General features: G+C 41.3%; 1 protein-coding gene and 3 long non-coding RNA genes across 21 annotated transcripts; 1 reads left to right on the top strand and 3 right to left on the bottom strand.

The window, feature by feature from the left end:
- The first annotated feature begins 25,879 nt into the window (after positions 1-25,879).
- On the top strand, positions 25,880-36,224 carry LOC141644236 (uncharacterized). Of its 18 annotated transcripts, XR_012543980.1 has the most exons (7): positions 25,880-26,410; positions 26,885-27,418; positions 28,731-31,792; positions 31,903-31,999; positions 32,132-32,982; positions 33,155-35,440; positions 35,999-36,224. It is a non-coding gene; the product is annotated as an uncharacterized LOC141644236 (long non-coding RNA). The 18 variants fall into 18 exon arrangements; XR_012543979.1 differs by having other exon boundaries at positions 26,885-31,792; XR_012543975.1 differs by having other exon boundaries at positions 26,754-31,792.
- LOC141644238 (uncharacterized) lies at positions 35,776-37,902 on the bottom strand. The gene is made up of 3 exons (XR_012543981.1): positions 37,632-37,902; positions 37,165-37,409; positions 35,776-36,523 (listed from the first exon to the last, which is right to left on the bottom strand). It is a non-coding gene; the product is annotated as an uncharacterized LOC141644238 (long non-coding RNA).
- A 7,494-nt stretch (positions 37,903-45,396) lies between these two features.
- LOC141632520 (uncharacterized) lies at positions 45,397-46,715 on the bottom strand. The gene is made up of 3 exons (XR_012537789.1): positions 46,368-46,715; positions 45,548-45,639; positions 45,397-45,460 (listed from the first exon to the last, which is right to left on the bottom strand). It is a non-coding gene; the product is annotated as an uncharacterized LOC141632520 (long non-coding RNA).
- A 4,437-nt stretch (positions 46,716-51,152) lies between these two features.
- LOC141644235 (uncharacterized) lies at positions 51,153-54,809 on the bottom strand. Its single transcript, XM_074453707.1, has 3 exons — positions 54,257-54,809; positions 53,348-53,556; positions 51,153-51,648 (listed from the first exon to the last, which is right to left on the bottom strand). Exons 1-3 carry the CDS (start codon positions 54,672-54,674, stop codon positions 51,259-51,261), a joined length of 1,017 nt encoding a protein of 338 aa, XP_074309808.1. The 5' UTR covers positions 54,675-54,809; the 3' UTR covers positions 51,153-51,258.
- Positions 54,810-72,089: the final 17,280 nt, after the last annotated feature.

Here is a 72,089-nt window from a genome sequence, read left to right as displayed (position 1 = left end):
AGGAGTTTCTGAAATTGCAAGCTTTAATTAATTAAGGTTACGATTCCAAAAAGACTAGTAAGGAATTGGTATGGTGAAAGCTCATAAGAAGTGTTATACTAGAGGTGATTGTGTGCCGGGCCAATATACAAAAACAGCTTATATTTGTAGGTCAGGTTAGGCTAGATCAAGCTGTTGGGCCTGAATGGATTTTTCGAGGCTAAGATATACGACTTGTCGGAGGAGGTAATTAAGCAAGCATAATAGCTTCAAATAATACCTTAAAATTACACGCTTTGTTTATGAGAGTAATAAATTTGTAAAAAAATGTTGTGAAGCGCATATGATTTGCTCTCTAAAAATAAGTTAAAAACAAATACAACTATTTACATTATAACTTATATTATGTTTAATGTAGACAACTAAACACAGTTCTTAAATCCTGATATATACATAAACTAGGTTGAAAGCCCGTGCGTTGCAACGGGTTAATTAACTTGGTTATAATGAAAAAAATGTTCTAAAACTTTAATGTTTACATGATAATCATTTGTTTACATATTAAAATATCTCTTTCAAATAAAATAAATGATAAATACATACACGTCTACCGTTTATTGATTATGCGAGAAAAACTAATAATAAATAATTTTTTTATTAAAGAGATAATAACAGAAACTCTAATAAGAGTTCTCTAATAAGACAATACTTAAGAGACTCAAAAAAATTTTGGTTGATATTTAAGTGCCAAAGATGACTCCTATTTATAATCATAGGTTCACCCCACCTTATAGTAATTTTCCGATGTGGGTCAATTCGACTGTTTATACCTTATATATTAACACCACCTACATTGTTTTTCAATATGGAACGAATAACATTGTCAGAAATACACTATTTTTTTCGCATCCAGATCGACATCCAACCCGATTAATAATGAGAAAATAATATGCTATGTTCGTACGATTTTTCTATACTTATATATATGATATGATGTTTTTTCTAAGTATATTATTTGTCCCACATTGAAAAATAATGTAGGTGTGGTGAATACAACATATAAATAGTTGAATTGTCCCATCTCAGATGATTATCAAGGTGGAATTTCCTAAAAATTAATTTAGGAAAGTATTATAAATAATATTTTTGGATGCAAGAAATAAAGTGTAGAACCTTTTAAATATTATAATTTAATATTTATTATATTATATTTATTATATTATATTATATTTAAGTGATATTTCTAATTTTTATATAAAAAATTATACATTTCATTTGATTTGTGGTAACAAATGTTATCATTAGAGTATTGATTTCATATAATTTGTTAATATAAAAAATTGTGTACTTCTTAGTATGTTATATGTTCCACATTAAAACATAATCTAGTGTGATGAATATACTACATACTCCCTCCGACCCAGACCAAAGGTAACAGTTACCTAAAATGGACGAACCATACCAAAGGTAACATACTATAAATGGCATGTTTTTGGACAATATAATCCTTATATTCTTCTCATATTTACACAAATGCCATCATGTGGCCCACCCACTAACTTCTTATTTAACTCACCTAAACCTATTTAATTATACACACTATCCATGTGGCCCCTCACCAATCTTTCCATCTTTGACCCTTCTTTTTACCTCTTTTCTTAAATAACCCATTTTTCACCATGTTACCTTTCGTCTGGGTCGGAGGGAGTATATAAATAATAAAATTGTCCCACATCTAAAGATTAACATAAGAGGAGGTGATCCCATGATTTTAAATAGGAGCCATCCTGGAAAAGAGATTATATATAATGTATAAATATATGTGTAAATGATAATAAATCTATACTCTAATGGTAACAATTTTTTTTACCACGAATCTAATTATATAATTTTCATAGTTTTTTTAAAGATACTTTTAATAATTAAAACATTCTCCACATTATTTTTAATATCATATTATGGAGATAATGATATAAACTCCTAAGAACTCTCTAAGATAATATTTGAGAAACTCAAAAGATGTTGGATTGATATCTAAGTTCAAAGGATGCCTTCTATTTATAATCATAAGTCCACCCACCTTTTATTAATCCTTCGATATGGGACAATCCTATTATTTATATGTTCAATGTGGGGCATATAACATAGTTATGGGTGCCTGGTTGGCTAATATGGAATTGAATGGAATGGATTGAATCAATTCAAATGTTTGGTTGGGTGATTTTGGAGGAGTTGGATACTCAATAGATTCTAACTCCATCTCAACCCCTTGAAAACTCACATCCACCTTCTCCCCTTTTAATAAACTCCATTCCTTCCCTTTACTTATTTAGATTGAATCAAATAACTTTGAGATGAAATGAAGTTGGAATCTCATACATCTATGATATCATACTCCGTTCCATTTTATTCCTTCATCTCGAACCAAACGACTCCTAAGAAATATATCATCTTTAATATATGCAAATAATATGAAATCCATACTCCAATAATAACAATTTTCTTACCATGAATCTAATTATATTATTTTCATAATTATTTTTTTACCATATCATATGATCACCCCATCTTATAGTAATTTTCGATGTAGGACAATTTTACTCTTTATACATTATATATTAACACCACCTAAATTATTAATGTTCCGGGTGTAATTCCAGAGCAGTTATTTGTTACCACCCGTGCTTGTAGAATGACGTCTTTGGTTGAATCCTCCCTTCGGTCTCCTGAAACGATGAACAAACTGAGGGCTCGGCTTTGGGCCGAGCGAACTCACTCCGACGCTCAAGTCAGTAAACTTAAAGAGATAAGTTGTTGTTACTTGGCGAAGTGTATTTTGTAGAGAGATAAGGAAGATATTACCAGATGAATAGTGATTCTTAGGTCAAATTGTGGATCCTTTCCTCAATGAAAGTTGAGGAGTATTTATAGACTTTCACCTTTTGTCACGTAGTGGCCAAGTGGCTAGCAGGTGGAAAGACTGATCTACCCTCGGCCGAGGGACCCATGGCAGGCCGGCGGGCCCTGTTGACTCGCTGCCGAGGGGTCTTGGATATGAGTTCGCGGATATGTGCCCCGGCTGACTAGTTGTCCCAGTAGAGACCCAAGAGACAAAGCCGACGGGTCGCGCGTCGGTTAGGGTCTTTGTCTAAGCCGTTGACTTGTTTGTGGATATATTTGACCTTGCTCGATATGTTGACTCGGTCAGTGGGTGCAGAATATGCCCCATCAATTTGCCCCCAGCGTAGTCTATGCCGTGGTATTGGCTCCGATGTGTGTTGAGCGTATATTCTGCGCAAGTAAAAATTTTTTCTTTCCCGGCTTCTTCTACCTCGGCTCGGTTCTGCTTAGGCCGTTGGCCGTACCATATCCCCCCTCCACATAGATGTGTAATGGACATCCGATGTGGAAAAGAAAATGTCGCCGGCTGAGACCATGGTGGAGAGTGCCGGTGGTTTCTGATTGCCCCCGGCCGGTGCTGTCTAGCTTGGTTGATCATGTGGCCGGCGGAAAACGGATACTTAGAAGTTTGTTGAGGAAGATGAATAGGCAAAGAGATATGAAGGGGCGTGTTGAAGACGCTTGGTCACTGTTGCATTGATTGACGTTCAACTGTTGCAACGATTGACATTCCGTGGTTGCATGTCTGACACGTGTCTTCTTGATTGGTGACGTTTCATGGGCTGTGCCCTGATTGGTCCCTCTTCATGGGCTTTCCTCTATAAATAGGGCAGTTAGTCCCTGAAATTGGCCACCAATTTCATTTTCTCTAAAATTTTCTTCTCTCAATTTTCAAGAACTTCTTTCTCTTCAAATCTTCAGAGTCGTTACCTCGGCTAGTACTTTTCTTCAAGGTAAACAAACAAATTTTTCTCTCTTATTTGGTTAATTGTTGCTATCATGTCTTCCACTGATGCCGGACCTAGTAACCGTGCGCCGGGGGGTTCCCCGTCGCGTCTTGGTGAGGAGGAGATACTAGACGCCGTCCCGATAAGGTCTGGGGGCCCTAGGTCTCCTTCTCCCGAAGTCGATCCAAAAGCTTTAGAGGATTGGGAGGATGATGATGATGTTGATGATGACGACGATGATGCTGAAAGGGCTCGTCCTAATGAGGGAAGGCAGTACATCATGGATCACGGTGACCCTTGTAAGGTCGGTCCTGACCGTGCTTGGACCCATAAGTTCGTCAGTTGTTCCGGCGAGACATTTTTCGAGGGCCATTTCTACTTTGGCAGGGGATACAAAATTGTTATCCCTGAGGAGGGTCAGGCCGTTTGTTGCCCTCCACCGGGTTGCACCGGCGTATACATCCGGCACTTGGAGTACGGGCTCCGGTTTCCGCTGAATGAATATGTTATGGCCATCATTAGAGCCATGAACGTCGCCGTGGCCCAACTGCACCCGTTGGCTATCAGGACCATAGTCGGCTTTGTCTGGCTCTGTCTCTTCAAGGGGGAGATCCCAACGGTTAATTTATTCCGTCGGCTTCACCACCTTCGGCCGTCGTTTGCTGGTCGCGTCGGATGGTACAACGTGCAAATGGAGCCGGGTTACGTCTCCGTTGATAAGCTTTCTTCCTGCAAAGACTGGAAAGATCGGTGGGTGTACGTTGAGGTGCTTGGGATGACTATCCGCTGCCCCGGTCCTTCCAAAGACTAAGTTAATTTGCGGTGCGAGACTAAGGCGGAGCATGACGGATGGGTCACCGGAAGAAGCTTAAGATGGACGCCACAAGGTCCCTCTTAATGCGGATGAGAAGGCGCGATGAGGCTTTTTGAGGCGGACAAGAGTGGGGTGCCGAAAAGATGGATTCCCCCAACGCAGATCATTCTTCAGGATGAGCTGCTCTGCCATGTCGGCCTCATACCGGCCCTAGCACAGGGTGAGTGGGGTCGGTGTGAGGCCCATCTCTGCTTTCAATGTTTCTGTTTTTTGAATTTTGATTTATTTCTTCTACTTAATTTCTTGCTTCGTTTCCTTTGCAGACCTTTTTGGCCCGGACCTGTCTGAGGATATCCTCCGGAGAATGGGGCTTGCCAAAGACAAGACCGTTGTTGATCTGCATCCTAAGGCCCAGGCCCGTGATCGTAGACCGGCGCCAAATGATCTCATGGATCAGCAGCTGAAGGGCTTAGATACGTCGGCGGCCCAGGCGAAGGTTGCTGGTAACATGCCGCGCCGAACGCGGAAAGCAAAGTCTTCGGCGGCGATGGCGTCGACATCGGTTCTACCTCCACTCCCTTCAGTCCAAAAGGAGACGGTGGAGATCGTCGACATTACTGCCGAGGACGAGGTCACCGTGGTAGAGGAATCTCCTCTCGTTCGTAAGAGAAATGAGACAGCCTCTGCCGCTGCTGCTGAAGATGGCAAAGACAAGGATCCTCCGGCCAAGAAGGCCAAGACTGGTACGGATCTAACCTGTGGCTCGGATTTGGCTGGTTCATTAGGCGTTCCTGATGACAGTCTCTCTGGTATGTCCACATATGTTGACACAAATGCCTTAATTGAATTTTTTGTAGATAAACCACCTCCGTCTGCCGGACATACTGTTGATCGGCGCGCTGAGAAGCGTCCTGTGCAGACGGGTGGTAAAGATGCCAGCATTGTCTCCTCTTTTCCGAAGCCTACCCCCGCCCAAATTAGGTCGGAGGGGCTAGGTTTGTCCAGGATGGTGGCGAAGTGGGCTGAAGTGGTCGGTGCTCATATGACGGAGCAGGAAAAGGCCATGGCTGAAGTTGCCCCACAGCTTGAGCGGCTCAGGCTTGAACTCGCTGCTGCTGAGAAGGAAACTGAGAGGGCCAAGGTTGAGGCTGAAGAGGCAGTCCGTGCTGAGAGAAAACTCAGGGAGGCCACTGAAAAGGAGGTCCTTGCTGAGAGAGCCAAGGCCGAATCTGCGGCGGTTGAAGCTGCTAAGCTGCTGGAGGGGCGCGACCTTGTTCAGAAGCACGCCGACCTTTATATTAAGCAGAGGGACGAATGGAGGGGCATGTTTCAGGCCCAGGGGAAGGTGGTTCGGAACAAGAATGCTATCATCGCCCAAAGGGAGGAGGACATTGAGACGCTCCAAACCGTTATCCTCCCTAACATGTGTGCCCAATACCGGGACCTGGCCGAGGAAGCCGCCAGGGAAGTGATTGGGGAGCTATTTCCTCTTGATGGCTCCTTTCTGTGGGACAAATTTGATGAGCTGTTTGATGACAAGCTCGAAGCTAAGGAGAAAGCCGCGGAGGAGAAGGCCAAGGAGGAGGTAAGGGTGAAGAAGGAGGAAGAAGTGGCCGCGGAGAAGGCAGCCCTTGCTGAGAAGGCTAAGGCGGCCAAGGAGGAAGCTGAGAGGATGAAGGCTGCTGAGGCTGCCAAGAAAACTGAGGCTGAGGCTGCTGAGGAAGCTGAGGCTGCCGAGACAGCTTCTGGGTCGCCCATCAAAGTCGATGCTGCTAACGCTGCTGATGGCAAGCAGCAACAGGCATAGGGAGACGGGCGGTCGTCACCAGGCTCACCCGGCGTCTCGGATAGCTTCAGCTGTTCGGGGGCCAATTATTAAGCCTTGCCTCCCTGCCATCTTTTGGCGCTTCATTGACATGTCTGATCCTTTTGCTTTTCCTTTCTTTGTTTTTGTAAAACTTTGGTAGGTTGCGTTTTGGCTTATCCCTATGGGGACGGCCGTCGTCTGTATTCTCCTCACTTGTAATCTGTTATCATTTTTAATAAGAGTTTGCTTATTTTGTCTCTGGCTTGGCCGAGGTCTTTTCTTGTCTTCGTCTGAGTTGTCTTCTTACGTTATTAATTGAGCGCTTCTTTTGTTTCCGCCTCGGCCTGGCCGAGGCAGTTTGGAGTGCGTATCTCAACTGTGTTTAACGCCTTTAAGGCATGTTGATCGCTTTCGCGAGTATCAACTGCGCTGATAGTGACTGCCGTGGCGTCTATCTCTTGGAGTGACTGCCACGGCGTCTACCTCTTGGGGTGACTGTCGCGGCATCTACTTCTTGGGGTGGCTGCCGTGACGTATGCTTCCTGATAGTGACTGCCGTGGCGTCTACCTCTTGGAGTGACTGCCGCGGCGTCTACCTCTTGGGGTGACTGCCGTGGCGTCTACTTCTTGGGGTGACTGCCGTGGCGTCTACTTCTTGATAGTGACTGCCGTGGCGTCTACCTCTTGGAGTGACTGCCGCGGCGTCTACCTCTTGGGGTGACTGCCGTGGCGTCTAGTTCTTGGGGTGACTGCCGTGGCGTCTACTTCTTGGGGTGACTATCGTGACGTCTGCTTCCTGATAGTGACTACCGTGGCGTCTACCTCTTGGAGTGACTGTCGCGGCGTTTACCTCTTGGGGTGACTGCCGTGGCGTTTACTTCGTGGGGTGACTGCCGTGGCGTCTACTTCTTGATAGTGACTGCCGTGGCGTTTACCTCTTGGAGTGACTGCCGCGGCGTCTACCTCTTGGGGTGACTGCCATGGCGTCTACTTCTTGGGGTGACTGCCGTGGCGTCTACTTCTTGGGGTGACTGTCGTGGCGTCTATTTCTTGATAGTGCCTATGGGGGGAAATGAACACTTTGATGGATAACTTGGACGATTCTTCATTAGATATAAACATGCGTCGGGGTGCCCACAGTTGTCTTGAGCACCTCCGCCGCTATACAAAGTTTTTTCCGAGATTGTCAGTGTCCTAATGGCTCATCAAAGGCACACCCTCAATGTCTGTAAACCGGTATGTTCCCGGCCTCAGCATTCTTGATGCTTGCGCCGGTGAGTCTTGAGAGAGCGTCGGACCTGGGAATGCACTGTATCTGGAAGGACTTTAATTTGGCGGTGTCAGCTTGGCAGAATTCGATTTCGTCAGTCACGAATACCTCTTGTTGTTTCGACATCTTCTTAGCTTTTTGGGTGGGTTTTTATTTTGAGTTTTTTTTGTTTGGGAATGAATGTGACTAGCTTCTAGTATCTTTCCCCACAAACGGCGCCAATTGTTCCGGGTATAATTCCAGAGCAGTTATTTGTTACCACCCATGCTTGTAGAATGACGTCTTTGGTTGAATCCTCCCTTCGATCTCCTGAAACGATGAACAAACTGAGGGCTCGGCTTTGGGCCGAGCGAACTCACTCCGACGCTCAAGTCAGTAAACTTAAAGAGATAAGTTGTTGTTACTTGGCGAAGTGTATTTTGTAGAGAGATAAAGAAGATATTACCAGATGAATAGTGATTCTTAGGTCAAATAGTGGATCCTTTCCTCAATGAAAGTTGAGGAGTATTTATAGACTTTCACCTTTTGTCACGTAGTGGCCAAGTGGCCAAGTGGCTAGCAGGTGGAAAGACTGATCTACCCTCGGCCGAGGGACCCATGGCAGGCCGGCGAGCCCTGTTGACTCGCCGCCGAGGGGTCTTGGATATGAGTTCGCGGATATGTGCCCCGGCTGACTAGTTGTCCCAGCTGAGACCCAAGAGACAAGCCGACGGGCTGCGTCGGTTAGGCTGTCTAAGCCGTTGACTTGTTTGTGGATATCTTTGACCTTGCTCGATATGTTGACTCGGTCAGTGGGTGCAGAATATGCCCCATCAATTAATGTGGACAATTAACACACTAAGAAGTAAGAAATACACCATCTTTTTTCGGACCTAGTTTGACATCCAACCCGATTAATACTATACAATGTTCATATTTTTTTTTTCTTTTTTTTATCAATTAAAATATGTGCAGATTGATAAGAAATCTTTACTCTAATGATAGCATTTTTTTTATCACAAATCTAATTATATAATTTTCATAATTTTTTTAACGATACTTTTGCAAATGAAATGTAAAAAATATAAAAAATATATATTATAATAATTAAAATATCCTCCACATTATTTTTTTATATCATAATATGGAGATAATAATACAAAATCTTAACTCTTAGTAACTCTCTAAGACAATAGTTGAGAGACTCAAAAGATTTTGGGTTGATATCTGAGTTCCAATGATGTCTTATATTTATAATCATAGGATTAGCTCACCTTGTGTTAATCTTTCGATGTGGGAAAATTCTAATATTTATACATTCAAGGTAGAACATATAACATATTAAGAAATACAACATCCTAAATATGTGCAAATTATATGAAATCTATACTCTAATGATAGCATTTCTTACTACGAATCTAATTATATTATTTTCATAATTTTTTTACCGACATTATTTTGCCAAATGAAATGTAAAACTTTTTATATGAAAAATTAGAAAGATCGTTTGACTATAAAATAGGAAATATATATTATTATAGTAATAAAAGATTTATCACTTTATTTTTTACATCAAAAATATTATTTATACAACTTTCCTAAATTAATTTGTGATGATGTGGACAGTCTAGAATCGCTCGAAAAAACTCTCTTTTATATATATATATATATATATATATATGGATAAGCAAATACTATAGGAGTACTATTTATTAATATTCGTATTGTACATTTTTTAAAACTTCTTATCGTAATTAAAATATGTGCAAATAATATGTTACTATATTCTAATGCTAGCATTTATTTACCACGAATCTAATTATATAATTTTTTTTAAAAAAAATTATGTTACTTTTTTGCTAAATGAAAAAAAATTATGTTACTTTTTTGCTAAATGAGATGTATAAGTTTTTATATATAAATTATATATAAACACCACTTGGACATAATATAAAAAATATATATATCATATCGTGGAGTTAATGATATAAACTCTTAAGAGCTCTCCATTACAATGCTTAAGAGACTCAGAAGGTTTTGGATTGGTATTTAGGTTCTAAGGATGCCTTCTATTTATAATCATATGATCACCCACCTTATGCTAAACTTTCGATGTGGGACAATTCTATTATTTATATGTAATATATTCACCATACCAACATATTTTTCAATGTGGGACAAATAACATACTTAGAAATACACCATCTTTTTCGCACATAATTCAACATCTAACCCAGGTTAATAATAATGAGCAAATACTATACTCCCTCGATTCAAGACCAAATACAACATTCTTTTTTTTACATTATTCATGAACGAATAGAATCTTTACGATTCTTTGCAATATGTAAGACAAAATATGGTCATATGGGATATTAGCATATAGCATATCTTGTATATTCAGTAAATATTGGTCAACATATTTACTCCTTATTTGTAGCCATAATCCCGTTTGACTTAGCTAGTTTATAGGCTAGAATATTGTACCTACTTACCTAACTCTTAGATGATATGGCTGTATAAATAGGATATTGTATCACATGAATTAAACAAGGAAATATCATTACTTTTATGGTATCAGGCTTATCTCGTTCCTCAAAATAAATCATCTTCTTCCTTCCGCTCTCTGATTTTCCTTCTCCTTTCATCCATGGCACCCGACGCAAACTCCAAAAATTCTTCCTTCCACCCGGCATACTCTGTCTCCAACATCAAGAACTATGTACAAATCACCCTCGAGAATGAAAACGTCCATTACGCTTCATGGGCCGAGCTCTTTCTCAATACGGCTCGTGCTTTCGATGTCATTGATCATATCGCTCCCCCGAAAGACACAGTGATTAACAAAGATGCTCAATGGGACCGATTGGATGCCATCGTCAAGCAATGGATCTATAGCACGATTTCTCTCGACCTTCTACATACTATTCTCGAACCTGGCGCCACGGCCCAAGCTGCTTGGGATCGTCTCAAAGATATATTTAATGATAACAAGCATTCCCGTGCCGTCATGTTGGAACAGCAGTTTACCAATATCCACATGGATAATTACCCTAATGTTTCGTCATATTGCCAAGCCCTTAAGATGATTGCCGACCAACTTGCGAATGTTGGTACCCCTGTTTCGGATACCCGACTCGTCCTCCAACTTACCACTCATGTCTCTGATGGTTACGATGGGATTGCTACCCTCATTCAACAAAGTGATCCCCTCCCACCGTTTTACAAAGCCCGGTCGATGCTTACCCTTGAGGAAAGTCGACGTGCGAAAGTGTCCAATGCTTCTGACACGACTCTGAATGTCTCACAGGCGAACGCCCCTGCTGCTGCTGATAGTCGAAACACCTCCAACAATTCCAAGGGTGGTGGGTCGTCTCAATCCAATAATTATAAAGGCAAGGGTCATAACAATCGTGGCTATTCTCGTGGCAAAAACAACGGTGGAGGTAATTCCAATCAGAACAACTCCGGTAAAGGCAGTGGACGCGGCAATCAGCAACAACCCGGCACCTGGACGTGGGTCCCCTTATCTCCTTGGCAGTCGGCACAGCAGCAAGGATGGCCCACACCACCACCGTGCCCCTACCCCACAACCGGCTGGTCCCCTTCGACCAACAACTCGGCTGATATTCTTGGTGCACGGCCGAATCAGGCCTACGTTGCTCAACCTAGCACAGTGAGCACACCTTCAGTTGGGATGAGTCCAGGAGCTTTTGTGCCTACCGATATCGCCGCCGCGATGCAGACTCTCAATCTTCAAACACCTGACGACAACTATTATATGGACACAGGTGCGTCGTCACACATGACATCCAATCACGGTAATCTCGCTTCTTATTCTTTATCTAGTAGCATTCGTCCAATTGTTGTCGGTAATGGTCATTTGATTCCGGTTGTAGGTCGCGGAAGCCTGACTCTCCCTCCTCCCCATCAGTCCATTACCCTTAAAAATATTTTACATGTCCCTAACATAATAAAGAATTTAGTCTCCGTCCGCAAATTTACTACCGATAATCATGTCTCTGTCGAGTTTGACCCGTTTGGTTTTACTGTGAAGGATCTCAAGACGGGGATGCCACTTATGAGAAGCCATAGCTCCGGTGACCTTTACCCGCTTTTCTCCTCGACACCTACTACTTCGGCTGCCCCTTCCCATGCTCTCACTGCCATTCCTTCTACTGTTTGGCACAGACGACTTGGACACCCCGGCGCCGATATTTTTAATTCACTTTGTTCTAATAAAACAATACCGTGTCGTCCATTTAATTCTTTGTCTGTTTGCAATTCGTGTCAACTAGGAAAACATATCAAATTACCTTTTTCTGCTTCTTTATCTAATACAATTGCTCCGTTTGATATTTTGCACACAGATTTATGGACCTCACCCGTTTTAAGTACATTAAACCACCGTTATTATATCCTCTTTCTTGATGATTATACCAATTATTTGTGGACGTATCCCCTGACTAACAAATCTCAAGTCACTCAAATTTTCACCACCTTTTATAATATGATTAAAACACAATTCAATTTGCCCATTAAAACCCTCCAATGCGATAATAGACGTGAATTTGATAATTCTTCCCTTCACAAATTTTTTGAGTCTAATGGTATGTTATTTCGTTTTTCCTGCCCTCATACATCCCCGCAAAATGGGAAAGCGGAGCGCAAAATAAGAACAATTAACAACACCATTCGAACCTTGCTCATACACGCCCATATGCCCCCCAACTTGTGGCACCATGCCCTAGCCATGGCCACTTACATTCACAACATTTTACCTAGCAAAGCCAATCACTATGACTCCCCTACCTCTAGCTTATATCATCGAGTCCCGTCCTATACTCATTTACGGACTTTTGGTTGTCTATGCTACCCTCATATACCTACCTCTACTATTCACAAATTAGCTCCTCGTGCAACCCCGTGTGTCTTTCTTGGTTACCCGGTCAATCACCGTGGCTATAAGTGCTTCAATTTGGCTACCCGTAAGGTCATCATAGCTCGGCATGTGACATTTGATGAGTCGGTATTCCCTTTTGCCAAAAACAGTGACATATCTCCCTCTCATTACCAATTTCTCAACCACGACCCGTCTCCATATGTGACCCACCACTTAATCCAAACCGAGCCCACCACACCCGACCATGTAACCAACCCGGACACACCCCCTCCAAACTCTCCTATTCCTCACGGGTCCCCCACCCTTTCACCGCAACAGTCCTCCCCGGACTCCTCCCCTCCGGCCTCCCCTCCTCCGGACTCTCCCCCACCTCCACCCGAGACTTCCCCTCAAATGACAACCCGTGCACAGCACGGGATTTTCAAACCCAAACACCAGCTAAACCTATGCGCCACATCAGCCTTATCACCCGTACCCAAGTGTCCGTTAACCGCCCTTCGTGACCCTCACTGGAATCAAGCCATGAAAGACGAATTTGACGCTCTACTTAAGAATGAGACTTGGGTGCTTGTGCCTCGACCTCCTAATGTCAATATAACACGTTGTTTGTGGTTGTTTAAACATAAGTTCAAAGCTAATGGTGATTTGGAGCGATACAAAGCTCGACTTGTTGTCAATGGCAGGTCTCAACAGGTGGGAGTCGATTGCGATGAAACTTTCAGTCCCGTGGTTAAACCCGCAACTATTCGGATTGTTCTCGGTCTTGCTATATCCAAAAATTGGGTTATTCATCAACTTGATGTGAAGAACGCCTTCTTACATGGGCATCTTGCCGAGACAGTCTATATGCACCAACCGCCCGGATTTCGTGACCGTAATCATCCCGATCATGTTTGTCTTCTCAAGAAGTCTCTTTATGGGTTAAAACAAGCACCGCGAGCATGGTACCAACGGTTTGCTACGTTTGTCTCAACCATCGGTTTCACACATAGTAAGTCCGATAATTCGTTATTTATTTACCAACGTGGTGCGGATACGGCCTATCTACTTCTATATGTGGACGACATTATTCTTACAACTTCTAGTGTCACACTTCGGGATAATATCATATCACGACTTCGCCATGAATTTTCCATGACCGATCTTGGGCCTCTTAATTATTTCCTCGGTGTTTCGGCTGTTCGGAGCAAACTCGGCCTCTTCTTACATCAAAAGAAATACGCAGAAGCAATTATTGACCGAGCCCACATGACTTCGTGTAAACCGGCCCGTACACCGGTGGACACTCAGCCCAAACTAGGCGCCAACTCTGGTGCTCCCGTTGCTGATCCTACCCTTTTCCGCAGCCTTGCTGGAGCACTACAATATTTAACATTTACGCGGCCCGACATTTCCTATGCGGTCCAACAAATTTGCTTATATATGCATGACCCCCGGGAAGCTCATTTCGGTGCACTCAAGCGTATTATTCGGTACTTGAAGGGAACCACCCACTACGGCCTACAATTATGCTCGTCCTCAACTTCTACCTTGACGGCCTATAGTGACGCCGATTGGGGCGGGTGCCCTAATACTAGACGTTCCACATCCGGTTATTGCATATACCTCGGGAATAATCTTATTTCATGGTCGTCTAAACGACAAGCTACTATATCAAAGTCTAGTACCGAAGCTGAATATCGTGCTGTGGCCAATGTCGTAGCCGAATCATGTTGGATTCGGAATTTGTTACTTGAACTTCACTGTCCCATTCGAAAGGCCACGGTGGTATATTGTGACAACGTTTCAGCTATTTACTTGTCCGGCAATCCGGTTAATCACCAACGTACCAAGCATATCGAGATTGACATACACTTTGTACGTGAGAAAGTTGCCTTAGGACAAGTTAAAGTCCGCCATGTTCCATCGCGTTATCAATTCGCGGACATTTTTACGAAAGGGCTGCCCAAGGTCTTATTTGACGATTTTCGATCCAATCTCAGCATTCGTCCTCCTCCCGCTTCGATTGAGGGAGCGTATTAGCATATAGCATATCTTGTATATTCAGTAAATATTGGTCAACATATTTACTCCTTATTTGTAGCCATAATCCCGTTTGACTTAGCTAGTTTATAGGCTAGAATATTGTACCTACTTACCTAACTCTTAGATGATATGGCTGTATAAATAGGATATTGTATCACATGAATTAAACAAGGAAATATCATTACTTTTATGGGATCTTATTTAATTCACCTATAAAGTACAATGAGAATATCAAACTTTAAATTTTTTATAATGTAAACTTAAAGATATTTACGTTGTAATTTGTATCTTGGCAAGTTTGTAAATGAAAATGTTGTATTTGGTCTTGAATGGAGGGAGTACTATTTATTAATATTCCCACGTTTTTTTTTATAATATTTTTTTGGCAAATGAGATGTATAAGTTTTTATATAAAGATTATAAACATCACTTGAATATAATACATAATATAGAGAAAAAATATGTATATATCATATTGTAAAGATAATGATATAAACTCTTAAGAGCTCTCCAAAATAATACTTAAGAGACTCAAAAGGTTTTTGGTTGGTATATAGGTTCTAATGATGACTTCTATTTATAATTATAGGATCACCCACCTTATGTTAATCTTTCGATGTGGGACAGTTATATAGTTTATACGTATTATAATCACCATACTAACATTGTTTTTCAATGTGGGACATATAACATATTAAAAGAAGTACACCATCTTTAATACTCGTATGTGCAAATCATATGAAATCTATACTCTAATGAAAGCATTTTTTTACCACGAATCTAATTATATTATTTTCATAATTTTTATAACAACATTTTTTTGCCAGATGAAATGTCAAAGTTTTATATAAAAATTAGAAACTTCTCATGAATATAAAATAGGAAATATAAATATTATAATAATTAAAAGATTCTCTACTTTATTTTTTATGTGGAAAATATTATTTATGAAACTTTCCTAAATTAATTTTTGATGATGTGGACGCTCTAGAATCGCTCGAAAAAACTCTCTTTTATATATATACTAGTTTGAATGCCCGTGCGTTGCAACGGGGTAATTAACTTATTTATAATGCAAAAAAAAAAACACATAAGGGTTTAATGTTTCACAAATTCTTGTTTGTGACGGCACATATCCGTCACTCTTGAGTGACGGATACCATTTTACCTCACAAAGTACCCACTTTTTCTCTCTCTGCAACACTATTCATGTGGTCCCCTTTCTCCACTAACCCATTTTGTTACCATTTTAACTCACAAAATATCCGTCACAAATGGTAACCCGTCACAAGGGAGACCAATTGTGTATGTTTACATTCTATGTCTAATTATTTGTTTACATATATTATTAAAATATCACTTTCAAAAAAAAAAAAAAAGATTAATATATACGTGGGTTAACTCTTATTTATAATCATATAATCACCCCCACCTTATACTAATCTTTCGATGTGGGACAATTCTACTATTTATAAGTAATAAATTCACCAAACTTGAATTATTTTTCTGATGTGGGACAATTCTACTATTTGTAAGTAGTATATCATCAAACTTGCATTGTTTTTTTTTTTTTTTATCATAATTGAGATACGGAAATTTTCTGTGGTACCCCTTAATTTTGTCAGATTTTCCATGTTACCCCTACTTTTAAGAATCTGCCTATAGTATCCTTGAGGTTCCATTTTTTTGCCCATGGTACTCCCTAATAGAAAGGCTGTTAAATGGACGTTAAGTTTGACGGCGTGACAATAAAATAACAATTAAAAATAATACCCCCTTTATTGTTTTATTGGTACGGATATCTCTCTCTTTTAAATGAAAATTTAATTAACTATATCATTATAATATTGGAAATTTCTCATGGTAACCTTGAATTTTGATAGATTACACACGGTACCCCTAATTTTAAGTTTCTACAAATGGTACCCCTTGTGTTCACCTTTTTCTTTCCCAGAATACCATTTGACAACTTCCGTCATAATGTCATTACTCCTATGACTTTATATATATTCTCTAAGGAGCTGTTTATACCTTTGTTGATAGTTTGCTACTTTAACAAATCCTATTTTGTGAGAGGTGAGTGGGAAGCACATGGGGGGTGCCCCACCTTGTCCCTTTCCCATTTTGTGAGAGATCACAAGCTTGTGACGGGATTAACCCGTCACATGCAAGACTAGCTGTTTTTCACAAATTCTCATTTGTGACGGCGATATCCGTCACAAGCTTGTGACGACTGACGTGTACCGTTTACTCTCACAAAATGTCCATTAAGAGGTGAGTGGGAAGCACATGGGGGGTGCCCCACCTTGTCCCCTTTCCCATTTTGTGAGATGTTACAAGCTTGTGACGAGATTAGCCCGTCACATGCAAGACTAGCTGCTTATTTTTTCTTTCTTTCTTTATGTATGTTATTATTCACAATTTTTTGTACAAAACCAAATAAATTAGTTAATAAACTTGTAGAAAATTATTTTATTTTGAGAACCTAAAATTTTATATATGTTAGTTTTCATCATAAAATGTGAGGTTGTTAAAATAAAAATAAAATATAAATAAATTTAATTGTTTTATTTGGCTTATATCCTTTTGGGTCAGTCATAATGCTCGATTCTATAGGAAAGTTGTTACTCCCTCCATTCAACTCCACAAGACCATTATGCTTTATCACGTTTGCCAACGCGGCTTTTACTCGGCAAATATCTTTAGTTACGTATTTCCAAAAATTATAAAAGTTAGATATTTTTAATGTACTCTTAAAGACGAATCAAATAAGATCTCACATGAATATATTTTCACTTATGTATCGAGAGAAAATTCAAGTTGAATGTCCGTTTGTGAATAGTATGCAAAAGAGATAATAGCCTTGTGGAGTTGAATGGAGGAAGTATATGTGAATTTGGCCGGGACAAATTTTGGGTCAAGTAGTAAGCCGTAACCCGGCCAAAAATTTACTTTAGGCTTCTTAAACCAACCCATAAACTTTTTTGGACAAAAAAGCCCAAGCCCTTTAAAAATGGAATGGGCCAGTAAACCGCCTCTCTAACCCATACCCGCGTAGTCTTGTAATACACCGACTTTAACAACACAAAAACGCGGGGATATCGACTGTCAACAACGCAACGGTAATAATTCCTTTCCTATATATACACACATCAACCTCCGTTTATTTTCCCTCGTAGTTTTCTTCGCGCTATTCTTCGTCTTCTTATTCTCTCCCGCCTTTATTTTTCTTAATTCTCTTTATTATTTGCGCTTCTCCGTCTTCGATTCTAGGTCTTGTTTAAGACCGTCTCAAGTTAAGACCGCTCCTCATCCTTCTTTTATTTGTGCTTTATTTGAATATGATATATGATATGATATTGGTTTGATATGATTCTACTTTAATTCCGTTGTTGATATCGTTATTAGAGATAATTTTGGTTTAATGTTTTCATGATATGCTTTTTTGTGCCCTAATTTTGACGATGATCACGTAATTTAACTCATCTCCCACATGATTTGATTTTATTGTTTAATTAGAATTAGAATTAGGGTTCTTGTTTTCGATTCTGTTTAATTAGAATTAGGGTTCTTGTTTTTAATGGAGATCGCAATCGATTTATGATTTTGAATGTTTTAAAGGTTTTGTAGGTTCTGAAATTGCCTTGTTTTAAATTGATTGAAATTTGAAGTGGTAATTATTTTAGGTTTTTATTTTTTTTTTATTTTTTTTATCAGTTAGTTTGTTTGATTGAACATAATTCTGCTCTTCCCTAAACCCTGATTACGACGCTCCGATGTGGCATGGACATTGTCGCTTTGTTTTAAAGCAAGAAATCGAGAAGTTTTTAATAAACGAGTCTATTTAAAAACCGAGTCTAAGTAACATAGATTGCGACATAAGATTAGAGGAATGTTGTTTTGAAGTGGCAATTATGTTGCAAGTTATTGAGATAAGATGATGTTGAGCACAATTTAATAATGAAGACCATGCGTTATTGAAAGCTGATGTTGACAATGATTAGTTTTTGAGGATCTTTTGAATCTTTGCCGGCCTGTTTCGCTTCTGGTTTCATAAATTTCCGTGAGTTTTCTAGTTTCTGAATTTCGCTTCTGGTTCGTTAATTTCTGTAAGGTTCTAGTTTCTGAAATTACTTGGTATGGAGAACTTGTAATACAGCACCAGGAATGTATGACAGATTTTTTTCCCTAAAAGCCTGTTGCTTTGCTTGCTATCCATTTGACCATTCATATGATTGAATTTGGCTGTGAGAGGGTACATGTTAACCATCCGGAAAATTCCTCTTCAGGTAAATTGTGTGTATGTTCTTCTGATGGTTATTGTGTTTTGATTTCGGTGATGATCAAATATTGCTCCTCGGATGATTTAATTTTGAAAATTGATTTATCGTGTCATACCCTTATGAAGGTGAAGATTCTCATTGAGTATTGAGTTTGATGCTCTGGTAATTCTGTTCAGGTTACTTTGATTTTTAATCCGCACTGATGATTGTTAGGTTTGCAGTAACTCTGCTGGTATATCCTGAGCATTTTGGAAATTTCACAGCTAGTTTGCTTTCTAGTTTCAAATGAATAGTTTACTAGGTTCTGGTTTCTGAAACAACTTTATTTAAAGTTGAGGACAGAAGAATATAATTGATCGGTTTTGAAGATAAAATACTCTGTATATGTTTTTCAAGGTTGAAAGTTGGCCAGTTAATTGCTGCAAAAGGCTTTGGTTTTCATAGCTTGAAGATGAGGTTTGGTTTAGTAGGTAATGATGAATGTGACCGTTTCTTGAGCATTGGGATATTAAGTTTGATGATGTTGTGGTATAATGTGACTGAACCGACTGTCATGTCAATTTAAACTCAAGAGCAGAAAAGCTGTCGGTATTTTTAAGTGTCTTTGGATGTTTTGCAGCTTGTTTTGCTTCTGAATTTGGTGAAGGATCTGCAAGGTTTGATCATTGTTAGGCCTGGACTTTAGTTGTTGATTTGTCGCCCTATCTCGGTGAAACATGTGGATAATATTAAAGAGTGGTCACAAAGGATAAAGCTATATGGTGTATGCTCTGCCTCAGGTTCCAATGATCAGGGTTTCAGAAATATATTTAGTCTGTCAGTTTGTTTTCTTGAATCCTAATTATGCTCCCACTTGATATATCAGAAACACAAGGTAAAGAAATGTTTTAAACTTGACATGTCTATTATGTTGCAAGACTCACACATTAGCGAATCTTTCGCATGGTTGGTACGTGTTTATGTAGCTAAGTGGATTTTTGTATGGCAGTACTGCAGCAAGAGGACCTCCTGGCATGGTGTGACGATCCGCACACTTGAGCCCTTAGATTTATCTATGCTTATGTAATTTCATTTTCCTTGTACATTTGTAGTAAGTATTTTCTTAGTAGTTTTAGAATAGGTTTCCATAAATAGGTATATCGCTATTCTGAACTAAACTTGTAAATTCAATGTATCCTGCTACCAGGACCAAATAATCAAATTTCCCTCTTTGAGAGGTGCTAGTCAATGAAAAACCGCTTCTCATCCAAAAGCTTGTTGTTGCTTGTTGCTTGCTTTCAATAATCGTATTGCTTACTTTTATTGCTTTCGTGTGTCGGACTTGATAATCGTGACTAGGATTCCCGACACACACCGACCCGAGACCCGAGTATCGTGCTAGTGGGCGATCCCTCACTAGTACGAAGATCCTTGTGCTTGCATCTTGCCTTGAGATGGGCAAGGGTGCGCGCCACGGTCCGGCAAAAGTAGCGGACCGTGACATTTGGTATCAGAGCCCGGTCTTCGGACGGGCGTCTGCAAGCCGCATTTGTTTATCGAGATCGAGAAAATGGGCGAAACAATCGAGGACCGAGTGGATGCCTTAGAGGACGCAATCGACGTCAAGCTTCCCAAACTCGAGGACATCGTGATGCGGATGGCCGCGAGCCTCGAGGAGTTGCAAAAGACGGTTTGTGACCTTGAGACGAAGGTAGACGGGATGGACATTCGCATCCAAGCGATCAGTGGTGCGATCCCCGACGATCGGGAGGAAGAGATCAATCATCTGCACCGAAAGGTCGAGATGTTAGAGAACACTTGTGCCACGCTCGTGAAAGCGGTAGGCAATGACGGGAAATCTGTGGGGAGCCATAAGGTGAAGGCACCTCCACCTCGTGCCTACGATGGGGCGAGGGATTCGAAAGCGGTCGATAACTTTATCTTCGATATGGAGCAATACTTCCGAGTAAGTGGGCTCGACGAAGACGCGGAAGTTGTCACGGCAAGTATGTATCTAGTCGACGATGCCAAGATGTGGTGGAGGGCTAGGTACAAGGAAATCGATGCGGGCACGATTACGGTAACATCGTGGGCCGACTTCAAGAAGATCTTGAAGGATCACTTCTACCCCGAGAACACGGAGTTTGTTGCTCGGAAGAAGTTGAAGGAAATCAAGCACACCAAATCAATCCGGGAATATGTGAGGGAATTCTCAGCGTGCATGCTCGAGATTAGCGAAATGTCCGAGACGGATAGGACATTCGAGTTCATTGACGGGTTGAAGAGGTGGGCGCAACAAGAGGTCATGAGGCAGAATCCCAAAACTCTGTCTTCGGCCATATCGGCTGCGGAGCGCCTTCTCGACTTTCACGGAGAGCGAGAGGCACCAAGAGTTGTGGCACCAACGGGGAATATGGGTGCATCACAAAGTGGGTACAATGGACAAAGGCCACAAAACAGCGCCATTTCAGTTGGGAACAGTCGGTTCCGCTCGCAAGGAAGTCAAGCCCAATCGGCGAGCACTACAAACTCGCCCTCAAGCTCGTCTTCTAAGGCGGGAAACTCTACTGCTTCCACGACGAAGAGACCGTTCGCGTGTTTTGTGTGCAAGGGTCCTCACAAGATGGCCGATTGTCCGAGCAAAGCGGAGTTCAATGCTATGTTCAAGGAGATGCCGAAAGGGGCTCAAGAACGTCTTGATGGGGCGTTGGCCGACTATCACCAAGAGTGTAACGAAGACTCGAGTGATGGCGAAGACCAACCACGGATGGGCTCACTCCAACGGATCAGCGCGATGGGGAAATACGAAGATTCCTCCGCCAAGATATCCAACGGGCTCATGTATGTGGACTTGATGGTGAATGGGAAGCAAGCACGAGCCTTGATCGACTCGGGCGCCTCCCATAACTTTGTTACGAAAGAGGAAGCAGATCGGTTGGGGCTAGTTCTGCGGGATGCTAACAGCTGCCTGAAGCCGGTCAATGGGAAAATGAGACGCGTCCAAGGAGTGGCTAAGAAGGTCGCGGTTCAAGTGGGTGAGTGGGCAGGGGAGCTCGACTTCACCACCGTTCATTGGATGACTTCAAGTTAGTACTCGGGATGCGCTTCTTCCGAAAGCATTGGTAGTATTGAAACCAAGTGACGGATCGATGCTACTAATGGGGTCTATCGTAGTGAATACGGTAGACGGCGACGAAGACAAGGGGCAGCATCGAATTTCGGCTATGAGGGTGATACCGACGCCGAAACAAGGGATGCGACCTTGGAGAATGCCTAAAGGTTCGGTGGAGCCGAGGGCGAACAAGACCCAGGCTAACTACGATGCTAAGTGGCCCGGGGGACGAAAGAAGAGTCTACCCTCTCACCGAGAAGTAGACAATGAGGGCCGAGATGCCCAAAGAAGTAGGCCTCGTACCATCAGGGGGCCGCGTCGATGTCTTCAATCGACGTCCTGGTTTGCGGGTCGGTCGACCCAAGAGAGAAGGCCTCGTATCATCGGGGGGCGCGCCGAAATGCTGATTCGGCGTCCCGGAGATCTCACATTACCTTGAATGCGGTGTCTTTGAAGTGACGAGAGACAAGACAAAGGTCCGTTGGGGCCGATTGGAAAAGCCCGAGAGAGCACTTTTCAAGCGGCCGGCAAAGTGGGCGTTCCCGAGAGACAAGGAGCACGTGGTGGACTTGGAGAACATGATGTTCGGCAGCTTCTATGTCAAGGAACTCCAGCCTATCCTTGAAGGGACGAAGAGGCCAGTCATTGTTTGGGACGAAGCGCACATTCAAGCCGAGTTGTACAAGCCAATCCCCAACACTGCATGGACAGTCAGAGCTCACCGAGGATGTCTCACTGAAGCACCGTTCAAGATTTTTTGTGTTGCCGAGGGCGGCAACAGATTAGGTGGGGGAGAGTGTGACGATCCGCACACTTGAGCCCTTAGATTTATCTATGCTTATGTAATTTCATTTTCCTTGTACATTTGTAGTAAGTATTTTCTTAGTAGTTTTAGAATAGGTTTCCATAAATAGGTATATCGCTATTCTGAACTAAACTTGTAAATTCAATGTATCCTGCTACCAGGACCAAATAATCAAATTTCCCTCTTTGAGAGGTGCTAGTCAATGAAAAACCGCTTCTCATCCAAAAGCTTGTTGTTGCTTGTTGCTTGCTTTCAATAATCGTATTGCTTACTTTTATTGCTTTCGTGTGTCGGACTTGATAATCGTGACTAGGATTCCCGACACACACCGACCCGAGACCCGAGTATCGTGCTAGTGGGCGATCCCTCACTAGTACGAAGATCCTTGTGCTTGCATCTTGCCTTGAGACGGGCAAGGGTGCGCGCCACGGTCCGGCAAAAGTAGCGGACCGTGACATTTGGTATCAGAGCCCGGTCTTCGGACGGGCGTCTGCAAGCCGCATTTGTTTATCGAGATCGAGAAAATGGGCGAAACAATCGAGGACCGAGTGGATGCCTTAGAGGACGCAATCGACGTCAAGCTTCCCAAACTCGAGGACATCGTGATGCGGATGGCCGCGAGCCTCGAGGAGTTGCAAAAGACGGTTTGTGACCTTGAGACGAAGGTAGACGGGATGGACATTCGCATCCAAGCGATCAGTGGTGCGATCCCCGACGATCGGGAGGAAGAGATCAATCATCTGCACCGAAAGGTCGAGATGTTAGAGAACACTTGTGCCACGCTCGTGAAAGCGGTAGGCAATGACGGGAAATCTGTGGGGAGCCATAAGGTGAAGGCACCTCCACCTCGTGCCTACGATGGGGCGAGGGATTCGAAAGCGGTCGATAACTTTATCTTCGATATGGAGCAATACTTCCGAGTAAGTGGGCTCGACGAAGACGCGGAAGTTGTCACGGCAAGTATGTATCTAGTCGACGATGCCAAGATGTGGTGGAGGGCTAGGTACAAGGAAATCGATGCGGGCACGATTACGGTAACATCGTGGGCCGACTTCAAGAAGATCTTGAAGGATCACTTCTACCCCGAGAACACGGAGTTTGTTGCTCGGAAGAAGTTGAAGGAAATCAAGCACACCAAATCAATCCGGGAATATGTGAGGGAATTCTCAGCGTGCATGCTCGAGATTAGCGAAATGTCCGAGACGGATAGGACATTCGAGTTCATTGACGGGTTGAAGAGGTGGGCGCAACAAGAGGTCATGAGGCAGAATCCCAAAACTCTGTCTTCGGCCATATCGGCTGCGGAGCGCCTTCTCGACTTTCACGGAGAGCGAGAGGCACCAAGAGTTGTGGCACCAACGGGGAATATGGGTGCATCACAAAGTGGGTACAATGGACAAAGGCCACAAAACAGCGCCATTTCAGTTGGGAACAGTCGGTTCCGCTCGCAAGGAAGTCAAGCCCAATCGGCGAGCACTACAAACTCGCCCTCAAGCTCGTCTTCTAAGGCGGGAAACTCTCATCGCTTCCACGACGAAGAGACCGTTCGCGTGTTTTGTGTGCAAGGGTCCTCACAAGATGGCCGATTGTCCGAGCAAAGCGGAGTTCAATGCTATGTTCAAGGAGATGCCGAAAGGGGCTCAAGAACGTCTTGATGGGGCGTTGGCCGACTATCACCAAGAGTGTAACGAAGACTCGAGTGATGGCGAAGACCAACCACGGATGGGCTCACTCCAACGGATCAGCGCGATGGGGAAATACGAAGATTCCTCCGCCAAGATATCCAACGGGCTCATGTATGTGGACTTGATGGTGAATGGGAAGCAAGCACGAGCCTTGATCGACTCGGGCGCCTCCCATAACTTTGTTACGAAAGAGGAAGCGGATCGGTTGGGGCTAGTTCTCGGGATGCTAACAATTGCCTGAAGCCGTCAATGGGAAAATGAGACGCGTCCAAGGAGTGGCTAAGAAGGTCGCGGTTCAAGTGGGTGAGTGGGCGGGGAGCTCGACTTCACCACCGTTCCATTGGATGACTTCAAGTTAGTACTCGGGATGCGCTTCTTCCGAAAAGCATTGGTAGTATTGAAACCAAGTGACGGATCGATGCTACTAATGGGGTCTATCGTAGTGAATACGGTGAGACGGCGACGAAGACAAGGGGCGAGATCGAATTTCGGCTATGAGGGTGATACCGACGCCGAAACAAGGGATGCGACCTTGGAGAATGCCTAAAGGTTCGGTGGAGCCGAGGGCGAACAAGACCCAGGCTAACTACGATGCTAAGTGGCCCGGGGGACGAAAGAAGAGTCTACCCTCTCACCGAGAAGTAGACAATGAGGGCCGAGATGCCCAAAGAAGTAGGCCTCGTACCATCGTGGGGCCGCGTCGATGTCTTGAATCGACGTCTGGTTTGCATGTCGGTCGACCCAAGAGAGAAGGCCTCGTATCATCATCGGGGGCCGCGCCGAAATGCCGATTCGGCGTCCGGAGATCTCACATTACCTTGAATGCGAGTCTTTGAAGTGACGAGAGACAAGACAAAGGTCCGTTGGGGCCGATTGGAGAAAGCCCGAGAGAGCACTTTTCAAGCAGCGGCAAAGTGGGCGTTCCCGAGAGACAAGGAGCACGTGGTGGACTTGGAGAACATGATGTTCGGCGCTTCTATGTCAAGGAACTCCGGCACCTATCCTTGAAGGGGACGAAGAGGCCAATCATTGTTTGGGACGAAGCGCACATTCAAGCCGAGTTGTACAAGCCAATCCCCAACACCGCATGGACAATCGAGCTCACCGAGGATGTCTCACCAAGCACCGTTCAAGATTTTTGTGTTGCCGAGGGCGGCAACAGATTAGGTGGGGGAGAGTGTGACGATCCGCACACTTGAGCCCTTAGATTTATCTATGCTTATGTAATTTCATTTTCCTTGTACATTTGTAGTAAGTATTTTCTTAGTAGTTTTAGAATAGGTTTCCATAAATAGGTATATATCGCTATTCGAACTAAACTTGTAAATTCAATGTATCCCGCTACCAGGACCAAATAATCAAATTTCCTCTTTGAGAGGTCTTTAGTCAATGAAAAACCGCTTCTCATCCAAAAGCTTGTTGTTGCTTGTTGCTTGCTTTCAATAATCGTATTGCTTACTTTTATTGCTTTCGTGTGTCGGACTTGATAATCGTGACTAGGATTCCCGACACACACCGACCCGAGACCCGAGTATCGTGCTAGTGGGCGATCCCTCACTAGTACGAAGATCCTTGTGCTTGCATCTTGCCTTGAGACGGGCAAGGGTGCGCGCCACGGTCCGGCAAAAGTAGCGGACCGTGACACATGGGATGAAGAGTGGTGTGATTCCACGGGTGTTGCTATATCCTTTTTTTCTTTAATCTGTGAGCATTTACTTGTTCTAATTTGTTCCTTAGATTCTTTACGACTTTTGTCATCATATTTCATATTCAAGTTGAAGGTTCTATTGCTGTTCACTTTGCTACTACAGGAATCAGTTGGTAGTGATTTTTGTACGGCAGTACTGCAGCAAGAGGAGGCATGGGATGGAAAGCGGTGTGATTCCACGGGTGTTGCTATATCCTTTTTCGTCTTTAATCTGTGAGCATTTACTTATTCTAATTTGTCCCTTAGATTTCTTTATTCTTTACGAGTTCTGTCATCTTATTTCATATTCAAGTTGAAGGTTCTATTGCTGTTCACTTTGCTACTTCAGGAATCAGTTGGTACTTGGTAGTGATGTGGATTTATGTTTTTGGTATAATATGGTGATATATTTATACTATACATTTACGAAGATCCCATTGTATTCCGGAAGATCCCATTTATATGAAGCCTGCTAAAGGTTACTTTATGTCAGTGTGATTATGTAGTGTTCCGCTAATTGTTTCCAGCCTTTGGGGTTCATTTCTTGCTTAGTTTCTTTCCTTCCTGTTGGGTGCAGATGAACTGTTGCTTGGCATTCAGATGAATCAAGCATATGTTGCCTGCTACTTCTACTGTTATTCATCGTTAGTTGCTCGGGTTGTGGTGGCTATTGTTCTGATTGATGTTTGAAATTATTTGTTGGTTTAGTTTCTGCAGAATTTGGGGCTATAAGAGGTTTCAACATTTTCTGGCTTGAACTTTCAAGCTTGTTTAATGCCTGGTTGCTGCGTTGACGAAGGTTTATACACAACTATCTTGAAATTATCAGACTAAAACTGATGCGTTGACTTGATGGGATTGATTGAAATATATAGTAGGAGTAACATTGATGTTCTCTGTGTTTATAATTCTGAGGTCACAAAAGCACGATAGAATGTATCGTAATACTGTGGCAGTGATCAATCATCCGCACGCTTTAGCTATTGCCCAAGCTGTATTTCTAAGTTCGTAGAGTAATTTAAATATCCGATCAGACATTTTTGAGGTTTGGACGCGGGGTTGCTGTCAAGATTACTTAGAAAACTGATTAAGATAGACATGAAGTAACATTCCAAGGCTTCAATTGTTCAGCTGACTGACTTCTACGGGTTCTACCACTGGGTGCTTTACTTGGTGAAACATGAAAAAATGTGAAAGTAGATTGTTTACTAGCCTGCAGCCTGCAAGCATACTGATACTACGGTACATACTTTCCTTCTTCCTTCTTTTGAAATACTGTCTGTGATCCTTAACATGTCAATCTTTTCATACTCTTTTTATTGGTCTCATAGTGAGGATGTTGCTGTCTTTAGATGCAATTCTTCTTTAGTACTTTGAGGCTATATTTCCTGTTCCTGCAATTGTTCGCTTCATAACTGAATTACCGCGTAAGCAGCCAAAGCATATCAATACAGAAATGCGATATGCATAAGAAAGCTAATTAATTTTACTCCAATAAAGCACAGATTGTTAAGCCCGGATTGGCTTGGAATAATCAGCTGCAATACCTAAGACAGAAAATAGATCTTATCCAGTTACATGCTTTTCAGCAATAGCAGCTTCAACCCATTCCATTGTAACCCCTTGTAAATATAGTGCACTATTCTGCAATTTGTCACAAGTCCTCTGCATTCTGTACGACCTTTCAGTTATTATAACATTTGATAGACCAGAAACTGCCATCATTGTTTGCATGTCAATGATCGAAGCCTTCTGCTCTTTAAGCCTATTGATCGAAACTTCACAGCAGATAGACATCTGGGTTCACCTTCCTGATCCAGGTCATTGTGAAATACTACTGATGGTTATTCCTCCTGTGTGGTGTTTTGAGTGAGGGTCTCTTTTCAAACTAGGGAGACTTATCTTTTGGGCGTCAAATTTTTGGTCAGTGTAGCTCACTCCAGGTGATTATCAAGAATCCAATAAATGTGGGTGGGCACTTGGTTTTTTATTTTAGCTTCATGATCAGAAGTTCAGTTTTGCGTGCGAATTCATTATTTGACCATTTGTTGGAAACTTGGAACCAAAACTGCAAAATTGTTCAGTCGGGTAAACCGGTAAAGGTGCACAGCTGCAAATTCTTGGTAATCCTCATGTGAGTATTATTAGCTTGCTAAGGGAGGGCTTCCTAGCTATCGTTTACTTTGAATTTTGAAATGGAGGTAATTCCACCAATGTCTAATTATAAAGGGCGAGAATAAAGTCTCCATAGTAAGAGGTAGAGGTTGAACTGATCATCACTTCCAACCAAGGTAATTCTAACACACTTTTTATCTACACTTGACCTGAACATTGCAGCCTTCTTTGCTTGGAACTTTAGTTCATTCATGAGTTGTAAACTTCATGAGCGGTCTTACTCTCTAACGATGTAAACTGCATAAAAAAAGCGGTACAAATGCCAAAAAAATCGAGAAGTTTTTTAATAACTGAGTCCAAGTAATGTGGCCACAACATAAGATGAAAGAAATGCTGTTTTGAGGTGGCAATTCTGTGATGATTGAAATTGTTGTGACAGGACGCTGCACCAAAATATCGGTACAAACGCCAAAAAAATTCCAGAAGTCAAGTAACGTAGACCACTAGCTACATAAGATGAAAGAAATGCTGTTTTGAAGTGGCAATTATGGATGCTGTTTTGAAGTGGCAATTATGGATGATCGAAATTGTTGTGTTACGGTATAAATTTGCTATCCGGAAAATTCATCATTTGCTATTGAATTATTTTTATGCTTGTGTGATGATGATTGTGCTCTGATTTCGGTGATGATCAGTATTGCTCCTTGGATGATTTGATTTTTGAATATTGATGTATTGTCATGAGGTTACTTTTGAAGGGGAAGATTGTCATTGAGTTTCTGTGCCACTTTAATTTAGGAGAAGATTGTTTTCACGAGTCTTATTACGTTTGCAGCGACGTTGGTGGTATTTTCGCAGCTAGTTGCTTTCTGGCTTCAGTGAGCAGTTCACCAAGTTATGGTTTCTAAAATCACTTTGTTTAAATTGTTCGAAACTGTGGTTCATTAGCCACTACAGAGAGGATAAAGAGAATGTAATTGATTTGTTTTGAAGATAAAAGTAAACGTGGCCCATTTGCAAGGTTGACAATTTATAGTTAGTGATGAATGTTTGGGTTAGTACTCCGTAGTCCGTACTTAGTAGTTAATGATGAGTGTGACCGTTCCTTGAGCATTGGGTATGACGTTTGATAGTGATGCTGTTGGTATTTTTAGCGTCTTTGGATGTTTTGCAGCAGTTTGTTTTGGTTCTGATTTTGGTAAGTCTCTGAAAGGTTCGGTCATTGTTATTCCTAGACAAAATAGTAGTAGTTGATTTGTTATTTGATGCCTTGTCTCGTGAAACATGTGATGATGTCAATAAGGGTTCTCGTTTTTTACTGCAACTGCACACGAGGACCTCCTGGCATGGGGATAGAGAGAGGTGAGTACAGATTCAAAGGTTTCTATATCGACAAATGTTAATGAGCAACTTCAGTATTAGGTGGAGCCTGCTAAGGGTTACATCTTATCAATTGGATATTGTTTGATCCCCTGGTTGTTGGTAGCCATTGGCTTTCGTTTGTCCGTAAATGTAAGTGAGCAAACTTCAACGATACGTTAATGTGGAGCCTGCTAAGGGTTACTTCTTATCAGTTGGCTATTGTTTGGTCCTCTGTTGTTGGTCGCCATTGGCTTTCGTTTGCTATTTTCTTATCTTCCTGTCGTGTGCAGATGAACTTATTGCATTCCTTTCGGAGTAATCAAGCATATGTGGTTCTTCTATTATTCATCTTCACTAGTTGTTCGGAGTAGAGCTGTCTTTGTTCAGGTTGCTGTTTGACATTATTTGTTGGATTTTGTTCCTGCAGAAATGAAGAACTAATAAGAGGTTTAATATTCTTTGCAGAAACCTGACAAAATTGATGTTTAGTAAAAACTGTACGAATATCAATTTTGACAACACAAAAATTTGATAATCACAATGCTTTAGCTATAGGCCCAGCCGCATTTCTAAGTCTGTGGAGGAATTTTAATATCCGATCAGGGTGTTCTGAGGTTTGTATGCGAGGTTGTTGTTGAGCCGATAGCTATAACAAAATAAGTTTAGATAGACATCAAATAACATTCTATGGCTTTGATTTTATAGCTGACTGTTAGATTGAATGATGAAGCATACTGATACCAACTACCAACGACCAGGGTACGTACATTCTTCTTTTGTTAACTGTTGTTTGAGATTCTTAACTTGTCAATTTTTTCAATTTTTCACACCCTCTTTATTGGTTAGGCGTTGTGTAGAAAAGGCATGTGATTGGTGATGCCGAGTTTTCTTAATTTTATAGGCTTCTAATGGTTCTCTCTCAGAATTTTACATCTATTGAGAATGTTGCTTATTTTAGTCGAGTTTCTTCTTTATCACTCAAGGCTTTATTTCCTGTTGCCGGAATTGCTTACTTCTCATATCTGAAACGATACAGAAACGTGATGTGTGCGTGTAAGCTGACCTTGCTACGCCATCACCTAGAAAGGTAATCCTTAAACTAGAGGGTTTACAGGAATAACAACTTCAGGCCTGAATAATCATCCAGCTGCAGCAGCTACGACAGAAAATAAATCTTATCCCAGCTAGAGGGTTTTCAGGAATAACAACTTCAGCCCTTTCAACTATAAGGCCTGCAAACATAGCATTATTCTGCAATAACTTACAAGTCCGTATGCCTTTTGTACAACCTTTCAGTTATTTTCCATTTGATAGACAAGAAACTTCCGTTTTTGTTTTCATTTGTCAGATGTATTGTTGTTCGAGACTGCACAACGGTTAAAACATCTGGGTTCACCTTCCTCATCCAAATTGTTGTTAAATACTACTGATGGCTATTTATCCTGCGTGGTGTTTTGAGTTTGGCTCTCTTTTCGACCTAAAGAGACTCTTTTGTGCTCTCAAGTTGAGCTTTTTCGTTCCAGGCTTTTCTTTAAGATATCTGATTTGTCAGGAATTCGGTAGATGTGTCAGAAAGGACCTGTTTTGATTTGCTTCATGAACAGAGTTCATTTTTTGTTAGTGTAGTGACCCTCCCGCTCCAGCGCTCCAGGGTGTTCTTAACCTACTTTTGATTGTCAAGAATTCGATAAATGTGGGTGAGCAGTCGATGGTTACGGCTTTTGCTTCGTGATTAGAAGTTCATTTTTTGTTAGCTTTGTGGCAAGTGGCAACCCATAAAACTCTCAACAAGTTCCAAATTGTTCAGATGGGTGAAGCTGTAGTTGTGCACATTCTTGGTAAATCTTCATTTGTTTTAACAAATATGTAGTTGTGCACATTCTGTATCTTTTTCGTCTGTTACTTTGTTTTAACAAATCTGTAATTGTGCTCCCACTTGAACAGCAGCTCAGAGTAAAGAGTAAAGAGGAATATTGTAATTGACATGGCTATTATGTTGCAAGGCTCCCACTTTAATGACTCTTTTCGCATGTTTCTGTACCTAAGTTGTTGTCTTTACAGTAAAGAGTAAAGAGGAACCTTCTGGCAAGGGGACAAAGAGAGGTGACTACAGATTCAAAGGTTGCTAAGTCTTCAAATGTAAGTGAGCAAACTTCAACGATACATTAATGTGGAGCCTGCTACCCCTGATTGTTGGTAGCCACTGGCTTTCGTTTGCTAGTTTCTTATCTTCCTGTCGTTGTGTGCAGATGAACATATTGCATTGCTTTCAGATTAATCAAGCATATGTGCTGCTTCTATTGTTCATCTTCACTAGTTGTTCGGAATGGAGCTGTCTTTTTTCAGGTTGCTGCTTGACATTATTTGTTGGATTTTGTTCCTGCAGAAATGAGGAAACTATATAAGAGGTTTCATCATTTCATTTCCTGGCTTGATTTTTGAAGATATTAATGGTGGTTTTGTTAATATTCTTTGCAGAAACCTGACAACATTGTTGTTCCATCGTTCCTTTACGTGAGGTTTTCGACAGCACTGTTTTGAAAACTGTGCGAATATCATAATTTTGACATCACAAAAGTTTGAATGGACGAATTGTAATATTGTGGCATAGTTTGATCATCAGCATGCAACATCTAGGACAGAATAAAGCATATCCCAGCTACAGGGTTTTCAGCAATAACAACTTCAACCCTTTCAACTATAAGGCCTGCAAATATAGCATTATTCTGCAATCATTACAAGTCCGTCTGCCTTTTTGTACGACCTTTCAGTTATGTGCCATTTGATAGACCAGAAACTTCCGTCATTGTTTTCATATGTCAGATGTAGCCATTTGCTGTTTAAGCTTGTTGATCGAGACTGCACAACGGATAAACATCTGGGTTCACCTTCCTCGTCCAGGTTATTGTTAAATACTACTGCTGACTATATATCTATGGTCGTCAAATAAACTTTTTTGTTCTCTATGAAATCATCTGGTTAGTTATTCTCTCGTGTGACTATTTATCATGTGTGATGTTTCGAGTTTGGCTCTTTTTTTGAATTAGGGACGCTCTTTCGGGCGTCAAATAAAGCTTTTTCATTCCAGGTTTTTCTTTAACTACTTCTGATTTGTCAGGAATCAAATAACTGTTGGTCTGGCACCCAGCTTCGATTATTGCTTCATGGTCGGAAGTTCATATTTTCTTGGTTTTGTGCCAACCTTTATTTATTTGAAGGTTTTGGCGAAGATTTTTACTGAAGATTGTCGGAACATGATTGTCGTAACAGAAATTTCAAATTGTTCAGTTGGGTAAAGCTATAGTTCAATAGTTGTGTGCACATTCTTGGTAATTCCTCATTTGTCTATTATAGTATTCCTTCCGTCCCAATTGTTTATTTACCTTTGATTAAAATACACTTCACTAAGAACAAAAACGGTAAACAAATGATTGAGACAGGAGAGTAGCTCCTACGGGAGGGCCTTCCTAACTCCCGTTAACTTCTAATTTTGAAATGGAGGTAATTCCATCAATGTCTAATGAAGAAGGGCGAGAAGACAGTCGTTGTAGTAAGAGTTGAATTGATCATCGCTCCCAACCAAGGTAATTCTTACACACTTCTTATGTTCGCTTGACCCGAACATTGCACCGTTCCTTGACTGGATCTTTAGTTCACTCATCAATTGTGAAGCGTCATCACCCATCTTACTCTCCAACTCTGCAAATGCTGCACCAAAATATCGGTATAAACGTATTAGGCAATTAATTACTAAATAAAGTCCAACAGGAGCAGCATGGCCAGTGAACTTGGACATACTGAAGAGAACATATTATCAGTCAGCAGGAGCAATCGTGGGAGTGTATTCAGGCCAATAGTAAGCAAGGTCATGTATTAACATTAACATTCCCCCTGGTCGGTTCACCATCGGCTTTCTGATCAAACCATCTGGATTATTCGGAAAAGTCACCACCTATGTATGGACCTTCCTTGTCAAATGTGTGGGCATCTCCTCTCCATTCATACATTGCTGATCTCCGAGCATTTACTGGCTGTTGAGTTCCTTAGATTTATTGGAGCTTTGTCATCTTATCTTATCCATTTACTGGCTGTTGGTGGATTTTGTTGCTTGACTCTATTGTTGCTTCATCTGTGGATCCTCTCCGTTTTATTGGAGCTTTGTCAATTGTCATCTTATCTCTTTTAACTGAAATTTTGGTAAGTTGTTGCCCTTTTGTAAGTGTCCTGTGAACATGATGTTGCCTTTTTTCCGCCTTCCTTGATGTTTTGTTTGATTGTGGCGCTGTGTCTTTGACGCTTGTGGATGTGACAGAGTTTTCATTAGGAAGTTCTCACTAGTTGCTATTTAGAGTTTCTGCTCTTCGGTTCTTGCGTGCTGCAACTATGTTTGACAAGCGTTGCAGTGTCATAATCTTCATGAATTCCTTGTTACCGTGTCTTTGGGTTTTTTTCTTCATTACTCTGGTCTTTTCTTGTTAAGTGCAACTTTGATAGATGTCAGTCTTTTCATGCACATTTTATATGTTGGGTGTAATATAAAAAGACACTTCACTGGTGATGCCCAGTTTTCTCATCTTTATAGGCTTTTGAAGGCTCCCTGTCCAGAATTCTACACCTATTGAGGATGTTACTGTCTTTAGTTGGACTTCGTCTTTACTACTTCAACTTGAGGTATTACTCCGTACTTGTTTATGCCGCAGTTACTTCATATCTGAAACCTAAAGTATAGGAAGCCAAGACGTAACCACAATAAACGGAGATGTGCATAGTAAAGCTGATCATGCTCGGCCAACACCCAGAAAGGTATTCCCAGAACGCCGTAAAATATTCAGCTGAAGCACCTAAGACAGAAAAATAGAGTTTATCACTTTATCTCACCAACCGACTTCCTGCCACAAGTTCCTGTAACAGTGCAGCAATAGGTGCTGCAAGCCTTTTGAAATATGACACCCGCAAATGTAGCAGCATTAATCTGCAATTTGTGAGAAGTTGTATTATCTTTTGCTCGAGAACTGTGTAGTAGCTTCAATTCTTTAACTATACACCATTGGATAGACCAAAAACTTCTGTCTTTGGTTTCCAAGTGAAATGAAGAATAATTCTCTCTTTCAAAGCTTGTTGATCAAGACTACCAGCAGACAGACATCTCCAGGTTATTGTTAAATACTATTGAGGTTTATTTATCCCGTGATTCGATTTTGCCTCTTTTCAAACTAGGGACACTATATTTCGGGCGTCAAGCAGAGCTTTTTCATTTTCTACGAAGTCATCTGGTATGATAAATGTGGGTGCCGACGTGCAGTGCAGTGGACCTTGTTTAGATTTGCTTCATGGTCAGAGGCTCTTTTTTTGCTAGCGCAGGTTCTATCTCGCTGCAGGTCTTTCTTTATATATTTTTGATTTGCCAGGTATATAACATATGTCGGTTGGAACCCGGTTTCAATTATTTGCTTCATAATCGAAATTCACTTTTTATTAGTCTGGTGGTGCCATTCATGTTTCTGGGTTGTTTTAGCGAAGATTGTTAACTGAAGATCATTGAGCAGAAACATCCAAATTGGTACAGGTGCTCTCTTCCAGAAGATCATTTTATGCGAACTCATTGGAACAAATTTTTAACATTCTTGGTTGTTTCACATGTGAGAATTATAACTTGCTAGGGCAGAGCCCTAACTTCCATTATTGTCTAATTTTGAAATCGAGGGAATTTCATCAATGTTCAACGAAGAAGGGCGAGAAGAGAGCCGTTCTAGTATGAGGTTGAACTGATCATCAATTCCAACAAAGGTTATATTTTTAAAAGATTGTGAAATTGTCTTGTTTTAAATTGATTGAAATTTGATGTGGTTTAGGGTTTCAGATTTTTTGATTGAACATAATTCTGCTCATCCCTTTACCATGATTACAAGACTCGGACATGGTATAAACGTTTGGTTTTACACAAAAAAAGAAAAAAAAAAAGAGAGAAGTTTTTTAATAACCGAGTCTAAGTAATGTAGGCCACGACATAAGATGAGATGAGTGTTGTTTTGAAATGGCAATTATGTTGCAAGTTATTGATTCCTATTTTTAAACTAAGAAAAAGGGAATGAAAAGCTTTATTGACAATAAAGCGATCAATGAGATTGTTCCTTGAGAATTTAGGTTTTGTTAATGTCTGAATGAAATCGTTTCTACAGTGACGATCATGATTTTTACACACTGGTAATTTGTTGCCCTGTGAACATGTGATGTTGCCAACTAAGCTACCAACAACCAAGTCACATACTTTCTTCTTTCGTTAACTGTTGTTTGTGATTGTTAACTTGTCGATCTCTTCATTTATTTTCCGTACCCTCTTTATAGGTTTGGCGTCAGGTAGAAAGGCATGTGAATGTGATTAGTGATGCTGAGTTTTCTGAGTCTTTATAACCTTCTGAAGGTTCTCTGCCGGAATTTTATTCTATTGAGGATGTTACTACTCAAGGCTCTATTTCCTGTTCCTGCAATGCTTGCTTCATGTCTGAACAGTGTGAGATCGTTTAATCTATAATTTGTGATTAAGCAAGCATAAACCTTCATAATTCCGTAATTATTTTCCTATATTTTTCAATTTTCATTATTATTCATGCTAGCTGACCCTAAACCGTGTTGGGACAAAGGTTGCTTTGTTGTTGTTGTTGTTGTTGTTGTTGTTGTTGTTGTTACAACAAAACAACACGAGGCCACTACACGAGTTACTACACGAGCATCCATCTCTTCAAGCAACACGTTACTGCATTTGAGTAATCCCTAAATTCGCCGATCAATCCACACGCATACGCATTCGTCTTCATGTATTTGTGTTACACTTTAATTTTGAAGGCAAGTCCCTATAAAAGAATGGCAAATCTGCATAATACAAAGAAAAATAAATAAATAAAGTTAATTGTGATATTAGAATTAGGGCAGAGTACGGATCGGTATTTGATCCAAAGTGCTAGTTCGGATCGGATATCCATATTAGAAATCCTGAAGTTAGATATCCAATATCCAAACCAAATATCTCGGATATCCAATGTTCGGGTATCCAAAATAATCGGATTGGATGTGGATATCCATCGGATATCCATACTTTTGAATTTACTTTAAAATTAAGTTTGAAACACGATTATATTCATAATTTTACATGATGATTTTCTTTCGTATTCTTATTCCAATGTTCTCGCTATAAAATTTAAGTAACCCCTAGATATTTCTCTAATATTTTAAACATTAATTAAGTTGTTGTATCAAATAAAATGTTATTTTCTCGAAATTATACTAGAAAACTATAGTTTCGGATCAGATCGGATATCCAAATGTTTTAATTCTAATATCCATATCCAAACCAAAACCAAAGATTTCGGATCACATATCCAAACCAAACTTAACTTTCGGATCGGATCCAAAAATTCGGATCGGATTCGGATCGAATATCGGATCAGTTTGAATAATCGGATTTTTTGATCAGCCCTAATTAGAATGGTAGAGCAACAAACAAAGCCAAATACCTGGGTAATTATCCGCGCCTAAACACCCTTTTTATCGTTCCTACAAAAGGAGCAGTTTTCTTCAGGAGATGGCCTAGCGGCGTCATATTTTCTAGCATTGGAGATGCAGATCTTGGTGTCGACACTGAGACAATACTCGTCTTTGATAGAATCTCAGCCAACAAAGGATAAGTAAAACGAGAATTGCTACCAGACTTGACACCTAAACCTGTCAATGCTGCTTATTTTACCCAAATCGGCCCGTCCTTGAACAAATACAAGAATAACTTAAATAACAATCCACTTTTAGAAGCATAGGGCATCAGAGAGAGATGCAAAACAGATCAAAAACATAAAATAGAATAGCTAAATACTGTTAACATAGTCTTCGAAATTATCACTGTTGGAACTAATTACTGAAATCCGAAGTAGTAATTAATTAATACGGAAAAAACAGTAGCAAAAACCAAGATTAGAATTAGAAATACCGAAAGAGGAAATGGTAGTGACGCGGTGCGGAACCGCTGCCTTAAAAAACTATTTCTCCGGTGCGACCGTGGTGGCGATCAGCAACGACCGGTAGTCCCCAAGGATTACACTACTGCTGCCTCACAAACTCGCCCACTCGAGTTTGTAAGACCTGGAACGATTTTACTTAACCCAGAAACTATAGAGAAAGCAGAGAAGAGATGGAGAAGAGAAGTTGTGTTGTGTGTTTTGGAGCAGTGAAGAGGAGTGCTATTTATAGCAGAAAATAAGAGCTGTTAAGGAGCCAAAACCGTAGCCCCTTAACCCGGTCAACAAACGTGAGACCAGGAGCACTACTCTCCCCACTAACAGTCTCAATTGACTGAGAATTAACACACATGCCAGAATGAATTTGGACAGACACACAATCTCACAACTGCACCAAAACCCGCGGCCCAAAAGATTAGGCACAGCCCGACGCAGGCGATTGCCAAATCCCAAATCCGGATCCGGGCCGGGCTCGGGCACGCGCGCGCGTGTGCGAGCTGAATTAAGCACCTCGCAAAGTCTCTACAAAAGACTCCCCATGACCACTAGTGATAAGGTAAGGGAAGGGGTGTTATATAAACCCATAAAACACCCACTTCCTCACCAATGTGGGACAAATGGAAACTAAGAAAATGGCTCTCAAAGCCTCTATTTCCAACAATCACTATACTGAAATCTATGTTACTTAGACTTAGGGATGTCAATTTCACCCGCATCCATCAAAACCCGATCCACCCGATCCTAAAAGATAGATGAAAACCCGATTTAAATGGATGATGGATGGATGACGGATGAAACGGATGATGGATGACGGATGGGTTGGATGAAGAAATTCCACCCGCCATCCATCCATCACCCGATTTTATTATTTTTTATTTAATTTTTTTTACATATAACACATTATTAAGATATAAAATATTTAAATTTTCATATTTTTCTACTCTCAATATAAATATTTTGTGTACCTACCCACTAGAAAGTTAAACTCAAATAATTATCTAACTTTATTTTTGTAGAGAAAAAAAATCATCATTTTTTAACTTGAAATATATAAATACATAACACCCGTTTATCACCCGATCCACCCGTTTCATCCATGAATGATGGATGGATGGATGATAGATGATATGTTTTACGGATGACGGACGGGTTGGATGGGAGATTTTAAAAGGACGGATGGATGACCGATGAGGCTTCACCCGACTCGAACCCGATCCATTGACATCTCAGACTCGGTTAGAAGCTTAGGACATGGGTGTGTACCCAAGTATCCAGGGCGGCTATTTTATGAAAAATTAAGGTTTTGCTAAAATGAAGTGTAAGAGTGTCATACGCACGCGAGCTCATATGAATGTCGAAGTAACAGAGACTGAAATCTACGTCTACCTACATTGGATGAACTGGAACTGCAAATTATACGGAAATGCAAATTATGTTGCCCACAAGTTAGTATTCCTTACAGTCTCAATCAAACTATTTAAATTGGATAAGAGAGAGAAAATCCCTAGAGAGAGAAAATCCCTACATTTCGAATGCTCGAAACCAAATCTGGTCTCCCGCCGGAGGCCACCCAAACCTCCTCCCCAATTCCAATCACACACCCCAACAATGATAATATGATCTCTTCTCCGCATTCACAACAGAAGAATGCTAAAAGAAATACAATGCACTTGGATGAATTCCTGGCAAATTCATCTGGTGACGGAAAATCAACGGATTCAATCCAGGGCAACCCTCTAGTCGGAGGCCATCCTACCCAACATCAGGCTCAACCAAATGCAGCCCCTGCTTCATACAGAGCTATGGTGCAGGGCTTCGGCTCGGGTGGTAGTTCATTCGAAGATCTGTCTTTGGAAGTTTTCGAGGACGATTCAGAGGATGATAACGACTCTGTTGAGGACGAAGATGAAGCCCTATGTCCCATAATCTGTCTCACAAAAATTGAGAAAGCAATCATTAGGAAACCATGGCGCCACTCCCTGATAATCAAGATGTTTGACAAAAAGATCGGTTATCTTGCGCTAATGAGGAAATTACAAGCAAAATGGTCAATCAAAGGTAAACTTACCTTGACGGATTTAACTGGTAATTACTATGTCGCTAGATTTTCAACCAAACAAGACTACGATTTCGTAATGACACAGGGCCCTTGGATGATTGATGACCATTACTTAACAATCAGACGATGGATTCCTAATTTCGTCCCTTCAGAGGACAATATTAAGTATTTAACGGCATGGATCCGTATTCCAAACTTGCCAGTTGAGTATTTCAATGAGATGTTCCTGCAGAAAATAGGGTCCAAGGTGGGAAAAGTTATTCGCATTGACAAGAATACGGCCTCGGCGGAGCGAGGTCAGTTCACTAGGCTAAGTGTCGAGGTCGACATTTCGAAACCACTTCCTTCGAAATTCCGCCTCAATGGTAAAGTCTATTGTATTCAATACGAGGGTTTGAAGATGATATGTTTCAAATGTGGACGATTAGGGCACTCGATAGAACAATGCCCAAAAAATTCCTCATCTGATGCTAGTACTGTCCTCGAAGGCGAAGAAGTGAAAACACAAGCTATAGATCAGAATGTGAGTATCAACTCGCTTGAGGCAGGCCTCCAGCCAGAGGAAAAAGATGACTTCGGAGATTGGATGATGGTAAAAAAGCCTCCGAGGAAAAAACCCGATGCCAACCCGGGAAAACCAGGCCCAATTTTCAATTTTGGAAATAATACAAAAAATCCGGGTACGAGATTCGATATCTTGGCAAATAATCAGGAGGCGCCAATTACTCTGAATAGCTCGAAAGAATCCCAGAATAATGACGGTATTATTAGAAATAATATTGTTTCCCAAAATAAGAATCAAACCAAAATCAATCAAAGAATATTATCTTTGACCAAAAAAACAACCAAGCTTCTGTCAAACAGCTCTTCTACCAAAAATCCAACCAAATTCACTCTCAAAAATAAAAATAATCTATCTAGTAATTCTACTATTATTCCAAATAATAATACATCTACCCTACAAGATATTACCAATCTTTCTATAATTCAAAAAAATCCAACGACTGAAGTTCTGAAAGCACGCCTGACGAAATCAACCTCTGCAAACACAACTGTTACCCCAAACTCCAGTAACATTCAACCTAACCATGAATCCCCATCCATACTTTTCTTATCTAGACCGCCCCCTACCTCAACCGCAATGCCTCCCGCAACATCCTCACATAGTAGTGATACCCCCAACGCAGCAATTGAAGGTAGCAGATTGGCCGGAGATGCCCGCTCCCTTTATGGGGGTGATGATTTCGGAATGTCCAGTGATGGACATCAAGATCGAAGTAGCGAGGGAGCGTCCCTCGAATCTAACAATGGAATTATCGATACCATGGAGTATTGATAAAGTCCTCAAACTCGTAAGTCGTGCTTATCTATCATCTCTCGATTATTTACCTGATCATATGAGTACACAAATACCAAACTTGTGTCCGAACCTTCCCCATATCACCTTCATGGTGTGGAATGTCCAAGGTACCGGAAGTAAGAATAAAATTAATACTATTAAAGAAATTGTTAAGACTTACAAGCCCTCTGTTCTTGCGTTGGTGGAAACGCATATGGGGGCAGAGCACGCGGTAAAATTGGGACAAATTCTTGGATATGACGGGCAATCCCGGGTTAACGCGGTGGGTTACAGTGGAGGTATTTGGCTTTATTGGAGAACATCAATGGTCACTGTATCCCCGGTTATAGAACACTCCCAATTTATTACCATTGAAGTAGCAAGGAACGAAGAATACCCTTGGTTCTTTTCAGCTGTGTACGCAAGCCCGGATCCATCAAATAGACGAGAACTATGGTCTGAATTGGAGAGTTTTGCCCGATCAAATAACCGTCCTTGGCTTCTAGCAGGAGACTTCAATGAAACCAGGTCCCTTAATGAAAGACATGGTGGCAATCGTAATATGGCTCGGAGGTGTGAAAACTTTAATGACTGGATTGAAAACTGTGAACTGATAGAACTCGCTTTCTCTGGACCGTCACATACTTGGGCTCGTGGCAATTCAGTCGAGACGAGGCAAAGTGCAAGGCTAGACAGAGCTCTTTGTAATTCGGATTGGGGTACCATGTTCGAGGAAGCTATGGTCAAGCACCTACCAGCTATACAATCGGATCACTGCCCGCTGCTAATCTCGCCCAATGGTTTCGCTCCCCTAGCAGCGGTCAATAGACCATTCCGTTTTCAGGCGTGTTGGCTCACTCACGAGAAATTTCAAGAATTCGTTGCTAATAACTGGCCATCAGACGGAGTTTTTCCAACACGGCTCAAGAATTTCTCTACAAAAGTTCAAGATTGGAATCAACAAGTATTTGGCAATATTTTTAGACAAAAACGAGAACTCATGGCTCGAATCGAAGGGTGTCAGTGTGAATTGTCGAAGAAACGCATAACTTACCTTATAAAATTAGAAGCACGACTTCGCAAGGAACTTGACGAAGTTATAGACCGTGAAGAGCTATTGTGGTATCAAAAATCGCGTATGGAATTTATCAAGGATGGTGATCAGAATACGGCCTATTTTCACATTAGCACGTTGGTTAGAAGATGGCGAAACCGTATTACTTCTTTGAAAAACGAAAATGGAGCCTGGACAGACGATCCTGCTGAGATTAAAAAAATTGTTGTTGACTATTACAAATGGCTTTATACAGAGGAGCAAAGCTTAGATTTTGAGGATAAGCTCCCGTGGAATATTTTTCAAGAATTTTCTAACAATGATTGGGAATGGCTAAATCGACCTTTTAATATTGCTGAGATAGAAAAGGTTATAAACAATATGGGAGCGCTAAAGGCCCCTGGTCCCGATGGCTTCCAAGCTCTCTTTTATAGGAAAAACTGAGATGTTGTGGCGGAATCACTTTGTGACATGGTCCTTAAAGCATTGGAGGGTAATAGAATGTCGGAAGGCCTCAATGATACACACTTGGTACTTATACCTAAGGTAACCACCCCAAAAGTCATTTCTCAATTCCGTCCTATTAGCTTGTGCAATGTTGCGTACAAAATTATAAGTAAGACATTAGCTAATCGTATAAAAAAAGTCCTCCCACATATTATTTATGAGACCTAGAGCGGATTCGTTCCGGGTAGACAAATTACGGATAATATCGTAGTTTTTCAAGAAGCCATTCACTCTATGAGAAAAAGAAAGGGAAGACAGGGTTTTATGGCCATTAAAATCGATTTGGAGAAAGCCTATGATCGCCTTCGTTGGAATTTCATTTATGACACCATGAAGGATATGGGATTTCCGGGTCTCTTAGTGGATGTTGTTATGGAATGTGTGACTACAGCGAGAATGCAAGTTTTATGGAATGGAGAGCCAACTGAACAATTTACTCCAACGCGAGGAGTAAGACAAGGAGATCCTCTTTCATCGTACCTCTTTGTCATGTGCTTAGAAAAATTACAGCAAGCGATCGATCTTGAGGTCCGTAACAAGAACTGGCGTCCTATTATTATAGGCCGAAATGGGCCGTCTATTACCAATCTCTTCTTCGCTGATGACATGGTCCTATTTGGGGAGGCAAATGAGGAACAAGCTCTAGTCATGAGGTACGTTTTAGACAATTTCTGTGAGGCCTCGGGTGAAAAAATAAGTGCAGCCAAGTCTCGGGTGTTTTTCTCCAAAAATACCGAGGTAGAGGTCAGGAATAGCGTGAGTATGGCCCTCGGGTTTGAGGAAACTGAAGACCTTGGTACCTATCTTGGGATGCCTACCATCAACGGTAGGGTCACTCGCCATACTTTCGAGCATTTAGAGGACAAAATTAATAATAGACTAGCGGGTTGGTCGACGAAGAAGCTGTCACTTGCAGGCAGGGAAACATTGGTTAAATCAACTCTTACGACCTTGGCAAATTATAGTATGCAAACTGCTAAGATCCCGCGTACTATTTGTGATACTATTGACAAGAAATCTCGTCGCTTTTTATGGGGAGGGGATGAGAATAAAAAATCTATCCATTTAATTAATTGGGAAACAGTGCAACAGCCGAAGTCCAGAGGAGGCCTAGGAATTGTTTCAGCCAGACAAGCCAATGCAGCTTTCCTTACAAAACTTGGATGGCGAGTTCTAGCCGAACCTCAAAGCTTGTGGTCGCGAGTCCTCCGAGCAAAATATTGTAACAACAGATGTGACATAGACATTTTCCAACCCAAAAGCAACATGTCTAATGTCTGGGCAGGGATATCGTCACAGTCTAGAACCATAGTTAGGGGTACGGCTACAGCAGTGGGTAATGGAAGACGAACTCTCTTCTGGGATCATAACTGGGTCGATGGTGTGTGCCTCTCCGATAATGTTTTAAGCCCTATTTCCGAAGATATTCTAGGAGCTACTGTTAGCGATATGTGGTGTGAGTCTAATGGTTGGAAGTGGGACCTGTTCGCTGACTTCTTGCCACAAGAAATACTTCTCAAAATTGCATCCATTTCCCTAGTCAATGACCCGAGTTTGGAGGATTCCCTCTACTGGCAAGGCACTTCGTCTGGTAAGTTTACTATTAAATCAGCTTTGGGGTATTTAAAAGGGGTCAATTATGAGGAAATACCGGAGTCTCCTGTTTGGCGTTCCATCTGGCGCCTCCCAGTCCAACAAAGAGTCCGAGTCTTTATTTGGCTAGCTGCCCATGGTCGTTTAATGGTTAATGTCAATCGGGTTAGAAGAAATATGGGAGACGATCCGAGGTGCCCTCGTTGTCATGAAGCTGAGGAGACAGTTGAGCACCTGTTACGCTCGTGCTATGTCTCGCGGCAATTATGGGAGCTGGTGGGTATTAGCCGCAACAACAACTTTTTCTTCAATTCCAATTTCTCGACTTGGCTGACAAAAAACGCAAGTAATGATATTGAGTCCTCCATAGAAGATTGGCCTATGTACTTTGCTATTACTTGTTGGTGGATATGGAGGTGGCGCAACAATATTGTCTTTGGAAGGGAAAACGATAATCCACTAGACCCGAGGACGTTTCTACATCAGCAATTTGCTAGTACGAAACAAGCTCTTGATCGTCATAACATCTTCATTCCTATACCTCGCAATCCAAGGTCCGAAGTGTTCATCCGCTGGCTTCCCCCACCTCACGGGTGGGTTCTTCTAAATACCGATGGGGCTTCTAAAGGTAATCCGGGTCCAGCCGGGGGCGGAGGTATCTTTCGTGACGAGACCGGTAATTTTCTCACTGCGTATTTCTTCTCGTGTGGGTCTTGTACATCCATGAAAGCGGAGCTCCTAGCTCTCCTAACAGGTTTAATGAGAGCCAAAGAACTCAACATACCAAAGCTCATTATACACATGGATAACTCTCCCTGCGTCAACCTCATAAACGAAGATCAACTGGTAAGCAATAATATGAAATTTCTTGTTAAGCAGTGCAAGAAGTTGATTCGAGATACTCAATGGAGAGTAAAGCTAGAGCATACGTACCGAGAAGCCAACAAAGCAGCTGACTTCATGGCTAACAAGGGCGTCGCATCAAGTACTTTAGTTACGCATTTAGATCTTCCTTTTAATGAGCTTCGTCCTATCCTTAGGGAGGACATCTTTGGAGTTACTACCCCCCGTGTAGTAGCTACTAATTAATTTCGGGGCTTTCGCCCCCCTCTCCTACAAAAGAAAAAGAAGAAAAAAAAAAAAAAAAAAAAAAAAAAAAAAAAAAAAGTTAGTATTCCTTACTGTGGTACGAATCGTCTTTTCACATGCATCAATGGCGCCCTTCAAATAATAAGACCCAGCTTCACTCCTGCAAAAACCGCAAGTAACAAACTTTTAATCTTGGTTCCGAAACTTCCAGCAGAAGAAAAAAGGAGCCATATTTAGAGTATCAAACCTTGTATAAGAATGACCACAGTCAAAATAATTCACATCAAACCCAGCATCCTCAATAAGGGACTCAACCAGCAGCTTTGAACAGTTGGCGAACTAGAACAGAGAAACACATAGAATGTCATTGGAAGATTAGCAGCATTAGGTGCTAAATCTGTAATTAGTAGACTATAGTCCACCAGTTATATGGTGTAGAATCCGAGCTTTGTACTAAGATTTTCGAGTTTTGTTTTAAATAATTTGAGCTATGTTATAATGTTTCTGAATTCACACACTTAAACAAAAAAAAAAAACAGAGATATTCTACGTGGTAACCCGTATTTTTTTTCTACATGATAACCTCACTTTCACCAAAAACGCCTTTGACTGGCCATAACTCACAACCATGAGTTCCAAAAGCAATGATTTTTTTTTCAAATCAAAGATATCATTAACGCAGCAATTTGAAAAAAAAAAATGTCGCATTCGGAACACGCTACAAAGAGGTACGGTCAGTCAAAGTTTAAAGTTTGACTGGCCGTAATTCTTTATTTCTTGTCACGAGATCAGAAACTGAATTTTTTTTTTCTACATCAAAGATCTCGTAAAGTGAGTCAATTTGAAAAAAAAAAATAGTCGCTTTTAGAAGTTTTGGTCGTGAATTATGGCCAGTTAAAGGCGTTTTTGTTAAAAACGAGGTTACCGTGTAGAAAACTAAGAAAAACTACAGATAAGCTTGGATAAATGCATAATATTATTACAATGCTTACTATATAACTGGAACAACTATGCGATTTCAACACATTATGGTCTAATGACAATGAAAAAGAAAGGTGGATACATACACAAGTTTGCGTGAAATCAAGCCGTATAAATGCTGCAAGCTTGTCACCAATCTTGTCAAATATTGCGAGTAATTCTAGTGTCCTCTCCAACTCAACCAATAACTCGTTGCTTTTGGTAAGCTCACGAGTTTTTAAATGGCTTACGGTATTTAAGACAAAATCATGTATCTCGGAGATGCTCCGGAATTCTCCTTCTACTTTAGCGGTTGATGGAGATAATATATGAGACTTGGCTACTAATAGCAAAACAACAACCTCAATCGTTTTTCCTTCCTTTAAGTAGTTAAAGAACTCACGCTTGATTTCTTTCGTGTTTAGTGCAATTAATCTGACAGTTTCCAGCGTCCGTCGACACTACCACAAGACCAAAAAATATGATCAAGTTATTTCAAAAGATTAAAAATATGAACTTTGAATTAACTCAAAAAAAAAAAATACATATAAGCTTGATTCTTATACTTGCTTGTACAATGCTCTATATATAACTAGATGTATAATCTTATTTGTGAGTAGAAGGGGCTGAGCAAATTTAGACCCGCACCGGAAAAATGGACCGGACCGGACCATTTGGTCTGGATCAAACCCGGACAAAATTATTTTGCTCCGGTCCTCGTCCCTCGGTCCTCATTTTTTCAAGGTTTGGTCTTCGGTTCGGTCCGGTCCAAGACCGGTTAATTTAGTTTCGGACCAAATGAACTAAATTTCATGTTTTTAATGATGCAACATTAAAATATTATGAATCAAATTAATATTCATACCGCAGGCGCGCCATAGCGACATGTAATGGGAGCGCGTTTTTTAACTCCCCATGGTCCGCTCTAACATCAGCCGAAAATCCCCTTTGAAGCAGTAAAGCGGTCATCTTAGGAGAATTGTATGTAGCAGCCCGATGCAGTTTCGACAGATAAGACGTCGCAAAAGGTATTTCAGCTATTTTAGTTTGTCCGTCAAGAATAGCAGCAGCACATTTGCTAGAATACCACGCAAATATTGTCACCAATATCTTTTTTTTTGGTGCAAATGAGGGGCAAGCCCCGATAACTAATTAGCTATTACAAGGGGAATAGCTACTCCAAGAATATCCTCGCGCAAAATAGAACGGAGAGCTCCGGTTGGAGCTTGAATAAAGGTTTTTGTAGTACTCGACTCAACACCTTGATTTGCGAGCCAATCTGCTGCTCTGTTTGCCTCTCTGTAACAATGCTTCAGCTCCACTTTCCAGCTGTTGTCAAAGATAAGATCCTTGCAGTTTTTAACTATCGATCGTAAGCTATTGCTTACTAATTGCTCCTCAAGAATCAGTTTTATGCATGGGGAATTGTCCATATGAATAAGAAGCTTATCGATGTGCAAACTTCGAGCCCGTACAAGACCCGCTTCAAGTGCCAACAACTCGGCTCTCATTGAAGTGCAATACCCACTGGAGAAGTAAAAGGCTTCAATAAAATTACCTGTTTCGTCTCGAAAGAGACCCCCACAACCGGCTGGACCGGGATTACCTTTTGATGCACCATCGGTGTTCAGTAGAGACCAACCATGAGGTGGTGGACTCCACCTAATATTGTCACCAATATCAAATATAAGTCTTCATCGAGAAGATGAGACGGTAAGTTATCGATCAATTCAACGAAAGCAGGTTTATTTTCGTATAATAAGGCTAATTCGATTTGTTCGAGACAGGATCGATCTTGATGAGATTCGATAGTGTTGGCATGAAATTCCCGAAACGGTTCATCAAAAAATAGTGGCTGTCCAGAAAGATTAACAGCAGTTCATTAATATCTGAGCGTAGAATCATAAAAATAATTCATATTCTCACTGTCTCAATCATTTGTTTACGTTTAATCAAAATTAAAATAACTATCACCATGAGTATAAATGATAAGCAAAGGACTGATACGATTATCATATTCATTGGCAAATACTCTTCACAATAAATGGTAAACAAAAAGATTAACAGCGATTCAATCATTTGTTTACATTTAATCAAAATTAAAATAACAAGCAGAATAAATATAAACGGTAAGCAAAGGACTGATACGATTATCATATTCATTGGCAAATATTATCTCCATTTCAATCATTTGTTTACGTTTGATTAAAATATTGCTCACAATAAAAGGTAAATAAACGACTGAGACGGAAAGAGGGGTAAAAGGAGTCATCTTAATCAAACAGGTGATAACTATAGATTAGATAGATCACATACCACATGGTCCGTATCCATCTTAATCAGCAGCAGCAATCAAACGACTCTTCACTACTCAAATTTTAGTTTTTTGCACAGCTATGAACAAACAGTAGGTCTTGTTTAAAACCGTCTTGAGTTTGGGATATAAAAGTAGTAACGGGTTCTATTCGGATCTAAATGGTACCCGTCAAGTAGTATGACGTGTAAATGAGGAACCGCAAGGTGGTAGATTGCTAGTGTTTTAGTGATGACAATATTAAAAGCCCATATGGCCCAGATCCAATAACGATGGGATGAACACTTCATTGAAAGTGGCCCATAGTTTGTTGGTGCTCTTATAGGCCCAAGTACATAGGCGTATCATGTTTCCACTTGCAGCGGCTTTCCTATAGAATCGTCTTATACCATTAAAACTAATTCGAGCGACCCACACCGTTTGATTCAGTTCATTGAACGTGGCTTATAGTTTGTTGGTACACATATTTCATTATTATGTTTCTATCATTTCGAGTTACAAATACTCCTAAATAAATAATGGACTTTTTCACATTTCGAGACACACACTTCTCTCTTCAATATCTCTCAAATTATATGATTAAATATAGTAATATGTATACTCATATGAAAGAATTTTTCTTGGTATAATTTTTATAATTTTTTACCAAATATATTTTTGTAAATATTAAAGTCAAAGACTCGCCTCAAAAAAGCAAAACGTCATATATTAAAAAATGGAGGAAGTATTATAGCAGTGTACGCCGATAAATGAGCGCTGATCATACTCGCAAGACCCCTCCAAACTGGTTAAGCTAATTTAAGGGAGACTTACATGTAGAAAAAAGAGAACATTTAAATGGGTTTCAAGTCCCAACTCCCCAACCAGTGGTGGAGCTAGAGGGACTAGCAGACAGGAATGAGAAATTCCGAGTTTATAGTTAAAATATTTTAATTTTTTTTTTTTGAGGTTTTCTTAAACCCTGAGATTTTCCTTAACTCATACGTCGGCCGTTGTTATTGGCATCTAATTTTTGCAAGTTGCAACAAATAGTACATTTGTACCTCATCAACTATAGACATAGTACTACGACAGTAACATTATCCAATCATTGAATCTCCACGTTTTATTGAACATATATAAACCAATCTTCTTCGTTTATACAATTTGACACGTCATTGAAATATATGCATCCTAGAATACCATAGGTATTGGTATAGATGGATGGGGCGAATAGACGGGTAAAAACCTCTAATAAAATGGGTATGGGGGACAATGTGGGACACCCCTCATGTGCTTCCCACTTTATGACAAATGGGTATTTTGTGAGAGGAAATGGTATCCGTCTATACATATAGATGGATAGTGTCCGTCTATAATGAGAATTTGTGCCTAGAATAACCGCAAATTTCTTTTGTAATGGGCATATCTGTTCGTCGCAAACTTATAAGGGTTAAAAAAAACTATCATTTGTAGTAGACAAGACCAAAACAAAGTGTTTAGGGAGTAATAAGTTGTTTTGTCTTATCTATCCACATGAATAATATTTGATCCGTGACTTGCTTAAAAATAACAACAAGTCAGTAAACATATTATGACAATTTTATACACTAAAACGGTCTCACTATACTAAAAACAATTTTTTCACGTGTGAACAGTTCTACATAGTAAAATTGTCTTATTATATACTTCACCTCTACTTTCCTCCATATCTTATCTAAATTCATCATTTTTTGGAGTAATCCCATGGATTTTTATACATACTCTATAGACCTTATCTTATCTTTACTTTTTTTAGGGGGATATTAACCTACCAAATCCTTCACACATCCCCAAGGAACTTTTGATCTATCATTGTCACGGTTGTCGATGTCATCGCCTTTATTCAAATGGTTGCTAGATGTCATGAATTCAAGAAATTCTATTTTAAATGTCAAGTCGAGACTCTAAATTACACGGAGTACCCTTTTAGTCACTACTATTCACTTAGATTTACAACAATTTTAGAAATTTCACATTTATTTTAGAAGATGTTGCTAATCCAAGTGAATTTAAAAATAAATACACCTTAATAAATTAACGTGGTGCGATGAGACTTTACTCCTTGGCTTCATTCTGTTCAACTTCATACTCCTTCCGTTTCAGTGATATGTTCACACTTTCTTTATTTTGTGAGGGGAAAATAAAGAGGGAAATAAAGGAAGTGTAAACATATCTATTAGGATGATATTAGGCCCATTAGGATTTAGTAGTGACGGCTACGTCTGGCTGTCTCTAGGATTTTAGTAATGCTTAGGGTTTCTTGTAAGGTATTATAAATAACGATAATTCAACTCATATCAATAACACAACTATTTCGACGAACTGCGAGGTCCCGGGTTCGATGCCCTAGACGGGAGCACTGAGGTATTTGCACGGTGGCCCTATGGGTCTGTTAAACGAGGTGCCGACTTTCCGTGCTGTCGCGTATCCTCAAGGTTTGGGCTCTCCGGACTCTTCTTATGATCTCTGGTGTAAAGACACTCGCCATAGTTCTAACTAGGCGGATCCAATAAGGTTTGAAAGGAAAGTCATTTCCCTTGCTTGCAAAAAAAAAAAATAACACAACTATTATCAATACAATTACTTTATGCAATCTCCTCCCTTATAATCTTAACAATATCACTGAAACGGAAGGAGTAATAAACAACACTGCTTATTCACTTTCAAGCGACACTTATAATAGTATCCTCGCTTCCATTGAATCCTCCAAAGGGATTAGATCGTTGAGACGATTCCTCATTTGATGGCGATTGAGAAAGATTAAGGGAAAGGAACGGTTCGAGATCTCTTTCTCTTGTATTATTTGTACTAGTGGTTGAAATTGAGGAGGCAGATGATAATAATGTTGGTGTTTGATTTAGGTTGAGATTTGCTATCATTGAAGAGGGTGGCTCAGCAATTAGTGTTGTTGTACGTGCATCATTGTTAGCTGAAATTGGTGGCCAATTAGAAGGACATGGTCCAAAAAATATTGTTGGCTTATTTGCATTTTGTTTTGATTGAAAAGTTGTATCTAGTGTGTGCAATTGGTCGGCACTTGATGAACGGGTCATCTGCAAAATACAAACGATAAATTATATACGGAGTACATAAATTTTGGGTCCAAAATAATAATAAATAAGTATTTAATCAATGGCAACAAAAGATAGCGCGTTTTACACTTATTATAAAGCTAATTATCATGTTAGAATTTAAACTTAAGAACTTTGTTGTCTAAGACGGTTACATCTAATTACATACACGGTTTCAAGTAATCATTTTTACAAATTCTTGTTTAATACATTTATCCGTTTTAATGATAAAACGAAACCAAATAGATACCAGATGAGAAGGATAGCTTCCAAGATAATACTCCCTCCCAGTCACTATATTGTTTCCATTTGATATGGGCACAATACTTAAGAAAAAATATTAAAATAAGAGTAAAAGAGTTGTTTGGGTTGGTGATAGGAGAGAGGGATGAATTATTAGTAGTCAAATAAAGAATTGTGGGGCCAAAACAAAAAGAAAAGTAATAAAATAGAAGTAAAAGAGTTGTGTGGGGTTTGGTGATAGGAGAGAGAAATGAATAAAATAAGAATAAAAGTTTCTAAAAATAGAAAGGAGAACATTAGTTGAATAATCCGTTTCGGGAAAGAGGGAACATTATAGTGACGGGGAGGGAGTAGCAAATAGTTTGTCTACACAAAATTTCATTATAGACGGCAACTATCCGTCTATAACTAAAGACGGGTCAAATAACATACCACATTACGCATAAGACAAACAACAACTTGCGTGGTGGGGCCCAAAAATGTCACCACTTTAAGAGTATTTGACCCGTTTCTTGTTATAGACGGATATATCCGTCTATAGCAAGACTTGCTGGTTTGTCTAATAGTCATTAGGTAACAGTATTTGGATTCATTTGCCATTAAAACTAATATTACTATTTTAAGCAAGATGAATTGAATTATTATAACAGCCGCAAATAATTTATCCATCATTAAGATCATTATTAAACCACGACAAAATTACAACCAAAATGAAAAGGACGTCAAATAATCAAAATCTTTAGCAAATATTAATGAATAATGCTATGCATACGTAACATACCACGTATCACACATGTCAATACACAAGAAATTAAATTGTCACCAACCCTTATTCCTAAAGATAATGTCTTTATCGACTAATTCAAAATCATTGACAATTAATCAAATAAGATCATATCTTAAGCTGAAATACTCCACATTTAGTATTTAATTTAAGCCATAATCATGTGATAAGTACCTTTGTCTACACCTAAAACGACAAAATGTTGTGTTAAGCAAATGTGGTTGCTTAGAACTAGTGCTTCATTTTGATGGATTCATCTATTTATCTACTTGATCATATTAGGATCACTTATTTCTTTTTAAGACGGATATATTTATCTTAAATTTAAAATGGGTTAAATAATACGACATTTGAATAGACAAGACAAGTTTTTTACTAATCTCTAGACGATCTGAACTTATCTATCCTTTTTTACACATTTTAAGTCTGGAACTCATATTTGTGTTTTAAACAATTATTTGTGTATCAGAATAATCCGAATAGACTTGATATTTAATTAATTTATGTAGTGATAATTATTCAATAATTAGTTTTGTGACGGTCCAAATTACCTACATTCAGATAAAATAGTGTGTCGTATGACATGATATTTCACCTTATAGTGTATGTCATAAAACAGTATTATATGAGTTTTTGTATATATAAGAAACTTACGGTGTCGGTGGTGATGTCAAAGAGACTAGAACGACGACGTCTCCGGTTAAGATTAGTTCGTCGGAGAAAATATTTCTGAGCATGGCTAGCAACTTGAGTAGGTGTCCTTGTTTTGACAAAGTTTCGAGCAATTCCTCTCCAATCCCCTTTACCTACTTGATTCAATCCCACCAAAAATAGCCTATGCTCCTCTTCCGTCCATGGGATTCCTATAATTCCAATCAAAATAATTAAATCACTTGTACCAATATTCGTCACAAAAGTGTAACATCTAGTCTTGCTATAGACGGATATATACGTTTATAGCTAAAGACGAGTCAAATAGCTTGAAAGTGGTGACATTTTTGGCCCCCACCACCCACTTGTTGTTTGTCCTATTAAGAATGTGGTATTGTATTTGACCCATCTTTAGTTATAGACGAATATGTGCCGTCTATAATGAGATTTGAGAAAAACCCGTCTCATATTTTAGAGTGTGAGACGCACCATCAACATAATCATATATACAACCACAATTCAACCAAAATATTGTATAGTTTTGAGTAGTAAAGTTAAAATATATTTTCTTCGTTTCAATCATTGATTACCTTTTGGTTAAAATATCTCGCATTCTCGCACACAAAATCAAAAGAGAGAAATAAATGATTGAGACGAGAGAGCAGCACAATTTGGAGAAAAGTACTAAATTAGACATTTTTCTTGGAAAAAAATTGTCGCTTACGGAGTATTAAATTAGTGTGAGACGTACCATTTAAAGTATATAACAACATACTCATAAATAAATCCATAATTAAAACCAAATTATTAAAGTTTTTAAGTAGTATTAAACAAATAGTAGAATTAGACTCTTCATAATATAAGACGGTTTCATAGGAGAATTTGAACATTAACGATGATTATGTATAATACCTCTCTTGCGGTCATGGTGTCGTTTGCCAGACGCTTGAGAAGCGTCATCAGACGCATAACCTCCCGAATTACCAAAATTCGCTGCGGAATAATGAGACGTTTGTCGTTGTTGCTGTTGTTGTTGATGCTGCTGCTGCTGTTCATATTGAGCAAGATTGTTCATACTCATACACTTTCTAAAACTTGAAGAAGTTGGAGATGGAGATGGAGATGCAGGTGAAAGAGGTGAAGGACAACTTTCAATTGACGTTAACCTGACTCCAAATAACATAACACCGTTATTATTATTGTTATTATTATTATTATTATTATTATTATTAGGGGTGTCATGGTCGGTGCACGTCCTAGCGTTGTGGCCGTCGTGACCGCACCGAGAACATGCTCGCGCTACCTTTAGAGATACCGGTATTGTGGCCATAATCTTTGTTGTATCGGACTATCGGAGTTGTATGGCGGAGGGTATATTTTTTGGATGGGATCACAATTCACAAAAATGGGGTTGGTTTGGTGAGCTACTTATATATAGAATATAGATAGAATAACAAAAGGAGACAAGTATGTAATTTTGTCTAAGCCCGTTTTACTCTAACACACAAGTAATTATTGTTATCATTATCATGTTATAAGTCATACATATGGTTGATATTTGATTAGTTTACGTCATTTCACTCCCCGTTTCTCATGTATTTTTGCCCTCTTAAGCACGGTTTTAGCTCACTCTTGCTCATGTTTTTCCCTTTATTTCACGTGCCGCGATATTATGACCCCCGTGATCTTTTGCAGGGAATTAGCCTTGAAAAAGGGAAGACGGAATGAAACCCGAGTGAAGGAGCTAACCCGTGTTAGCTTGAGAAGAAAAAGAAGTGAAAGGTGCTGAGAAGAGTGTTCTGCTGGCAGACCGGCAGACGGTCCACCGGCAGAACACCCCCCCACAATGCCAAGAAAAAAGGAAAGAAGACTTTGAAGACTGTGTTCTGTCGGCAGGCCGGCAGCCGGTCCACCGGTAGAACACAGCAGCTATAGTTGAATTGGAATTAGAGGAGAAAAAGGCAGTTGGCCTCGCTACCGGTAGACACACCGGCAGCCGACCAACCGGCAGAGCACATCACAAGGAAGAATTTGAAGACCTGAAGACTGTGTTCTGCCGGCAGCCGGTCCACCGGCAGAACACACTTGCCAGCTATTTCCAAAATTCTCAACTTCGAATTTATTTGACCTCGCTACCGGTAGGCGAACCGGCAGCCGGTCCACCGGCAGAACACAACAGCTGACGGATTTTGGGCTTTTCTCCTCCTTTCTTCATAATCTTATGAAAGACTATAAATACCCCCTCCCTTAACCATTTGTACACACAACCCTAGATCTAAATTAACTTCTTTTTCCAAGTTTGAATCTTGTTAATTACATTGCTAATCTTTCCCTAATTAGAACTAGTTTTTCAATTATTACATCATAATTAGTAGTAGAAATTGGGTTGTAAGAAGATTGAAGGTTCCTCCTTTCTTATTGTTCAATCCAAATTCCTTTCTTGCTATTGAGTTGGTATTATTTCTCTTCCTAATTTCATTAGTTTACATTTGATTTTCCATTAAGTTTTGTTTAATTGTTTGTGTTAAATTTCCATTCTTGTTGTTTGATTGTTGTTATTTTCTCTCTTATTCATCTTTCCTTTGTTCATCCTTGTTATTTACACCCAAAGATTGAGTCTTTGATTTCCTTGTGCTAAAGATTGAATCTTTGAGTTACTTGTGTTAAAGGTTGTGTCTTTTAGTTTAATCATCCTTATTATTAGATTAAATTATATTTCTTCATAATTATTGTTGGATTATTGCATGTTTAAAAGTAGAACTCATTCTCCCATTATGTTTATGCTTAAATACTCCATCTTTATTGCTTTTCTTGCCTTTAGAAACGTGATTAGTGAGTAGTCTTCTACTAGGACTCGGTTTTACCCGGTATGGGTAATTTCACTAATTAATTCTCGTAAAGGTTAATTGTTTGGGGAGATTGGTGAGGGTAACTTAGAGGAATGAATTGTTTATGGATTGATTTTGGGTAGTGTCGACTTGTGACCCTTGTCCACCAACGAGAGTTGGTTAGGTTGGAAATCGGGTACCCGGAATTCGACCCTATTGCTAACCTCGGTTGAGACCGAAAGGGAGAACCGGGGGAGGGTACCTCTAAGTTAGCGTTTGAAATCGACCCTCGAAAGAGGGAGTGGGATGACCCGGAGTTTGATGGGGGCTTAATGACCTTAGTTAATGCTAGGCTACCTTGAGAATTATATGTGTTTTCGGGTTGTTGGGCTTTAGACTTGGGATACCGATTTTCGAACCCGAGAGGGGCGTTAGTTGGGGTAGCTAGTGTCCTATTGCGAACCCGAGAGGGAGGTTTTAGGCGAATTAGAGCCATCTCCTCCTTACCTTTCTACCCCTTAAGATTAGCCGAGGGAATTAACATGTGAAATTACGTATATTCGTGGGAGAACCGAGTTCTAGCCTTTCCTATTATTTAATCAACTCTTAATCCTTTTTAGCTTGTTCTTTGCTTGTCTAGTTTATTAGCCTTTCAATTTGCTAGTTTAGTTCTAGATCGTTACCACTTACCATCTCTCAATTTTAGTTTGACTTAGCTAAGCTCGTGAATTAGAACGATTCGTAGTCTACCTACTCCTTGTGGGATCGACCCTCTAAAGTGTGCATCGACAAATCGTGCACTTGCGAGGTATTCTTTTGAAACCATCAATGGTAGTACTTTTTCTAAAATGTGTCCTAAGAGGACATATTAACAAAATTTAAATGGAAAATTTGACAATAAATATAACATTAAATATGAAAGGGTTCTATTATTTCAATTTTCCAAGATATTTAGGGTAAGACTTTTCATTTAAGTACACTTTGCACTTTCTCGATGGGTCAAGGGTCTCGCTGGTTTCCAGATAATCTATATCACAACCAAGGGGATGAATCTCCGAGACACATTTTTTTGTCTTGTTATCGCCAGTGAGGATCCTCTGTCCCACTTTTGTGTCCCATTGTGTGTGACACACCACTTACATTTCGACACATTACTTGTGGCAAAATAAAATACTACAATATATATATGAATTTGTTGAGGTGTTAGAAGCTAAGTGGTATTTCTCTGAAGCTCAGTTGATTAAGATAAGTAGAGAGTTGTTCGATCTTTTGGCCACCTGTGATCGTCACTTCAAGATCGAATGTCGTGGATGTTGACGTTGATTCCCGTATTCAGTCGTCCGTACGCCATCAACACACTTATGATACTCGATGTCGTTACTTTTACGTTGTTGTTTTAGTTTATCGTTTTAGTAAAATAAGTGCATTTGACCAAATGAGTCAAATCTCATCTGTATAAGAACTTATTATTTATTTATAGCTGCCAAAAAAAAAAGAATTTTCATTTAAGTCTTCTTAACATGTAATGACACATTTTAGAAAAACCGCTAGTATATTATTTGGTTTGATTTGTGAAGTAGTTAGATTTATCCATTAAAGTTGTATTTTCGCTAAAGTTATAAGGTATACATATTACTAATAGATAACGAAATATATTCATCGATTTTGAGTAAACTTTATATTTTCGGTGGATAACAACATAGTACGAGTATGATTTATTACGAGAATATATTAAAAAAAGTGACATATGGAATAATTTGTTAATTACTATCTTGAATAAATTCTATACCGCATAATTATATCTCGTCTTTATACTCGTCTTTAAATTAATAGGTCTTGGTATTGATGGGTGAGGCGAACAGACGGGTAAAGACCTCTAATAAAATGGGTAGGGGGGACAAGGTGGGGCACCCCCATGTGCTTCCCACTTTATGACAAATGAGTATTTTGTGAGGGAAAATGGTATCCGTCTATCAGGGGCGAACCCAGAAATAAAATTTAGAGGTAGTGAATTTTTCTGATGTTGTTTTACACTTATGTTAAGGTGCATATTTAAAAAAATTGGGGTAGCAAAAGTCGATAATCTTAATCATTTTCTGGGAATTTGGGGTAGCGAGTGCTACCCTTTGCTACTATGTAGGTTCCCCCTGCCGTCTATACGTATAGACGGATAGTGTCCGTCTATAATGAGAATTTGTGTTATTAATGTTCAACACCTACCCAAGACATCAACAAATAATTGAAAAATAAATGATGAATAAGAAATGTTTGGTTGTATATAGAAGGTCCAAGAAATAAAAAAACAAGATTATTTGTTTTATTACAAATTGTTCAAAGATATTTGATAGGCAAAAGAATGAAAACGAATGGTGGGAAAAGAAGAGTGTTTCCCTGCCGTTGAGGTGGCATATTCTTTGTTGCATATATATTTTGAGTGATTTTATACTAAGACTAGGCTAGGCTACGTATCTATTTGTCATCAATTGTAACCAATGCCAATCACTTGGCTTGGTCGCAATAGCTCTTTCCCTGAGTGGTGGGAGAGATCCCAAACCCCACGTTCATTGCCTTTAGAATTATCTTTATTGTCATACGTACACAATTGTACAGTACAATACGTGTTGGTTGTAACATGTAAGAGCTTACTTGTTGCAAAATGGATCGTTAAAAATGTCCAAATACATCGTCAATGAGTTATCATGAAAATAAATACAAATATACGGAATGATTCATAAGTCTCCGAAGTCTATTTAGAAAAAGGGACAGATTGGGGATGATAGTAAGGTCGTTTGGTTACCCACTAAAAAACACAGGAAGTACAATTCATGTGAATTGCAAAATGGGTAACTTGTTTGGTTACCCTAATTCACATGAATTGGAACTTCCCATGAATTCTAATTCCTCCATAATGGAGGAAGTTGCTTACCTAGGTCCCCTTAGGTAAGTGGGAATCTTACACGAATTACATTCCTATATGCAACCAAACAACATTTTCTAATTCACATGAATTCTAACTTCATGTGATCTTTCACTTCCTAGGCAATGGAAATTCCTGCATGCAACCAAACGACTCCTAACATTAACTTTTGGTTAGAGATCTCATTATCGCTGATAAGTAGTGTGATGTTTGTAAATTGTCCGCCCGAGTGAATAACGATATTGTCAACCAGATAATATTTAATATTCCTTTGCCACATAATGAGATTCCAGATACTCTCTTTTGGAGGCTATCATAGTGGATGAAAATTTCTCTATATTATGAATTGTTTAATATCATAGGGACACCATTTGCCTAATATATTTCTACAGTATTATTTCAAATGATGAATTATTATTCAACGATACACAAACGTTATAATTTACTTTGATTGACAGTACTCGTCCTCCTTAACATTTTGCAATTATCATTTTACGACAGTTTAGAGTTATGACTATTTAGGCTATGTTCTTTTCGGCTTAATTTCAGCTTTCATACGTTTCATTTCAGCTTACTTCAGTTCAGATTAGTTCAATTCAATTCAGCTCAACTTTGCTTACTCCAGCACTATTCATATCAGCTAACTTCAATTCAATTCAGTTCAATTGAACTCAATTCAGTTCCGTTCAACACCATTCAGCCCTAAAAACACATTTAAAAACTTTTACATATAATCGTCTTCTCTAAAGAGAATAACTTGAATGGTCAAACAAAACTACAAAATTAATAATAAATATTGATGGGCATATTCTGCACCGCTGACCAAGTCAACATATTGAGCAAGGTCAAAGATATCCACAGCAAGTCAACGACTTAGACGACCCTTAGCCGATCTGACCCATCGGCCGGTCGACTGGTCTCGGCATGACAACTTTGCCGGTAAGGGGACACATACCCGCGTACTCATATCCAAGACCCCTCGGCGGTGAGTCAACAGGGCCCGCCGGCCTGCCATAGGTCCCTCGGCCGAGGGGTAGATCCGTCTTTCCACCTGCTAGCCACTTGGCCACTTGGCCACTACGTGACAAAAGGTGAAAGCCTATAAATACTCCTCAATCTTCATTGAGGAAAGGATCCAAAAAATACACAACTAAACCTAAATATACTATTCATCTGGTAATATCTTCCTTATCTCTCTACAATATACATTCAGCCAAGTAACAACTTATCCCTTAAGTTTACTGACTTGAGCGTCGGAGTGAGTACGCTTGGCACAAAGCCAAGCCCTCGCCTTCGTTCATTGTTGCAGGAGAGGCCGAGAGGAACGATTAAGACCAAAGGAGAATCCAACTCAAGACATCATTCAATTAGCCACGGGTGGTAACTATACTTGCTCTGGAATTACACCCGGAACAATTGGCGCCGTCTGTGGGGATAGATACTAGAAGCTAGTCACATTCATTCCCAAACAAAAAAAAAACAACAAAAACCCACCCAAAAAGCTAAGATGTCAAAACAACAAGACGCAGTCGTGACCGACGAAACCGCATTCTACCACGATGATACTTTCAACAATTAGAGTCGTGCGACCCTCCCACCGGCGAGTAATCCAACCGGAGTTCGGGATGCCAATAATACGGACACGCCGCCGCGACCAACCAGTCACCATCATGGGACATGTGGTTGACATAGCAAACCTGAAAATGGTCCTGGACCTAATTAGTAATACGTCTGCTCACACCGTCACGCCGACAAGAGCGGCGGAAACGACCCGAGACCGGGGCCCAAAACGTGACTCCGAGAAATTTGAACGGAGCACTGGGAGAAGCGACCCGCCAAGTCGCCGGGGAGCCCAAAGTGGGCGTGGTAGACCTAAGTCCTTCCCGCACTCATGGGAGGACAGGCGTCCCGCAACACGAACGAGGCTTACCCCAAAGGAACCGGAGGAGTCCGACTCGGCGAGAGTTGGAGAAGAAGCCCGAGTCGAAGAAGGAGTCCTTCCCGCTACGAGGAGAGGAGCCGGATTAGGAATGCGAGGAGCCGATCGCCGCGTGTCGTTCGACACGTGGTCAGACAGCCCCTCAACGCCTACGTCCTAAAAGTCCAGGTGCCAACTAAGCTCAAGTTGCCACCCCTATCATACAAAGGAGATAGTAATCCAGCCGACCACGCTAAGGCTTTCGAGTCTTACATGTCGGTATGGGAGCAGCCCGATGAGGTCTGGTGCCGAGTTTTCCCAACAACTTTGCACGGGATGGCTCAAAGTTGGTACAAGGGGCTTCCCGACGGCTCGGTATACTACTACGCCGACCTAAGAGACGCCTTTCTAGCCCAGTACTCTTGCAACAAGAGAAGGGCCGTGGAGACATCGGACCTCCTAACTATCAAACAGAGGGGGAGTCTCTACGAAGCTATGTGAAGAGGTTCGATGGAAAGGTCCAGCAGATTCGGAAATTAATCCCGAATCGGCGGCCTCTTCGCGGCGATGAAGGGCCTCCCAAGGGGAGACTTAAAAAATGAGCTCATCAAGTGCGGAGGCCTGAGCTTGGATGCCGCCAGGAGGATGGCCGACCAGGCCGTCAAGGTAGAAGACTATCACAAGACATGGGTCGGCCCCAGCGAGGCCGAGCCCTCCGAAAAGAAGAGCCACCGGGAGGACAAACCGGATGAAAGACGCCGTGACAACAACGGGTCACGGTCCGATGAAAGACGCCGTGAGAATAATAGGTCACGGTCGGACAAGTCTGCCAGAAAACAGACTCGACAGGCGCGGGGTGGAGTTCGGGAACGTACCACCGGAGGCGGTATAGTGATAAAACCCCCTCGTCGTATCGGCCGCCGGGTCTTCGCCCGAGCAAAAACGAGGGCCAGAAGTGGGAGAGACCCCCAAGCCAAAAAGTGACGGTGACACGAGCGATCTTTGTGAGTACCACGGCCACACCCCATCTAACCAACGATCCGCATCCGAAGAATGCCATTGAAGAGCTGATCCGGAAGGGGAGCCTCGGCAAGTACGTTGCCAAAGGCCAAAAGACTGACGCCGACAGTTCGGGTAAGAAATCCGTCTTCGAACGGATAGGAGTGATCCATGTTGTCATCGGGGGCAACGAGAACGGAGGGTCCGCTCATGGGCACAAACGGCACCTGAACGAGCTATATCAGGCCGTCAACTTTGTGCCCAACACAGCGATCCCTGCTTCCAACATCCCCGATATAACCATCGGAAGGAAGGACTACGAAGGAGTCATCGCTCCTCACAGCGACCCACTTGTAGTCAATTTGGACATATCCAACCACCTAGTCAAGAGGTGCCTGATTGACACAGGCGCGTACACGAACATCATGTTCAGAGAATGTTTCCTCAGTCTCGGCCTGAAAGTCAAGGACTTGAGCCCCTGCACCAACCCACTATACAGCTTCTCTGGGGCCGACCTGGTACCACTAGGATCAATCAGACTCCCGGTGACATTCGGCGAAAAGAATGCGGCCAAAAATGTCCTAGCCGAGTTCGTGGTCATCGACGGCTCATCCGCCTACAACGTTCTCATAGGCCGAGTCACCCTGAGTGAGGTTGACGCAGTGATGTCCATCCGGGCCCTAACTCTGATGTATGTCTCGGACCGGGGGGAATCGCATAAGCTCGTCTCCAAAGACGAGAATGACGAGGTGGTCAACGTCCAGATAGCCGCCAGAGGATGCAACATGCAATCCCTCAAAGTGGCGAAGAAATCAGAAAAAGGGAAAAGTCTATCCTTACAACAGGAGGGCGACCTCATGGATGTAACTAGCGGCTGACTAGGACGGTGTGCCCTTGATAGGCCATTAGGACGCTGGTAATCTCGGGAATACTCTATGTAGCGGCGGAGGTGTCCAAAACAGCTGTGGGCACCCCGACGCATGTTTTTACCTAATGAAAAATCGTCCAAGTCTTCCATCAAAATGTTCATTTTCCCCCTAGTCACTAGGAAGCGTGACGCCACTCACACTTCATACCGACAAGAGCGGCGGTCTCCATGAAGAAATAGGCGTCGTCGCATCACCCCAAGTAGTAGACGCCACGCGATCACCCCAAGAGGTTTGACGCCGTCGCATCACTCCAAGCGGTAGACGCCACGGCGATCTCCATGAAGAAATAGGCGCCGTCGCAGTCACCCCAAGTAGTAGACGCCACGGCAATCACCCCAAGAGGTTTGACGCCGTCGCAGTCACTCCAAGTGGTAGACGCCACGGCGATCTCCATGAAGAAATAGGCGCCGTCGCGATCACCCCAAGTAGTAGACGCCACGGCGATCCACCCCAAGAGGTTTGACGCCGTCGCATCACTCCAAGTGGTAGACGCCACGGCGAGCCTCCATGAAGAAATAGGCGCCGCCGCAGTCACCCGAGTAGTAGACGCCACGGCGATCACCCCAAGAGGTTTGACGCCGTCGCAGTCACTCCAGTGGTAGACGCCACGGCGATCTCCATGAAGAAATAGGCGCCGCCGATCACCCCAAGTAGTAGACGCCACGGCGATCACCCCAAGAGGTTTGACGCCGTCGCAGATCACTCCAAGTGGTAGACGCCACGACGATCAATAACAAGAAGCGATCTTTGGCTCACACTTTGTCACACACCGACAAGAGCGGCAATCATCACCGGGAGCGAGACACCTCGATGGTAACGACCGGCGCAGTGATACTATAAGCGTTCAAAATGCCTCAGAAGCGTTAACACGATTGAGATACGCACTCTAGGCCGCCTCGGCCAAGCCGAGGCGGAAACAAAAGAGACACTCAATTAATAACGTAAGGAGGCAACCCAGACGAAGACATAGACGCTAAAGTACAATTGAGACGCTCAAATTAGCGCAAGAAAAAGAAGTGAGGTAAAAACCTCGGCCAGGCCGGAGGCAGAAGAAACGAACTCTTATTAAAAATGTTCAACGAATTACAAGAAATTACAAGGATAAGCCAAAAGACAAAAGGCTACAGATATCATCTCCCTATGTCCGTTGTTGCTCGCCATCAGCAGCGGCAGCGGCACCTTCTTCGATGGGTAACCCAGCAGTTCCCTTAGTAGCCTCAGCTTCATCGGCCTCAGCCTTAGCCTCGGCAGCCTCAGCTGCCCTTGCCCGATCGGCTTCCTCCTTGGCCGCTTTAGCCTTCTCAGCAAGAGCTGCCTTCTCCGCGGCCGCCTCCTTCTCTATTTTCGCCCTCACCGCCTCCTTGGCCTTCTCCGCCACGGCTTTCTCCTTGGCTTCAAGCTTGTCATCAAGAAGCTTGTCATATCTGCCCCACGGAAAGGAACCATCGAGAGGGAAGAGCTCCCCAATCACTTCCCTAGCAGCTCCTTCGGCCAAATCCCGAATTCAAAGACACATGTTAGGGAGCATGACGGTTTGGAGCATCTCAATGTCCTTCTCCTTTTGCCTGGTGACGGCCTCTTTGCTCCGAATCACCTCCGCTTTGGGCCTTAAATAGGTCCCTGGATTCGTTCCTCTGCTGGAGGTAGAGGTCGGCGTGCCTCGAACAAGTTTACACTTCTCCGGCCGCTTCGCTTCCCGGCTGCCGCAGCCTCGGCCTTGGCTCTCTCGAAGAGGACCTCCTTTTCAGCGTCTGCCGCCCGAGTTTTCTTTCGACCAAGAGCGCCTTCTCGCATCTCCCCTAAGCCTCTCGCTCATTGAGAAGATCCACTTCGCCTTCGCGGCCACCTTCTTAGTGGCATTAAGCTCAAAAGCGGATTGAGCCACGGCTTTCTCCCCGCTCTACGATACGAGCACCGGTAAGATCGCTCCACCTCGCCACTCCTTGATCGACTCCGTGCCTTCCTCTATAAGCTGGGAGACGGAAACCTTCTGGGATGAGGAAACAGTGGTGACATTTTGATCACCGGCCCGTAGGGCCGGGAGATGGAAGCCTTCGGGATGAAGAAACAGTGGTGACATTTTGATTACCGGCTGTAGTTGGGAGAGGGAAGCCTTACGGGACAAGAGTTCACGGTGACGTCTTGATCACCACCGCACCGAATTCCCCTCCACTGGCTGCCCAACAAGAGCGGCGGAAGACTGCGGCTGATCTACAAAATTTAAAGTAAGCATCAAGCATCAACATACACGGACATGCCGGGAGCTGTCACACGGCGGCGCCTAAAGAACCGGCCAAGTCCGAGCCACGGGATAAATCAATACCCCTTGGCCTTCTTGGCGAAGGACGCATTTCCTCGTCGGCGCGGCGAAAACGGCGCGTAAAGGCTGTCTGCTTTCTTTTACGGACAAGGGGCGACCCCTCCTCTTCATCGGAGTGATCCCCATTGGAGATATAAACGATCTCCACCGTCTCCTTCTGAACAGGGGGGATGGAAGGCGGAGCCGATGTCGACGCCATCACCGCCGAAGGCTTTGTTTTTCGCGTGCGGCGCGGCATGTTACTTACCCTCGCCCAGGCCTCCACCACATTCAAGCTTTTCACCGCTGATCCATAAGATCATTCGGCGATGTCCTGCGGTCATGGGCTAGAGCCTTGGGATGCAAGTTGGCAACATTTTATCTTTGTGCGGCCCCATTCTCCGGAGGATATCCTCGAGCAGTCCGGTCCAAAGTGGCCTGCGAAAGAGACAAAGCAAGAGTTAAGTAGAAGAAATAAATCAAAGTTCGAGACACAATGAGAACGGTGATGGGCCTCACACCGACCCCACTCACCCTGCGCTAGGGCCGGTATGAGGCCGACATGGCAAAGCGGCTCATCCTGAAGAATGATCTGCGTTGGGGGGATCCATCTTTTCGGCAGCCCACTCTTGTCCAACTCAAAAAGCCTCATCGCCAGCTTCTCGTCCTCCTTAAGAAGGACCTTGCTGGCATCCATTTTAAGCTTCTTCCGGCTGACCCATCTGTCATGCTCCGCCTTAGTCTCACACCGCAAATTCACTTGGTGCTGAAAGGAGAGGGGCAGCGGATAGTCATCCGGCACCTTAACATACACCCACCGATTTCTCCAGTCTTTGCAAGAAGTAAGTTTGTCAACAGAGACATAACCTTTCTCCGTGTGCACACTGTACCAACCGACGCGGCCAGAGATTGACGGCTGGAGATAATGAAGTCGGCGGAATAAATTTACCGTCGGGGCCTCCCCCTTGAAGAGACAAAGCCACACAAAGCCGACTATCGTCCTCATGGCCAACGGATGCAGTTGGGCCACAGCGACGTTCATAGCTTTAATGATGGCCATGACGTACTCATTCGGCGGAAAACCGGAGCCCGTACTCCAAATGTCGCATGTATACGCCGGTATGGCCCGACGGAGGGCAACAGACGGCTGGCCCTCCTCGGGGATAACAATCTTGTATCCCCGCCAAAGAAGAAGTGACCCTCGAAAAATTTCTCACCGAACAACGGCAAACTTATGTGTCCAAGCTCGGTCAACGCGTACCTTGCAGACGTCACCGTGATCCATAACGTACCGCCTCACCTCTTTGGGACGAGCCTCTTCAGCATCATCACCAAAATCGTCTGCGTCATCATCGACATCAGAGTCATCCTCCCATTCCTCCAAAATTCGAGGATCGACTTCAGGAGAAGGAGACCTAGGGCCCCCAGGCCTTATCAGGAGGGCGTCCAACTTCTCCTCCTCATCAAGGCGCGACGGAGAACCCCCCCGCGTCGGTTTGCTAGGCCCGGCATCAGCAGAAGACATGTTTACAATAATAACTTAGTTAAGAAATTGAAAAGTTTGTTTACCTTGAAGAAAAACACCACGTAGTAACAACTCGAAAATTAGAAGACAATGAAACCCTTGAAAGTTTAGAGGAAAATTTTGGAGAATGAAATTGGTGGCCAATTTCACGGATAACCGCCTATTTATAGGGAAAAGCCCATAAAGAAGGACCAATCGTGAACGACCCGTGAAGCGTCAACCAATCGGCGTGCGGACACGTGTCGGACATGCAATCACGGAATGTCAATCGTTGCAACGATTAGACGTCAATCAATGCAACGATAACCGGGCGTCTTCAACACGCCTATTCATATCTCCTTGCCTATTCACCTTCCTCAACAAATTCCCAAGCATCCTTTCTCCGCCGCCACATGGTCAACCAAGCTAAGTAGCGCCGGGGGCAATCAAAAACAACCTAAGACACTCAATCCTGGTCTCGGCCAGCGTCACTTTCTTTTCCACATCGGATGCCCTTTACACATCCATGTGGAGGGGGGATATGGTACGGCCTAAGAAAGACCAGGCCGAGGTAAAAGAAGCCGCCGCAGAAGAAGCCGATGCAGAAATTTTCCGCAAATTACTTACGCAGAATATACGCTCAAACGTACATCGGAGCCCATACCACGGCATAGACTACGGGGGGGCAAATTGATGGGGCATATTCGCACCAACGACCAAGTCAACATATTGAGCAAGGTCAAAGATATCCACAAAGAAGTCAACGACTTAGACGACCCTAGCCGTCTGACCCGTGGCCATCTCGGTCGACTGGGTCTCGGCATGACAACTGTCAATGGGACACATACCCGCGTACTCATATCCAAGACCCCTCGGCGGTGAGTCAACAGGGCCCGCCGGCCTGCCATAGGTCCCTCGGCCGAGGGGTAGATCCGTCTTTTCACCTGCTAGCCACTTGGCCACTACGTGACAAAAGGTGAAAGCCTATAAATACTCCTCAACCTTCATTGAGGAAAGGATCCAAAAAATACACAACTAAACCTAAATATACTATTCATCTGGTAATATCTTCCTTATCTCTCTACAATATACATTCAGCCAAGTAACAACTTATCCCTTAAGTTTACTGACTTGAGCGTCGGAGTGAGTACGCTTGGCACAAAGCCAAGCCCTCAGTTCGTTCATTGTTGCAGGAGAGGCCGAGAGGAACGATTAAGACCAAAGGAAAATCCAACTCAAGACATCATTCAATTAGCCACGGGTGGTAACTATACTTGCTCTGGAATTACACCCGGAACAAATATGTTGTCACTATGAATAAATATTATACTTATATATCAATTTGATCAATATTCGGAAGATCAAGAAAGCATAATGTGAGGTGGTTGTAGAAATGAGGTCAAAAGCCAATGTAGTTGTGCTCTTTTTAGAGGCACATGCTAAACACTCAAGCTTTAAAGCAATATTCATATCAATGTAACGCAAAGAAACAATGTAGTCCATAGAATTTTGACGTGCACTACATATATAATACATTGTATTCCCGTTATTCTTTGCATTCGCCCACCTTTATGATTGTTGTTGGTCCATCTCCATGATGGCATTAGTGGCGGCTAATTAGTAATTCCTCGTTATAATACCCCCTTTATAGTCTATACTCCGGATCAATTAGTGGCGGCTGATAGCTTATAGAGATTGTTCTAATTTAGTCAGAGTTATTAGAGTGAGTCCTAGAAATATAATAGTGTTAAAACTTAAAAGAGAGAATTTGGACTAAACTCAAAAACTCAAACTTTCTTAGACGGTCGAATACATACTTGTATTGGATCAAACTCTTTCAGTGGCCCAACTCCATTTAGCCCCAATAGACATAGCAATATTGGTTAATCAGAATCGGCCCAACAAGCAATAGCAGTATTCGTCGACTATGTAAACATTTGATCGTTGTATGAACTTTTTCAGAGGCGCGACTCAGTTAAGCTCAGTATAGAATAAGAGTAATTGTTCAACATGTACTTATATAAGACTGTTGTATGAAACACTTTTTCAGAGGCCCAATCCAATTAGACATGGCAAAATAACCTCGAATCCAAAAATTCGATTGAAATTATATGAATTTAACCGATCGAACATTCGATATAGGTAACCTGAATAATACCCAAACTCGATTAAATTTGAATTGAACGGAAACTGAACTGAATTCAACATAATCAAAATATATCTGAATTTGAATATATCTGAATCAATAATAACCAAACCGATTAACCTGGATTAAAAGTGTTAAAGATTCACATCGATAAACTCCGCCTTTTACATTTCGGCTTAATGTTATTGAATTGAATTGGGCTTTCTTATATAATAGACGGAGAAGGATCATTGTACGAAGAAATCTTTCCGAGGCCCAACAACCTAAGCCCAAATCTCACTTATTTAAACCACTAAAAGCTCTCGGATGAAAGAATCGAACGTTGGAGGCGGGAACTTTTCACCTCTTTGTATTTCCCTTCCCAGGTATTCTTTTTCTCCCCTCTCTCTCATTCAAGATGATCGAGTTACCCGATTCATACTATTTCAGTCGTTTCAATCATTGTTTAACTTTGATTAAAATACCGTCACAAAGAATAGAAAAAAAAAGTAAACAAATGATTGAAAACGAGGAAGTATTGCATTGATTTTTTTTTTTTTAAACCATGGACCTTTATTTCAGCCGGAAAATAAATACCGTGCTCAACTGAAATAATCGGGTCACTAAAACGACGTCCCATGGAGTCGACAGGTGTGAATTTTGATATTAATTTGATTATTGTTTGTTTTAATTGCGTTGTTGAATTTGATTTGATTATGTTTTAGGTATTTTCATGTTGATTTTGTTGCTGCATTAATTTATAATTGAACATTTTTGTGTCAAGTTGAAGTTAATTACGATGAAATTAGATTAATTAGAAATTTAGAAGTGATTTTGTTACAAGAATGCGAACATTTTGTTGAATTGATTTATAATTCTGTAGTTGATCATACTCGTAGATTTTTGCGCTGATAATTAATGTTATGATACGCTGATGGATTGCTGAAAGGTGTATGGAGTTCGTATGAATTGGTTATGTACAGTTATTTTAGCTGAGTCGAGTTTTCGAGTTAGGGTTGAATCACGGAAATCACTTCAATAATCGTAGCTGGTGTCTGATATCGGACGGTTTGACTGAAATAACCTGATCTTCTCGTGGATTAGAGTATTAGACATGGTGTGCTATTTTGAGAATTCATAAAATTGGTGTTGTAACTTGTAACTAAATGCATTCCTCGAGAGTTATGTTGTGGTTATAGACCTATGAAGGCCAAAGAGGTGCATTCTTCGAATAATTTTCCACGAAATGGTGAAGGTTTTGTTACTTTTGTCATATAGGATAAGCTTATGAAACATTGGAATGTGATTAACTCAAGGACTGATTAATATTGGAATTTTATCTTGTTCATAGATTTTTCGTGTTAAATGCCGTTATGATAAGTTAATGTATTGCTGAACTATGTTTGGAGTTGGTATGAATTAGTAATGTAGAGTTATCTGAGCTTAGTTGAGTTTTCTGGTTAGGGTTAGTCGGGAAAATTACCTGTGAGTCTGTGAGCATTGCTGGCGTTATGAGTTATGACTGTGTTAGGACCACAGTTTCAATCTAGTGAGGATGATGTAACCTGTAAGTAAGTGCATTTGTCGAGAGTTATGTCGTGGTTATAAAGTATAGACCAGGTTTTAGACTTTACTATAGACCTACATGACGGCCAAAGAGGTACATGTTGCGATGCTTGGGGCCATGGAGATGTAGTTTTATTTGTTTGGAGTTATGTATTGGTAAAGCGTATGAGACATTCGAATATGATTAAGCTTTTTAGTTAGGACTGATAAGATTGTAAATCTATAGCCACTTCCGCTGCTTGTTTGAGTGGTTATACTTGATAAAGATGCTGTTGCATGTATAGTGATGTCTCTAGACTGTTGATTACAGTATGCGCAGCAGTCGTCTGCTGATAGTATTTTGTGGGCAATATATGATCTGTGTTGGAGATATGGTAGAATACTAGAATAGGATACAATAATCCACTTTTAAACGAGGGAATGGAACCAGATAAGGGAGATACTTGCAAGAAAAAAATTAGGTACAAAGGGCACTTATACTCTGTTCAGATTTCAGATAGAGTGTTGTGGTAGGAAAACGGAGGAGGGGCCAGGGGGATACCAAAGATACTCGGCAAAAGTATCTGATATTTGTAACAGTTAACATTTGATTAGGTTGATTTGTTATTCCTTTACTTGATCCTGACTTAACTGCGTATGACATTCGTTGTAATTAATCATGACACTTTTTTCAGACTGTCAGCTGAGTTGATTTTTCTTTGTCAGGGTCGAGTCAGGAAAATGACATCAAATATTTTAACTAGAATCAGATATCAGACTTTCTTTAGTTAAAGGAACTGATTACACCATCGATGAATTGCTTTATGTGTCTCAGGTATGTAGGAATAACAAGTTTCTTACGGTAAGGGTGTTGTAACTAAGAGCATTCTTTGAGAGTGTATCATTATTATAGACCTTTGAAGATCAGAGAATTGATGTTTGATTCACCCAAGAACTACTTTTTTTGCTGCATGATTGTCCCGTTCATCCCTTTAGTGGTGTTTCAGCGCACGGTTATGACACCACATGAGAAGCCAAAAAAGGCTCCATGCACCACTTTATTGCTTAGAATGCATCAATAGTTCTCCCCACACCTAGTGACCAAGGTGAACCCCTAGGATGATTCCTAACAGTTTTCATTCAATTCCGACACGATTCCCAGTCAAGCTGTCTCTACCATGTATTATAGCCTTCAGATTCCGTCTTTTAGGACCATCTCGAGTGGCAGTGTCCTTATGAGTTGAGACGGTCACCATTTATTAACAGACACCAAATTACTATTTTTCTGTCACATGGGTGCGTATTTGAGCCATTTAGTGTTCCCACCCCACTAGAGAAGTCCAAGATTTAAGTGATGCATTCCTTTGTGTTTATTTGAACTTACCATTACTACATCAATGAAACACCCCTAAGACGCTGCTTGAAAATTTTCATCTGGTTTTGACATCTTTTCCATTAAAGCTGTCCCGAGCGTGTATTATATATCAACATTGGCATTTCGGAACTGCCGTATGCGACTATGTTAGAATGAATAAAGGTTAACAACATCAACTCATAGGAAATTAGGACTGCAATAGCGCTAGACGGAGACTCGTTTTTGTCGATGATATGATACACTGGCACAAGACTCCCTTCTCCAGGTGTGTTCAAAGTGGCACGATTTTTCTTTGTCGAATTTCTA

Source organism: Silene latifolia, chromosome 2 (assembly GCF_048544455.1).
Source record: "Silene latifolia isolate original U9 population chromosome 2, ASM4854445v1, whole genome shotgun sequence".
In the NCBI taxonomy this organism is placed as follows: Eukaryota; Viridiplantae; Streptophyta; class Magnoliopsida; order Caryophyllales; family Caryophyllaceae; genus Silene; species Silene latifolia.
Note: the sequence above shows the minus strand (reverse complement) of the source record. Positions and strands in the feature narration are given on the sequence as shown.

What these genes read in the sequence shown, in the direction of transcription:
- LOC141644235 (XM_074453707.1), bottom strand. Translation starts at nt 54,674, where the DNA reads ATGGCCACAATACCGGTATCTCTAAAGGTAGCGCGAGCATGTTCTCGG. An exon ending in ACACCATGACCGCAAGAGAG is followed by an intron (nt 53,557 to 54,256) that starts GTATTATACATA and finishes TTGGAATTATAG; the next exon opens with GAATCCCATGGACGGAAGAG. An exon ending in TTGACATCACCACCGACACC is followed by an intron (nt 51,649 to 53,347) that starts GTAAGTTTCTTA and finishes TGTATTTTGCAG; the next exon opens with ATGACCCGTTCATCAAGTGC.